General features: G+C 34.8%; 2 protein-coding genes across 2 annotated transcripts; one reads left to right on the forward strand and one right to left on the reverse strand.

Moving 5' to 3' along the window:
* The first annotated feature begins 25176 nt into the window (after positions 1 to 25176).
* On the forward strand, positions 25177 to 28566 carry LOC139857082 (probable glycosyltransferase At5g03795). Its single transcript, XM_071845804.1, has 4 exons — positions 25177 to 25479; positions 26778 to 27028; positions 27176 to 27524; positions 27772 to 28566. The coding sequence occupies exons 1-4, from the start codon at positions 25177 to 25179 to the stop codon at positions 28438 to 28440; spliced, it is 1572 nt and encodes a 523-aa protein (XP_071701905.1). The 3' UTR covers positions 28441 to 28566.
* Positions 28567 to 39854: 11288 nt separating this feature from the next.
* Positions 39855 to 47811, reverse strand: LOC139886401 (agamous-like MADS-box protein AGL27). Its single transcript, XM_071870213.1, has 7 exons — positions 47398 to 47811; positions 46610 to 46691; positions 46449 to 46510; positions 46228 to 46327; positions 42726 to 42767; positions 41190 to 41231; positions 39855 to 40781 (listed from the first exon to the last, which is right to left on the reverse strand). The coding sequence occupies exons 1-7, from the start codon at positions 47589 to 47591 to the stop codon at positions 40638 to 40640; spliced, it is 666 nt and encodes a 221-aa protein (XP_071726314.1). The 5' UTR covers positions 47592 to 47811; the 3' UTR covers positions 39855 to 40637.
* Between the last annotated feature and the right edge of the window lie 24278 nt (positions 47812 to 72089).

Raw genomic sequence — 72089 nt, forward strand, 5'->3', positions numbered from 1 at the left:
ACTCGATATAGGTTCGTGAATCCGAGGTCAACCCTATATTTGTTCAATGATGTCATATGTATTTTTACTACAAAATACATTAGGTGAGCTTCATTTGCTCCCTTTTTAATTGCTTTTGCAATATATATTTTTGGGCTGAGAATACATGCACTGCTTTTATAAATGTTTACGAAATAGACACAAGTACTTAAAATATATTCTACGTTGAGTTGTACCACCCTGCATATCTTCCCTAATAGCTTGGTAACTACTATTTACATGTGGTATTGTAAACGCGAATCCTGTTGATAGATCTATCGGGCCTGACAACCCCAACCGGACTGGACGACCAGTATTCAACGGTTGCACAGTACTTCGTTTCAGTGACTACACTTGGTACGGTGTAGTGAGATTTCATAATAAAGGGAATATGCGACGTGATTAAATGTTAAGTATGGTTACCAAGTGCTCAACCACTTAGAATGCTTTACATACACTTGCGAGTGTATTATGTTTATGATTATGAAATCTTGTGGTCTATTAAAATATTGAAATGTTTGTTATGATAAACCTATGAACTCACCAACCTTTTGGTTGACACTTTAAAGCATGTTTATTCTCAGGTACGAATTAAGTCTTCCGCTGTGCATCTGCTCAATTTAAGGACATTACATGGAGTCGATCATCGCAATGGGACCAAATGTTGATGACTTCGTCGAGGTGGATAAGGACGGGTCGTTACACTTTCTTTGTTCACTATGTGACCGAGGAATTGAACTTCTTCCAACCAAAATGCACACTTTGAAAACTTAGCGTACAATTCTTCCTTCCTCAATACTTCTAACACCTTTCTCAAATGTTCACCGTGTTCTTGGTCATTCTTTGAGTAAATAAGTATGTCATCAATGAAAACAATGACAAACTTGTCAAGGTATGGTCCACACACTCGGTTCATAAGGTCCATGAACACAGCTGGTGCATTAGTTAAACCAAACGGCATGACCATAAACTCGTAATGACCGTAACGTGTTCTGAAAGCAGTCTTTGGAATATCATCTTCTTTCACCCGCATTTGATGATACCCGGAACGTAAGTCAATCTTTGAATAAACAGACGAGCCTTGTAGTTGATCAAATAAGTCGTCGATTCTCGGTAGTGGGTAGCGGTTCTTGATGGTAAGTTTGTTCAACTCTCGGTAGTCGATACACAACCTGAATGTACCATCTTTCTTCTTGACAAACAAAACAGGAGCTCCCCACGGTGATGTGCTTGGTTGAATGAAACCACGCTCTAAAAGTTCTTGTAATTGGCTTTGCAGTTCTTTCATCTCGCTGGGTGCGAGTCTGTAAGGAGCACGAGCTATTGGTGCAGCTCCTGGTACAAGATCTATTTGAAATTCAACGGATCGATGTGGGGGTAATCCCGGTAATTCTTTCGGAAATACATAGGGAAATTCTTTTGCAATGGGAACAACATTGATGCTCTTTTCTTCAGTTTGTACTTTCTCGACGTGTGCTAGAATAGCATAGCAACCTTTTCTTATTAGTTTTTGTGCCTTAAAATTACTAATAAGATGTAGCTTCGTGTTGCCCTTTTCTCCGTACACCATTAAGGGTTTTCCTTTTTCTCGTATAATGCGAATTGCATTTTTGTAACAAACGATCTCTGCTTTCACTTCTTTCAACCAGTCCATACCGATTATCACATCAAAACTCCCTAACTCTACTGGTATCAAATCAATCTTAAATGTTTCGCTAACCAGTTTAATTTCTCGATTCCGACATATATTATCTGCTGAAATTAATTTACCATTTGCTAATTCGAGTAAAAATTTACTATCCAAAGGCGTCAATGGACAACTTAATTTAGCACAAAAATCTCTACTCATATAGCTTCTATCCGCACCCGAATCAAATAAAACGTAAGCAGATTTATTATCAATATGAAACGTACCCGTAACAAGCTCCGGGTCTTCCTGTGCCTCTGCCGCATTAATATTGAAAACTCTTCCGCGGCCTTGTCCATTCGTGTTCTCCTGGTTCGGGCAATTTCTAATAATGTGTCCCGGTTTTCCACATTTATAACAAACTACATTGGCATAACTTGCTCCGACACTACTTGCTCCGCCATTACTCATTCCGACACCATTTGTTCCTTTCGTTCTATTAACCCCTGGTCCGTAGACCTCACACTTCGCCACGCTATGACCATTTCTTTTACACTTGTTGCAAAATTTGGTGCAGAACCCCGAGTGATACTTTTCACACCTTTGGCATAGCTGCTTCTGATTGTTGTTGTTGTTGCGGTTATTATTGTTGTTGGGATGATTGTTGTAGTTGTTGTTGTTGTTGTTGTTGTTGTTTTTGTTGTTAGGCCGTTTGTTGTAGTTGCGATTGATGTTGCGATTGTTGGGATAATTGTTGCGATTATTGTTGTAATTGCTGTTGTTGTTGTATTGGTGATTCTTATCACCGTTTTCCTCCCACTTTCTTTTGACTTGCTTCACATTGGCCTCTTCAGCAGTCTGTTCTTTAATTCTTTCTTCAATCTGGTTCACTAGTTTGTGAGCCATTCTACATGCCTGTTGTATGGAGGCGGGCTCGTGTGAACTTATATCTTCTTGGATTCTTTCCGGTAATCCTTTCACAAACGCGTCGATCTTCTCTTCCTCATCTTCGAATGCTCCCGGACACAATAGGCACAATTATGTGAATCGTCTTTCGTACGTGGTAATATCAAATCCTTGGGTTCGTAACCCTCTAAGTTCTGTCATGAGCTTAATGACCTCGGTTCTGGGACGGTACTTCTCGTTCATCAAGTGCTTGAATGCTGACCACGGTAGTGCGTACGCATCGTCTTGTCCCACTTGCTCTAGATAGGTATTCCACCATGTTAACGCAGAACCTGTGAAGGTATGCGTAGCGTACTTTACTTTGTCCTCTTCAGTACACTTACTTATGGCAAACACCGATTCGACCTTCTCGGTCCACCGTTTCAATCCGATCGGTCCTTCGGTTCCATCAAATTCCAAAGGTTTGCAGGCAGTGAATTCTTTGTAGGTGCATCCTACACGATTTTCTGTACTGCTAGATCCAAGATTATTGTTGGTATGTAGCGCAGCCTATACTGCGGCTATGTTTGAAGCTAGAAAAGTATGGAATTCCTCTTCATTCATATTCACGGTGTGTCGAGTAGTCGGTGTCATTTCCTTCAAAATAGTCAAATGGAACAAGTTAATCATACAGAATATTAAGAGTAGTTAATAGTATTTCGTAGCATAGTATGAACTCATTTATAAAAGCTTTTTCTTCATATTAGCGTTTTATAAGTTTAAATTCGGGTAGTACCTACCCGTTAAGTTCATACTTAGTAGCTAATATACAATTCAACTACTACAATTCTATATGAAAAACTGATTATAATAATATTTCGCGTTCAAACTTTTATACAATATTTTACAAACTTACAATACCGCTTATTTTACATAAAGCATGATATATAGCACACAATAACTTTGATACAAGATAGTTGTGAAGATAATTCTAGCTAGTACACAAGTCGTTCAGCAAAGGCAATAAAGACACGTAATTCATACGTCCAGAAACAAGTCATGCATTCTGGTTTTACTAGGACTACTTCCCATCCTTGGTCTTGTGGAACATAACCGTTATGGCCATTGATAAGACAGCGTGTTGTAACGTCGTCAAAGGGACGAGGATTACGTAATGTCCAACAGTCCCGTAACAATCTAAAAACCTCATTTCTTACCCCAATTACCGACTCCGTCGCTTGTGGGAACGTTTTGTTTAATAGTTGTAGGCCGATGTTCTTGTTCTCACTTTGGTGAGAAGCGAACATTACTAATCCGTAAGCATAACATGCTTCTTTATGTTGCATGTTAGCCGCTTTTTCTAAATCACGAAGTCCAATATTCGGATATATTGAGTCAAAATAATTTCTTAACCCATTGCGTAAAATAGCATTTGGGTTCCCCGCAATATATGCGTCAAAGTAAACACATCGTAACTTATGGATTTCCCAATGTGATATCCCCCATCTTTCGAACGAAAGCCTTTTATAAACCAAGGCATTCTTGGAACGTTCTTCGAAAGTCTTACAAACTGATCTCGCCTTAAATAGTTGTGCCGAAGAATTCTGACCGACTCTAGACAAGATTTCATCAATCATGTCTCCGGGTAGGTCTCTTAAAATATTGGGTTGTCTATCCATTTTGTGTTTTTATACTGTAAAATAGACAAGAGTTAGATTCATAAAAGAAAATACTTATTAATACAAGCAATTTTTACATATATCATAAAGCATAAGCACACTATATTACTTATATTACACCACACGAATACAACTATCTTATTCCGACTCGCTTGTTTCTTCTTCTTCGGTTTTGGTTCGTTTTGCCAAGTTTCTAGGGATATATGATGTTCCCCTAATACGAGCCGTCGTTATCCACATTGGTTTAGAAAAACCTGGTGGTTTAGAGGTTCCCGGGTCATTGTTACAACTTAAGGACTTCGGGGGTTGACGATACATATAAAGTTCATCGGGGTTGGAATTAGATTTCTCTATTTTTATGCCCTTTCCCTTATTATTTTCTTTTGCCTTTTTAAATTCAGTTGGGGTAATTTCTATAACATCATCGGAATTCTCGTCGGAATCCGATTCATCGGAGAATAGGTAATCCTCCCAATATTTTGCTTCCTTGGCGGAAACACCATTGACTATAATTAACCTTGGTCAGTTGGTTGAGGATTTTCTTTTACTTAACCGTTTTATTATTTCCCCCACCGGTTCTATTTCTTCATCCGGTTCCAATTCTTCTTCCGGTTCCGATTCTTCTTCCGGTTCTGACTCTTCTTCCGGTTCCTCTTCGAGAACTTGTGAATCAGTCCACGAATCATTCCAATTTACATTTGACTCTTCATTATTATTAGGTGAGTCAATGGGACTTGTTCTAGAGGTAGACATCTATCACATAATATCAAACACGTTAAGAGATTAATATATCACATAATATTCACATGTTAAAAATATATAGTTTCCAACAAAATTTGTTAAGCAATCATTTTTCAAGTAAACACGGTCGAAGTCCAGACTCACTAATGCATCCTAACAAACTCGATAAGACACACTAATGCAAAATTCTGGTTCTCTAAGACCAACGCTCGGATACCAACTGAAATGTCCCGTTCTTATTGATTAAAAACGTTCCATATTAATTGATTTCGTTGCGAGGTTTTGACCTCTATATGAGACTTTTTTCAAAGACTGCATTCATTTTTAAAACAAACCATAACCTTTATTTCATAAATAAAGGTTTAAAAAGCTTTACGTAGATTATCAAATAATGATAATCTAAAATATCCTGTTTACACACGACCATTACATAATGGTTTACAATACAAATATGTTACATCGAAATCAGTTTCTTGAATGCAGTTTTTACACAATATCATACAAACATGGACTCCAAATCTTGTCCTTATTTTAGTATGCAACAGCGGAAGCTCTTAATATTCACCTGAGAATAAACATGCTTTAAACGTCAACAAAAATGTTGGTGAGTTATAGGTTTAACCTATATATATCAAATCGTAACAATAGACCACAAGATTTCATATTTCAATACACATCCCATACATAGAGATAAAAATCATTCATATGGTAAACACCTGGTAACCGACATTAACAAGATGCATATATAAGAATATCCCCATCATTCCGGGACACCCTTCGGATATGATATAAATTTCGAAGTACTAAAGCATCCGGTACTTTGGATGAGGTTTGTTAGGCCCAATAGATCTATCTTTAGGATTCGCGTCAATTAGGGTGTCTGTTCCCTAATTCTTAGATTACCAGACTTAATAAAAAGGGATATATTCGATTTCGATAATTCAACCATAGAATGTAGTTTCACGTACTTGTGTCTATTTTGTAAATCATTTATAAAACCTGCATGTATTCTCATCCCAAAAATATTAGATTTTAAAAGTGGGACTATAACTCACTTTCACAGATTTTTACTTCATCGGGAAGTAAGACTTGGCCACTGGTTGATTCACGAACCTATAACAATATATACATATATGTCAAAGTATGTTCAAAATATATTTACAACACTTTTAATATATTTGGATGTTTTAAGTTTATTAAGTCAGCTGTCCTCGTTAGTAACCTACAACTAGTTGTCCACAGTTAGATGTACAGAAATAAATCGATAAATATTATCTTGAATCAATCCACGACCCAGTGTATACGTATCTCAGTATTGATCACAACTCAAACTATATATATTTTGGAATCAACCTCAACCCTGTATAGCTAACTCCAACATTCACATATAGAGTGTCTATGGTTGTTCCGAAATATATATAGATGTGTCGACATGATAGGTCGAAACATTGTATACGTGTCTATGGTATCTCAAGATTACATAATATACAATACAAGTTGATTAAGTTATGGTTGGAATAGATTTGTTACCAATTTTCACGTAGCTAAAATGAGAAAAATTATCCAATCTTGTTTTACCCATAACTTCTTCATTTTAAATCCGTTTTAAGTGAATAAAATTGCTATGGTTTCATATTGAACTCTATTTTATGAATCTAAATAGAAAAAGTATAGGTTTATAGTCGGAAAAATAAGTTACAAGTCATTTTTGTAAAGGTAGTCATTTCAGTCGAAAGAACGACGTCTAGATGACCATTTTAGAAAACATACTTCCACTTTGAGTTTAACCATAATTTTTGGATATAGTTTCATGTTCATAATAAAAATCATTTTCTCAGAATAACAACTTTTAAATCAAAGTTTATCATAGTTTTTAATTAACTAACCCAAAACAGCCCGCGGTGTTACTACGACGGCGTAAATCCGGTTTTACGGTGTTTTTCGTGTTTCCAGGTTTTAAATCATTAAGTTAGCATATGATATAGATATACAACATGTGTTTAGTTGATTTTAAAAGTCAAGTTAGAAGGATTAACTTTTGTTTGCGAACAAGTTTAGAATTAACTAAACTATGTTCTAGTGATTACAAGTTTAAACCTTCGAATAAGATAGCTTTATATGTACGAATCGAATGATGTTATGAACATCATTACTACCTTAAGTTCCTTGGATAAACCTACTGGAAAAGAGAAAAATGGATCTAGCTTCAACGGATCCTTGGATGGCTCAAAGTTCTTGAAGCAGAATCATGACACGAAAACAAGTTCAAGTAAGATCATCACTTGAAATAAGATTGTTATAGTTATAGAAATTGAACTGCATTCAAGAAACATATTATGAGATATTCATACATGAAACATACTTAAAATATAGGATGTGTAATTGAAACAAACCATAACCTTTATTCATATATCCGAAGGGTGTCCCGGAATGATGGGGATATTCTTATATATGCATCTTGTTAATGTCGGTTACCAGGTGTTCACCATATGAATGATTTTTATCTCTATGTATGGGGTGTGTATTGAAATATGAAATCTTGTGGTCTATTATTATGATTTGATATATATAGGTTAAACCTATAACTCACCAACATTTTTGTTGACGTTTTAAGCATGTTTATTCTCAGGTGATTATTAAGAGCTTCCGCTATCGCATACTTAAATAAGGACGAGATTTGGAGTCCATGCTTGTATGATATTGTGTAAAAACTGCATTCAAGAAACTTATTTTGTTGTAACATATTTGTATCGTAAACCATTATGTAATGGTCGTGTGTAAACAGGATATTTTAGATTATCATTATTTGATAATCTACGTAAAGCTTTTTAAAACCTTTATCTATGAAATAAAGGTTATGGTTTGTTTTAAAAATGAATGCAGTCTTTGAAAAACGTCGGGGGTTGACGATACATATAAAGTTCATCGGGGTTGGAATTAGATTTCTCTATTTTTATGCCCTTTCCCTTATTATTTTCTTTTGCCTTTTTAAATTCAGTTGGGGTAATTTCTATAACATCATCGGAATTCTCGTCGGAATCCGATTCATCGGAGAATTGGTAATCCTCCCAATATTTTGCTTCCTTGGCGGAAACACCATTGACCATAATTAACCTTGGTCGGTTGGTTGAGGATTTTCTTTTACTTAACCGTTTTATTATTTCCCCCACCGGTTCTATTTCTTCATCCGGTTCCGATTCTTCTTCCGGTTCCGACTCTTCTTCCGGTTCCTCTTCGGGAACTTGTGAATCAGTCCACGAATCATTCCAATTTACATTTAACTCTTCATTATTATTAGGTGAGTCAATGGGACTTGTTCTAGAGGTAGACATCTATCACATAATATCAAACGCGTTAAGAGATTAATATATCACATAATATTCACATGTTAAAAATATATAGTTTCCAACAAAATTTGTTAAGCAATCATTTTTCAAGTAAACACGGTCGAAGTCCTTAAGTTGTAACAATGACCCGGGAACCTCTAAACCACCAGGTTTTTCTAAACCAATGTGGAAAACGACGGCTCGTATTAGGGGAACATCATATATCCCTAGAAACTTGGCAAAACGAACCAAAACCGAAAAAGAAGAAACAAGCGAGTCGGAATAAGATAGTTGTATTCGTGTGGTGTAATATATGTAATATAGTGTGCTTATGCTTTAAGATATATGTAAAAATTGCTTGTATTAATAAGTATTTTTTTTTATGAATCTAACTCTTGTCTATTTTACAGTATAAAAACACAAAATGGATAGACAACCCAATATTTTAAGAGACCTACCCGGAGACATGATTGATGAAATCTTGTCTAGAGTCAGCCAGAATTCTTCGGCACAACTATTTAAGGCGAGATCAGTTTGTAAGACATTCGAAGAACGTTCCAAGAATGCCTTGGTTTATAAAAGGCTTTCGTTCGAAAGGTAGGGGATATCACATTGGGAAATCCATAAGTTACGATGTGTTTACTTTGACGCATATATTGCGGGGAACCCAAATGCTATTTTACGCAATGGGTTAAGAAATTATTTTGACTCAAAATATCCGAATATTGGACTTCGTGATTTAGAAAAAGCGGCTAACATGCAACATAAAGAAGCATGTTATGCTTACGGATTAGTAATGTTCGCTTCTCACCAAAGTGAGAACAAGAACATCGGGCTACAACTATTAAACAAAACGTTCCCACAAGTGACGGAGTCGGTAATTGGGGTAAGAAATGAGGTTTTTAGATTGTTACGGGACTGTTGGACATTACGTAACCCTCGTCCCTTTGACGATGTTACAACACGCTGTCTTATCAACGGCCATAACGGTTATGTTCCACAAGACCAAGGATGGGAAGTAATCCTAGTAAAACCAGAATGCATGACTTGTTTTTGGACGTATGAATTACGTGTCTTTATTGCCTTTGTTGAACGACTTGTGTACTAGCTAGAATTATCTTCACAACCATCTTGTATCAAATTTATTGTGTGCTATATTTCATGCTATATGTAAAATAAGCGGTATTGTAAGTTTGTAAAATATTGTGAAAAAGTTTGAACGCGAAATATTATTATAATCAGTTTTTCATATAGAATTGTAGTAGTTGAATTGTATATTAGCTACTAAGTATGAACTTAACGGGTAGGTACTACCCGAATTTAAACTTATAAAACGCTAATATGAAGAAAAAGCTTTTATAAATGAGTTCATATTATGCTACGAAATACTATTAACTATTAATATTCTGTATGATTAACTTGTTCCATTTGACTATTTTGAAGGAAATGGCACCGACTACTCGACACACCATGAATATGAATGAAGAGGAATTCCGTACTTTTCTAGCTTCAAACATAGCCGCAGTACAGGCTGCGCTACATACCAACAATAACCTTGGATCTAGCAGTACAGGAAATCGTGTAGGATGCACCTACAAAGAATTCACTGCCTGCAAACCTTTGGAATTTGATGGAACCGAAGGACCGATCGGATTGAAACGGTGGACCGAGAAGGTCGAATCGGTGTTTGCCATAAGTAAGTGTACTGAAGAGGACAAAGTGAAGTACGCTACGCATACCTTCACAGGTTCTGCGTTAACATGGTGGAATACCTATCTAGAGCAAGTGGGACAAGACGATGCGTACGCACTACCGTGGTCAGCATTCAAGCACTTGATGAACGAGAAGTACCGTCCCAGAACTGAGGTCAATAAGCTCAAGACAGAACTTAGAGGGTTACGAACCCAAGGATTTGATATTACCACGTACAAAAGACGATTCACAGAATTGTGCCTATTGTGTCCGGGAGCATTCGAAGATGAGGAAGAGAAGATCGACGCGTTTGTGAAAGGATTACCGGAAAGAATCCAAGAAGATATAAGTTCACACGAGCCCGCCTCCATACAACAGGCATGTAGAATGGCTCACAAACTAGTGAACCAGATTGAAGAAAGAATTAAAGAACAGACTGCTGAAGAGGCCAATGTGAAGCAAGTCAAAAGAAAGTGGGAGGAAAACGGTGATAAGAATCACCAATACAACAACAACAGCAATTACAACAATAATCGCAACAATTACCCCAACAATCGCAACATCAATCGCAACTACAACAAACGGCCCAACAACAACAACAACAACAACAACAACAACAACAACAACTACAACAATCATCCCAACAACAATAATAACCGCAACAACAACAACAATCAGAAGCAGCTATGCCAAAGGTGTGAAAAGTATCACTCGGGGCTCTGCACCAAATTTTGCAACAAGTGTAAAAGAAATGGTCATAGCGCGGCGAAGTGTGAGGTCTACGGACCAGGGGTTAATAGAACGAAAGGAACAAATGGTGTCGGAACGAGTAATGGTGGAGCAAGTAGTGTCGGAGCAAGTTATGCCAATGTAGTTTGTTATAAATGTGGAAAACCGGGCCACATTATTAGAAATTGCCCGAACCAGGAGAACACGAATGGACAAGGCCGCGGAAGAGTTTTCAATATTAATGCGGCAGAGGCACAGGAAGACCCGGAGCTTGTTACGGGTACGTTTCTTATTGACAATAAATCTGCTTATGTTTTATTTGATTCGGGTGCGGATAGAAGCTATATGAGTAGAGATTTTTGTGCTAAATTAAGTTGTCCATTGACGCCTTTGGATAGTAAATTTTTACTCGAATTAGCAAATGGTAAATTAATTTCAGCAGATAATATATGTCGGAATCGAGAAATTAAACTGGTTAGCGAAACATTTAAGATTGATTTGATACCAGTAGAGTTAGGGAGTTTTGATGTGATAATCGGTATGGACTGGTTGAAAGAAGTGAAAGCAGAGATTGTTTGTTACAAAAATGCAATTCGCATTATACGAGAAAAAGGAAAACCCTTAATGGTGTACGGAGAAAAGGGCAACACGAAGCTACATCTTATTAGTAATTTGAAGGCACAAAAACTAATAAGAAAAGGTTGCTATGCTGTTCTAGCACACGTCGAGAAAGTACAAACTAAAGAAAAGAGCATCGATGATGTTCCCATTGCAAAAGAATTTCCCGATGTATTTCCGAAAGAATTACCGGGATTACCCCCACATCGATCCGTTAAATTTCAAATAGATCTTGTACCAGGAGCTGCACCAATAGCTCGTGCTCCTTACAGACTCGCACCCAGCGAGATGAAAGAACTGCAAAGCCAATTACAAGAACTTTTAGAGCGTGGTTTCATTCGACCAAGCACATCACCGTGGGGAGCTCCTGTTTTGTTTGTCAAGAAGAAAGATGGTACATTCAGGTTGTGTATCGACTACCGAGAGTTGAACAAACTTACCATCAAGAACCGCTACCCACTACCGAGAATCGACGACTTATTTGATCAACTACAAGGCTCATCTGTTTATTCAAAGATTGACTTACGTTCCGGGTATCATCAAATGCGGGTGAAAGAAGATGATATTCCAAAGACTGCTTTCAGAACACGTTACGGTCATTACGAGTTTATGGTCATGCCGTTTGGTTTAACTAATGTACCAGCTGTGTTCATGGACCTTATGAACCGAGTGTGTGGACCATACCTTGACAAGTTTGTCATTGTTTTCATTGATGACATACTTATTTACTCAAAGAATGACCAAGAACACGGTGAACATTTGAGAAAGGTGTTAGAAGTATTGAGGAAGGAAGAATTGTACGCTAAGTTTTCAAAGTGTGCATTTTGGTTGCAAGAAGTTCAATTCCTCGGTCACATAGTGAACAAAGAAGGTATTAAGGTGGATCCGGCAAAGATAGAAACTGTTGAAAAGTGGGAAACCCCAAAAACTCCGAAACACATACGCCAGTTTTTAGGACTAGCTGGTTACTACAGAAGGTTCATCTAAGACTTTTCCAGAATAGCAAAACCCTTTACTGCATTAACGCATAAAGGGAAGAAATTTGAATGGAATGATGAACAAGAGAAAGCGTTTCAGTTATTGAAGAAAAAGCTAACTACGGCACCTATATTGTCATTGCCTGAAGGGAATGATGATTTTGTGATTTATTATGACGCATCAAAGCAAGGTCTCGGTTGTGTATTAATGCAACGAACGAAGGTGATTGCTTATGCGTCTAGACAATTGAAGATTCACGAACAAAATTATACGACGCATGATTTGGAATTAGGCGCGGTTGTTTTTGCATTAAAGACTTGGAGGCACTACTTATATGGGGTTAAAAGTATTATATATACCGACCACAAAAGTCTTCAACACATATTTAATCAGAAACAACTGAATATGAGGCAGCGTAGGTGGATTGAATTGTTGAATGATTACGACTTTGAGATTCGTTACCACCCGGGGAAGGCAAATGTGGTAGCCGATGCCTTGAGCAGGAAGGACAGAGAACCCATTCGAGTAAAATCTATGAATATAATGATTCATAATAACCTTACTACTCAAATAAAGGAGGCGCAACAAGGAGTTTTAAAAGAGGGAAATTTAAAGGATGAAATACCCAAAGGATCGGAGAAGCATCTTAATATTCGGGAAGACGGAACCCGGTATAGGGCTGAAAGGATTTGGGTACCAAAATTTGGAGATATGAGAGAAATGGTACTTAGAGAAGCTCATAAAACTAGATACTCAATACATCCTGGAACGGGGAAGATGTACAAGGATCTCAAGAAACATTTTTGGTGGCCGGGTATGAAAGCCGATGTTGCTAAATACGTAGGAGAATGTTTGACGTGTTCTAAGGTCAAATCTGAGCATCTGAAACCATCAGGTCTACTTCAACAACCCGAAATCCCGGAATGGAAATGGGAAAACATTACCATGGATTTCATCACTAAATTGCCAAAGACTGCAAGTGTTTTTTATACTATTTGGGTAATAGTTGATCGTCTCACCAAATCAGCACACTTCCTGCCAATAAGAGAAGATGACAAGATGGAGAAGTTAGCACGACTGTATTTGAAGGAAGTCGTCTCCAGACATGGAATACCAATCTCTATTATCTCTGATAGGGATGGCAGATTTATTTCAAGATTCTGGCAGACATTACAGCAAGCATTAGGAACTCGTCTAGATATGAGTACTGCCTATCATCCACAAACTGATGGGAAGAGCGAAAAAATGATACAAACGCTTGAAGACATGCTACGAGCATGTGTTGTTGATTTCGAAAACAGTTGGGATCGACATCTACCGTTAGCAGAATTTTCCTACAACAACAGCTACCATTCAAGCATTGAGATGGCGCCGTTTGAAGCACTTTATGGTAGAAAGTGCAGGTCTCCGATTTGTTGGAGAGAAGTGGGGGATAGACAGATTACGGGTCCGGAGATTATACAAGAAACTACCGAGAAGATCATCCAAATTCAACAACGGTTGAAAACCGCCCAAAGTCGACAAAAGAGCTACGCTGACATTAAAAGAAAAGATATAGAATTTGAAATTGGAGAGATGGTCATGCTTAAAGTTGCACCTTGGAAAGGCGTTGTTCGATTTGGTAAACGAGGGAAATTAAATCCAAGGTATATTGGACCATTCAAGATTATTGATCGTGTCGGACCAGTAGCTTACCGACTTGAGTTACCTCAACAACTCGCGGCTGTACATAACACTTTTCACGTCTCGAATTTGAAGAAATGTTTTGCTAAAGAAGATCTCACTATTCCATTAGATGAAATCCAAATCAACGAAAAACTTCAATTCATCGAAGAACCCGTCGAAATAATGGATCGTGAGGTTAAAAGACTTAAGCAAACAAGATACCAATTGTTAAGGTTCGATGGAATGCTCGTAGAGGACCCGAGTTCACCTGGGAGCGTGAAGATTAGATGAAGAAGAAATACCCGCATCTATTTCCAGAAGATTCGTCAACACCTTCAACAGCTTAAAATTTCGGGACGAAATTTATTTAACGGGTAGGTACTGTAGTGACCCGGACTTTTCCATGTTTATATATATTAATTGAGATTGATATTTACATGATTAAATATTTCCAACATGTTAATCAATCAAACTTGTTAAGACTTGATTAATTGAAATATGTTTCATATAGACAATTGACCACCCAAGTTGACCGGTGATTCACGAACGTTAAAACTTGTAAAAACTATATGATGACATATATATGGATATATATATATAGTTAACATGATACTATGATAAGTAAACATATCATTAAGTATATTAACAATGAACTACATATGTAAAAACAAGACTACTAACTTAATGATTTTTAAACGAGACATATATGTAACGATTATCGTTGTAAAGACATTTAATGTATATATATCATATTAAGAGATATTCATACATGATAATATCATGATAATATAATAATTTAAAATCTCATTTGATATTATAAACATTGGGTTAACAACATTTAATAAGATCGTTAACCTAAAGGTTTCAAAACAACACTTACATGTAACGACTAACGATGACTTAACGACTCAGTTAAAATGTATATACATGTAGTGTTTTAATATGTATTTATACACTTTTGAAAGACTTCAATACACTTATCAAAATACTTCTACTTAACAAAAATGCTTACAATTACATCCTCGTTCAGTTTCATCAACAATTCTACTCGTATGCACCCGTATTCGTACTCGTACAATACACAGCTTTTAGATGTATGTACTATTGGTATATACACTCCAATGATCAGCTCTTAGCAGCCCATGTGAGTCACCTAACACATGTGAAAACCATCATTTGGCAACTAGCATGAAATATCTCATAAAATTACAAAAATATGAGTAATCATTCATGACTTATTTACATGAAAATAAAATTACATATCCTTTATATCTAATCCATACACCAACGACCAAAAACACCTACAAACACTTTCATTATTCAATTTTCTTCATCTAATTGTTCTCTCTCAAGTTCTATCTTCAAGTTCTAAGTGTTCTTCATAAATTCTACAAGTTCTAGTTACATAAAATCAAGAATACTTTCAAGTTTGCTAGCTCACTTCCAATCTTGTAAGGTGATCATCCAACCTCAAGAAATCTTTGTTTCTTACAGTAGGTTATCATTCTAATACAAGGTAATAATCATATTCAAACTTTGGTTCAATTTCGATAACTATAACAATCTTATTTCAAGTGATGATCTTACTTGAACTTGTTTTCGTGTCATGATTCTGCTTCAAGAACTTCGAGCCATCCAAAGATCCGTTGAAGCTAGATCCATTTTTCTCTTTTCCAGTAGGTTTATCCAAGGAACTTAAGGTAGTAATGATGTTCATAACATCATTCGATTCATACATATAAAGCTATCTTATTCGAAGGTTTAAACTTGTAATCACTAGAACATAGTTTAGTTAATTCTAAACTTGTTCGCAAACAAAAGTTAATCCTTCTAACTTGACTTTTAAAATCAACTAAACACATGTTCTATATCTATATGATATGCTAACTTAATGATTTAAAACCTGGAAACACGAAAAACATCGTAAAACCGGATTTACGCCGTCGTAGTAACACCGCGGGCTGTTTTGGGTTAGTTAATTAAAAACTATGATAAACTTTGATTTAAAAGTTGTTATTCTGAGAAAATGATTTTTATTATGAACATGAAACTATATCCAAAAATTATGGTTAAACTCAAAGTGGAAGTATGTTTTCTAAAATGGTCATCTAAACGTCGTTCTTTCGACTAAAATGACTACCTTTACAAAAACGACTTGTAACTTATTTTTCCGACTATAAACCTATACTTTTTCTGTTTATATTCATAAAATAGAGTTCAATATGAAACCATAGCAATTTTATTCACTCAAAACGGATTTAAAATGAAGAAGTTATGGGTAAAACAAGATTGGATAATTTTTCTCATTTTAGCTACGTGAAAATTGGTAACAAATCTATTCCAACCATAACTTAATCAACTTGTATTGTATATTATGTAATCTTGAGATACCATAGACACGTATACAATGTTTCGACCTATCATGTCGACACATCTATATATATTTCGGAACAACCATAGACACTCTATATGTGAATGTTGGAGTTAGCTATACAGGGTTGAGGTTGATTCCAAAATATATATAGTTTGAGTTGTGATCAATACTGAGATACGTATACACTGGGTCGTGGATTGATTCAAGATAATATTTATCGATTTATTTCTGTACATCTAACTGTGGACAACTAGTTGTAGGTTACTAACGAGGACAACTGACTTAATAAACTTAAAACATCAAAATATATTAAAAGTGTTGTAAATATATTTTGAACATACTTTGATATATATGTATATATTGTTATAGGTTCGTGAATCAACCAGTGGCCAAGTCTTACTTCCTGACGAAGTAAAAATCTGTGAAAGTGAGTTATAGTCCCACTTTTAAAATCTAATATTTTTGGGATGAGAATACATGCAGGTTTTATAAATGATTTACAAAATAGACACAAGTACGTGAAACTACATTCTATGGTTGAATTATCGAAATCGAATATGCCCCTTTTTATTAAGTCTGGTAATCTAAGAATTAGGGAACAGACACCCTAATAGACGCGAATCCTAAAGATAGATCTATTGGGCCTAACAAACCCCATCCAAAGTACTGGATGCTTTAGTACTTCGAAATTTATATCATATCCGAAGGGTGTCCCGGAATGATGGGGATATTCTTATATATGCATCTTGTTAATGTCGGTTACCAGGTGTTCACCATATGAATGATTTTTATCTCTATGTATGGGATGTGTATTGAAATATGAAATCTTGTGGTCTATTATTATGATTTGATATATATATAGGTTAAACCTATAACTCACCAACATTTTTGTTGACGTTTTAAGCATGTTTATTCTCAGGTGATTATTAAGAGCTTCCGCTGTCGCATACTTAAATAAGGACGAGATTTGGAGTCCATGCTTGTATGATATTGTGTAAAAACTGCATTCAAGAAACTTATTTTGTTGTAACATATTTGTATTGTAAACCATTATGTAATGGTCGTGTGTAAACAGGATATTTTAGATTATCATTATTTGATAATCTACGTAAAGCTTTTTAAAACCTTTATCTATGAAATAAAGGTTATGGTTTGTTTTAAAAATGAATGCAGTCTTTGAAAAACGTCGCATATAGAGGTCAAAACCTCGCAACGAAATCAATTAATATGGAACGTTTTTAATCAATAAGAACGGGACATTTCAGTTTTTGGTAGCTTCGGGATGAAATCCATTGTCATCCCTTCCCATTTCCATTGTGGGATCTCGAGTCGTTGAAGTAACCCAGATGGTTTTTGGCTCACCATTCTCGCGAGGTATACGAATAATCTTCTCACTATAAATAACTTTCGCTTTCATCCTTGAAAGCCAGTCCGTTCCAACTATTTTATCAAAGCTTCCTAAATTGATGAGTATTAGGTTAATCCTAAAGTCCATTCCAACCATTACATCAAGCTTCCTAACTTGATGGGTGTTAGGTTAATCTTAAGGTTTATTCCAACCAATTCTTATCGCACTGCCGTGAAAAATTCTATCAATCTTCTCAAATAACATCTGCTTGTGCATAGGTAACTAATCCTTTCCAACTACTACTTTAAAACTTCCAAGTTTTGTTGACATGAGGTCATCTCCAAATGACCACCTGTTAATTTTAAGGTACTACCTTAAATTATTCCTCTATCCCTGCCAGCTTACCATTTGCTTGTCCTATATAATACTTAACCCTCATGGTTGTTAATGGCTTATTAGTCATAACACTAAGGTCCTTAGATATAAGGTTTCTATCGCTCTAGTACTAAACAACTCCGAGACAATAGAACGTTGTAACGAAACGTACCCTAACTAAAATCAGGATTCATGCGAGTCTTCATAGCTGAGATAATGATTGCTCTACCGCAAGTGAGTCCAAGGTTTTTCCTATCTCAGAACTTTTTCCTTAAGGATCCAGGGTGTCTAAATCTATAACAAATTTTCGGGTTACAAATTCCGCAATCAAGGTCCTGCTTGTATAGTACCTGGGCTAAGTGGTTATTCTTTCCCTACCTCTAACAGACCATAATGCGTATGCTCAAGTGATTCCTACCAAAATTTCCTTTGAATCACTTCATATTCCTTATATAGTAGCATTGGGACTTCTGCATGATTTACTTCAATATAATCACGCAGACCTGGCGTCATTATATTGTACTAAATCGTACGTTCATTCCAATATTACTCCATATGGTCAATTGTAACGTGATCATTTCATGTTCTACTCAATTTCATCTAACGGTGTTTTATCTATGCTATCTCAAAAACAAATCTACATAATTAATCTCACAGTTTCTCAGTGTGGGTGTGTAGGTTCCGTAGGTCATGCACCAATGCCTAAATGTCCCGAAATTTCTTCAAAATGTTCAGGTTCAGGTAACGTCGTTAGGTTCCTTTCTAGAAATTCAATTTGGGTCTCGCGTCGAGTTGTACATGTAGCAAGTAGTAATACGATATGTTTTGGGGCGACTCCCAAGTCTTTGGGTATGGCTGAGCATCAGTGGAAGACACTACGACCTTGTGAAAGGAGATGTCCTCCCGACTTCTCCAATCCCTAAGAGTGTTGGGGACCTACGTCCAAGAGTGTTGTTAGATCGTCGAGTAGTGGGGAAGAATGAAAGAGATAAGTGACGGTCATGAAAGTGTACGGGATACGGGTCAACTTACGGAAACTGAACAACCTTCTAATGTTCATACGTTTTATATGGCTAATTAGAGTGAGCTCGGGGTATGGTTACTCCGACAAGTCCTCCAATATCTCCTCCTCTGAGGATCAACTCTAGTGGGTGTGTAATCCGAGGGGTACTCCTTCTAGATTGCGTGAAGTAATGTTTCGATCTCTGGAATGGTGGAACGGTAGTAACAGGTGGATTACAATACTAATCCTTAGGGTTAGAAGAGTGGGAAAGGGTTCAGAAAAACATCTGAACTAGGAAGGATAAATTCTCCAAGTCGGTACAGCGAAAAGCAGAAGGGTAGCAAGCATGTAATCAGGCTTAGTAACTACAGCAGCCTAGATTGTCTACAGCAGTACATAGCATGCCAGTAATAATAGTATGAACAGAAGTATCATGCAAAAAGCAGATAGTAGCATGCAGTAGCGAGACTAAGCAAAAGCATACAGCAAGTTTACATAGCAGTAAAAGGAAACGGTAGCATGCAGTAAGTTCATACAGCAGTAAAAGTAAACAGTAGCATGCAGTAAGTTCCGCAGAAACAAGTAAACAAGCAAGTTGTAGATTAGTCCTATTAGTGAATCCTACTCGGTCCGGTCTAGACTCACTAATGCAACCTAATTCCCTACAACCAATGCTCTGATACCAAATGTGACGCCCCGTACAAAACCATCGTGTACGATTCGTCAACAACAGGATCTTTACACGGTCAAGTACTACATGCTGTTTGAAAACCAGTTGCATTCATAAAAACATAGCGTTTACAAAAGATAACGTGACACAAAGGTCGTTACAAAGCCATTATATGAAAATAACATAAACTACGAATGCAAAAGAAAAGTTCCATGATTGAGACATCTCTAAGATTATGCAGCGGAAATTCTAGCACAGCAGGTCCTTAACAGCAAGTTTAAACACCAAGACAACAAGTCTAAACAACGGAAGCAACAATGTCTAAGCACCTGAGAAATACATGCTTAAAAAGTCAACACGAATGTTGGTGAGCTATAGTTTAAGTTGTAACAGTAATGTAAGGTAGGCCACGAGATTTCAGTGCTTCAAACCAGCGTTTCAAATCAGTATTTCAAATCAGTATGATAAAGTATATGCTTATCCGTGGGCACTTGGTAACTAACTTAACGTTTATAACCCCCTAAAAGTACACTTGGAGAGTGCGTATGTTTACGAAGTATTAAACACCCGTTAAATGCTAGCGCGACTAGCCCGAGTGGGGATGTCAAACCCTATGGATCCATATCTAAGATTCGCGTTCACCGGTTCAAAAACCAATGACTAAACGTTACCGAGCTAAGGGGAAAGTTTATGCCGTTATATAACCCACACATATATAAAGTTTAAGTACTTGTGCCTAGTATGTAAAACGTAAAAAGCTCATGTATTCTCAGTCCCAAAATAATTAAAGTAAAAAAGGGATGCTATAACTCACAGTGATAAGAGCGGTAAAGTCGATAATGAACGTATGCAAGTAGTAAGTCAGTCCGAAAGGTCGTCAACCTAAGTCAAAGGTTATTAGGTCAGTGTGTTATCCTCATAAGTTTTAATAGCGCATAAAATAAGTTTAAGTGTCATCATCATCATCGTTCATCATCATAAAAGCTAAGTAAGTTTGACAAGAATAGAGATCGAAACAATAGGCTGACTTCGGTCAGCTGCTACGACCTCTACGTAAATTGAAAAGACGCGTAATCAGTGGCTATGGCTCCGTATATGAGTCCCCTAGTTGCTGACCAATTTCCAGAACCAAACTCATCTTCGTTTGACTGTGGTGACGGTTTAAGTGCGAGTAGGTCAGAAATTTCCGTACAACGTTAATAGGGTGTAATGACTTTCGGAAGGCCATAAATCCTAAACCGTAACTCGGATTAAGACGAGGTCTAAACGGAAAATCATCTACTCAAACTGAACTAACTGAAAATTAACTTTCCAGTAGCCCAGGTGGTCTTATCAGTTCTTGAAAATAGTAAGCAAGGTGCTCCGGTGGGGTTCTTAGTGCTTGATGCTCATCACGGTTCTCATCCTTCATGCTTGTAGCTTCAAGTGTACAACTCGTTGATGGGTTAGCATCACCTTGACCAAGATTCTACCATCAACACACAATATGTTAAGACCAAGTAAGAGCACAACTCATTTAAGAGTCTTAGATGGATGATGAACCAAGGTTACATCATATCCTTAGTCTTAACACAATTACAAGTTACATTTACAACTAAAGCTATAAACTTTACCTCAATCAAACAAGTATGAACATAATCTAAGTCAAATAAAGTGATGGAACCCTAAGCTAGAGAGCTTGGATCCCTTTCACACAAGTTATAAGGTCACAAAGCTAGAAAGCTTGAACCTTTAGTGTTCTTGAAGATCTTGAAACATAAAGCTTGGATCTTTAAGTTACATGAAGACCATAAACACAAGTTTTGATCTTTATAACAAAATAATGAGATCATAAGTTAGAAAACTTAGATCCATCAAAAGATATAAAGATCCAAGCTAGAAAGCTTGCATCTTGGTTGTTCTTGAAGATCTTGAAGCATAAAGCTTGGATCTTTAAGTTACATGAAGATTACAAACACAAGTTTGAATCTTTATAATAAAATAATAAGATTTAAAGTTAAAAGATATAGATCTACAAAGTGGGTGAAGATTCAAAGCTAGAAAGCTTGAATCTTCCATGTTCTTGAAAGATTCAAATCCATGTTTGAATCTACAAGATGTAATCAAGATCAAAAGCTAAAAAAGCTAGACCCATGATGATGATGATGATGAATTCGTGATGATGAGAAGGAGAAGAAGAAGAGAAATTTAAAATACTTACAATTTTAGAGAGAGAAAGACTAGAGAGAGAATTAGAGAGTGAGTGTGTGTGTGAATTACAAATGAAAGCAAGTGTAAAATGGATGGAATGAGGCTTGTATTTATAGGTGGTGAGGGGATGGTGGTGGTGTTTGTGGCCGTGATTTAGTGGGGGGGGGGGGGGCAAGGGGGACAAAAGTTTGCTTTTTGGTTAATGGTTGTCTAAAGTTGGTGCTTATGTTGGGATCCCATGCAACATTAAGGATAATACTTGACATAAATGCTAGTATGTTCCCTCTAATAAATGGGCATTTGTCTTACATATTAATGGGTCACTAGCTAATAATAATTGGGCTAATTAAATAGTACTAGTGTAGGGTGGGATAAGGCCTAACAAGGTAGAAAGTCCAACAAGACTAACTAGTAAGCATAAGTAAATTACTACGCGTAATTAAGCATCCATAAACCCAAGTAATTATTATTATAAAATAATAATTAAGATTTTGTAGTCATAATATTCTGATTACGACAAAAGTTAAACGTGTACGCAGTACGCAGTTTGATCGACGTCAAGTGACACTAACGGTCATAAAGGCTTCCGGTGATCAAGTTAAGTATCCTACATACTTAAAGGCACGTTTTAACACATAAATGAAAGTAAGCCATGTGTATAAAGATTCCAGAGTATAAAGTAGCACAGTACGCACAAATACGCAGTTTTGTGAAAGCACAAGGCACAAAAGCAAGTCGAAAAATCCGTGTCGTTACATCACCCGACTTATTACCATCAAAAACTCGTGCATATATGTATACATGCATACATTCTCGGGTATATAAGTATATATATAAATATACATACATCACGTGTCCATCAACTCAATACTTTAAATCATTTAATCACGTAAACAACGAAATATAAATGTGCTAACGATTAAATATGTACCTTTAGACATGTACGAGGAAAAACGGGATGTTACAAACTTTCAACAATCTTCTTTCTTCTTCTTTTTATTTTATTCAAAATAAAATGTCTAACTCAAATCAAAATAATTCAAATGAGTTACCATCTTCGTTCACAAATCTTATGTAATTCGTGGCACAAAATTATCCTGATGCATCATCTTCTAACCTTAATCCATTCCTGAACCAATAAATACCTAATATTTTCCACAAGTTCCTCCCTTTTTAATGGAACAAAACAACAACGTTTATCGTTACAACAAGCTCAACTACTACAAGAACATCACCAAATGAGTATACAATCGTAACAACAACAACAACAACAACAACAACAACAACAACAACAACAACAACAACAACAAGAAACGCAACAAGAACAAGCGTAACAAGCTGCAAAACGTAAACACAGGAAAATTATGTTTATATTTTTAGCATTTTACATTATGTCTTTTTTAATTTTTAGGATTTAAATTATGTATGTCCTTTTTATTTGTATGATTTAAAGTATTTATTGTAATTTTCCTTTTATGACTTAAATAGTCTTAACTTATTGAACTATTGTTTTATATTTATTAATCATAACAATTTATTTTATTCTTAGAACCAAAATACAGGTGGGACCTACCTTAAACAACATTACAAAATAACATCACCATAACATTATATCAAAAAATAACTTATCATGTTAATGTCATCTCACTCCAAACTCCACATACAATAACAAAATATCTTCCCATCACATTCATTACATAGCGTAGTCTAACTACGTTGTGGAGTATTAATAAATCTGATCCATTGCAATACCTACGGCGGGAACACATCCATTCAGTGTTCCTGGGTAGAGGTCCGTGAACAAATCCGGTAAAACCTCCCTATATGGTTAATATATACCACAATTATTGGTGTTCAATAGTTTTAAAGAAAACCATGTGGGATCGAACCAATGACCCTATCTCATGACACAAAAAACATGAGGAGAACCGTTGAACTATGCCGACAAATTTATGAATTGTTGTATTATATTCTAGTTGTTCCCTTATTATTACACATGGTGAGTATATGATATAAATACTCACCATCTCCTCAGTTACACCCTTAACTCTCATAACTCACACACAAAAAGTGTGTGATTACCTTTCCCTCTCCCTAATTTCCCAAACACACTTGTAATCTTTCACTCAATTAATCTTGACACAAAATTGAGTTTACCATATGTGATTTATCATCAACATCATCACAATTCAGCTACTATATCTTCTTATACATATTCATATATAGATACATATGTACCATACATATACACACTGTTACACATACAAACACAAGATCGAAACACGAATTATCGAATTATATGATTTACATATACCATAGTTAGTTTTTCTAATTTTTTCCCCTTGGAGAACAAAGTTACATTTTATATTGTCATAAATAGAATTCATTAATTAACTAAGAGTACATTCTACGCATCAACCACGAAGTATTATATTTCGTATGAATTAAATTGTTTGGTTCTATTGATTAGCCAAATAATATACAAAATGATATGTGATGCAAAGTGCAATTAAATTCACCTAAAATAATATAAGCTTTTTTTACAATATAAATAATTTCCCACACATATATTATATATACAGTAGTCATGAATATATATATACATGTCTCAATTTCATAACTTAAACCCCAAATTTCATAGTTGAAAAGTTACCTAAAATTAATTTCACGACATACTATTTTCAGATTAAAAAATGTATAATATGTTTCTAATCAATATATATGTGCATATATATAATAACAATAGCTTTGTCAATCTATAACAAAATTACAAAAGTTGTAATTTAATGATTTAATTCATCAATTAATGGTTAAATTGTATGAGCTTTAAAAAAAAAAAAAAAAAAAAAAAAAAAAATTCAATCGATTATTTATTCCTTAATTATAACATAGCGAAAAATCATTTACTAATATTATGAAGTTATCTCACTTATTTATAACGAAATCAAATGCTAATATTTTGCAAGATTTTATGCTTTGGAAAACGTCACAAAAGCCCAAAGCCAAATGGTTAGAAACGAAAATAACAAAAAAAACAACAAATACCAATGTACCTGCAGACTAATTCTTACACGTATACATGCAAACTTAATTACAAATACCCTCTCAATATTCACACACACAAAAACACTCTGTAAAAACACACACACATCCAACCTTTATCTTCTTCTTCTTCTTTTTCTTTTTTTTTTTTTTCAAATTCTTGTAATATATTTCCAAGATCATAACTTTCTTTGTTTTGTTATGTAAAAGAAAAATATGGGTTCATATTCTGGGAAAATATTATGGTTGATTATAATTCCAGTGGCTTTAATTCTTGGATTTTTGATCTTAAAAAGATCAAACAAAGAAGTTAGTTTTTCCAATAGTTATAATTTGGGTTCTTTTAGGAATGATTCTGAAACAAAACTAGCACCAGTTTCTCAAGAAAGTGAAGGTGGATTTTTTCCCGACCGGCGGTGGAGGACGGCGGACGACGGCGGAGATGGTGGTGTTCAGATGGCTGACGTTCCATCTTTACCACCGATTACTCTTGAAGAAGATATGGACATGCAACAACCTGTATGTACTTGAATTCTCTTACCTTTTTAAATTTTTGATTTTTACTGTTTTTGGAAATTGTTGACTTTACTAAATTGAATCTGCATGCATTTATATGTTCTTGATATTATTTTTACTTATTCAGTTTTAAATTAATATGTGATTGTTAGTGTTCTTCATTTGGAAATGATATTCTTGCATGCAATAATTAATGATATATGCCAAAAACTTATGTTAAAATACTTAAAAATATGAGATAGTCAAGCAATGAAATCAACTTTTAATATAGAATTTAATAATTTATTTTAATAGAATACAAGTAACTAAAAGAAGTACTCCGTATAACTTTATTCTTGATTGATTAATATATAAATATAAAATTGTAGACTACGCCTGATATAAAAAATAAATAAGTTTTAGCCTTTTTGTTTATGATAATTTTTTAGTATTCCTTGCTTGCATTCAAGTGTCATTTGAAGAATAATGCTAGGATTATAACTGCATAATTACTTTTTGACCTTTAACTTGGCACTTTATGATTTTTTATTTTGTTTTAGTTTTCTGAATTTATTTTGGTAAATTTGTCATTATATTGAGATAATTGTATTACGTTTTTATATGCCAATAAATTGACAAAATATTTGATATAAGTATAATCACTGTATCTCAGTGGCATTGCATATGATTCATTTAGCTAATATGATATTTTAAAGAAACTACGACATCTCATATGGAACTACACTCAATAACCTAATGAAGAAACATGTGCTACATTATGATTTTGGCAAAAAATGATACACTTGCAATGTTTTTTAGTAGGTTAAAAAGGAGAATAAATTGTGATCATCTTCAATTGTCAAATAAAGTTTGTATATATGATTTTAGGATCGTAATAACCCAAATAATATGACGAATACATATATGGACCAGTATCCATCCTTCAAATTAGGTGTAACTTTTGACTTTTAGAATTCACAATATGTAGTTTTGACCCAAAAATAGCAAATTACCTATTTTTAGGATCCAACTCCCATAGAGAAAGTAAATAATGCACTGTCAATTTTAAAAGACGAGTTTTATAGTACTAAGCCTAAAGCTAGGTATATGGATTTAGTATGATTGTTGAATTCCTTTGCGTTCGTGTGTGTTTAACATCGATATAATGTAAATGAGAATACTATCATATTTAATTTGATGTTTTCGCTAAACCATTATGTGTGTTACTGTTTATATGAAGAGCTAAAATAATAATAAAAAAGTTATAATCAATCATCAAATTTTAAGGATTGTTAAGCAATTTTGCATTCATTTGTGAACAGGACATTACTACGGAAGATGACAACTTTGCTATATCTTCAAATATCTCAAACTTTCACCTTTCAACAAATGAAACGGACAATTTGCCAACAATTACGAAAGTTCCAAGAAACTTTACCAGTTTAGATAAACTTGAAGCTGGCCTTGTGCAAGCTCGAGCCGCAATTAAAGACGCAAGAAACGAGACACAGATCAACGATCCCGACTATACCCCTTACGGTCCAATATATTGGAATGCCTCTGTGTTCCACCGGTCCGTATTCAACTTTACTTTTTAGCCACGGGACATAAAATGGATTTTGAACTATAACTATTTCATTTTCTGGATATTATCATATAGCTTGTAGCTACTTTTTTTCAGTTAATTGTCATGATAATGATTTTTTTTTTTCAAGAATAGGAGCTATTTGGAAATGGAAAAAAGATTCAAGGTATACGTCTATGAAGAAGGGGAACCGCCGATATTTCACGATGGTCCTTGCAAGAGCATATATGCAATGGAAGGTAGCTTTATTTTCCATATGGAAACGACCGAGTTCAGAACTCGGGATCCTGAAAAAGCTCATATCTTTTTCCTTCCGATTAGTTCGTCTATGATGGTTCGATTTATATTGGACCGCAAATCTAGTGACCATTGGACCCCAATGAAGCGAACGGTCAAAGATTATGTCAATCTTGTTGCATCTAGATACCCTTTTTGGAACCGAAGCCTTGGTGCTGATCACTTCATTGTTGCTTGCCATGATTGGGTACGTAAATCAATCTCTCATATTCTTGAAAAGCCGACATTAGATGTTATTTCATTTAGATATAAGTTGGATAAATTAGGGTTATGTATATAACTAAAAAGGAAACCGGTCAAACATGTTCTGTGTTGCGAATGGATTGTTTCAATAAATAAAACATCATTAATTATTTAATTGAAAAAATTATATTTTCTTGAACTTCTTGAGCTTTCAAAAGTTCATTAACTGGGATTTCTGTTAATTGTAGCAGGGACCTGAGCTTTCGAAAGCTGTTCCTGAACTTTTTACAAACTCGATACGAGCCCTATGCAATGCAAACACCTCGGAAGGGTTCAAGCCATCGAAAGATGTTTCGATCCCAGAAATCTTGCTCCACGATGGAACAATGCGCGGTCACATTGGTGGGCCATCCCCAAGGCATCGTCATGTTCTCGCCTTTTTTGCAGGTGGAGTTCACGGCCCAATAAGACCGATTCTCTTAGAGCATTGGGAAAACAAAGATCCCGATATACAAGTACACAAGTACCTTCCAAAAGGCGTTTCATATATTGATATGTTAAGACAAAGCAAATACTGTATCTCGCCAAGTGGTTATGAAGTGGCTAGTCCGAGAATGGTTGAAGCGCTATACACAGGATGTGTTCCAGTACTTATAAAAGATCATTACGTAGCGCCATTTAGCGACGTTTTGAATTGGAAATCGTTTGCGGTTATAGTTCAAGTTGAGGACATTCCCAACCTTAAGAAAATATTGACGGGAATATCAACGAGGCAGTACTTGCGAATGCAACGAAGGGGTAAACAGGTAAAAAGACATTTTGAGGTTAATTATCCGCCAAAGAGGTACGATGTTTTTCATATGATATTGCATTCGGTTTGGCTTCGAAGACTGAATGCTCGTATTCGTGATAGCAGCTGAGTTTTGATATTTTGTGTATTGTTTTGGATATGTAGCAAGGGTACAAAGTTGAAAATCTCTTTCTCTTAGCCTTGTAGTGTAAGACAAAACAAATGTAGTGCAATTTCAGCACATAATTGAAAGTGATCAAATGTGTGAAATGTTATTATGGAATGAAAAATGATTAACACCTTGCCAAATGCATTTGCCTGATTTAATCGTGTTTGTAACCCCTAATTCATCATTGAAAACCGAATCCAAAGAGCTGATGCCGAAATTTGAAAGTGTAAAATGGGTCGTCGGGTATCACATATGAAAGTCTCGAAACGACGTGGTTTTTGGCAACAAAATGTGGAACACACCAATCGCCTTAGCTAAGATTCAAACATCTTCTTTCGAGTAGATTTCAAAACGCCACAAAGGATCCTCGTTGGACTGCACCAGAGTTGTTGATCAACCCGATCTGTTATCTTTCATCAACAAACAATAGAGCGGGGATTGGTTAATCTTGGTTGTTTTGATGTCAAGTGTATATATCTTGTAGTGTAGCTTCGTTTTCGTTTGGTTCGCAATGTGTGTGGTTTCTCTGTATATATCATACTTGTACATAGTTTTGTCGATCTATTAAATGGCTTCCGTTTAAATAAAAAAATAATAAATGAAAAATGATTACCTAATTATATATGGAAAATCAGCCACTAATGAAATCCAGTCCATTATAATTGTTTTGACGTTATTCAGTCCATAGAGTTTATGTTTGTAATTACAAACATCAATTGGGCTGGTATCTTATTTTGGGCCAACTTTTATCTAATCAAAAATCCAGTCCATTATAATTGTTTTGAAGTTATTCATCCACGATCCACGTCAGATGATTATTTTCAATGAAATGATTATTTCAACTAAACACTTCATTTGGGTAATGGGGGTAAGTAATTTTTTTTTCGTTTTTTTTGAAATTTTTATTTCAGACATTAAGATCACATGAAAATATGAACATTTAAGAAAGACATTTTGTGATGAATGTTATTATTTTGGCGGTAAAACGCTCGAAGAAAAAAATGAAAACATTAAATACATTGAATGTTTTGATTATGAGTTTTTTTTAAGGAGTTAGAAATTAGGGTTTAGAAATTAGGGGTTAAAAATTAGGGTTTAGCTATTAGGGTTTAGAAATTAGGGTTTTGGGTTTAGAAATTAGGGTTTTGGGTTTAGAAATTAGGGTTTAGATTGAATATTTTAGCACGAACGGTTTAAAGTTTAGGGTTTTGGGTTGAGTCCGTAAACCCTCAACCCAAAACCCTAAACCCTAAACCTTAAACTCTAAATCGGGCTAAATTCGAAACAAACACTTCACACAAGATGAAAACAAAACGATGCAAATAAACTCAACAGCAAAACACTCAATGCATTGAATGTTTTTATTTTTTTATTCGAGTGTTTTCCTGCCAAAATAATGACATTCATCACAAAGTGTCTTTTTTAAATGTTCATATTTTCATCTAATCTATAATGTCCGTGAACAACGTTTTTTCAAAAAACAAAAAACAAAAAAAAAAAAAAAAACTTTGCTTCCCCCTTCCCCCCAAAAAAGTGTTTCCCTCTTGATTATGACCCTACAGTCAAATGGAAAGCATAAATTTATGTCAATCGTCGATATGCTTAAAATAATTTTTGATTTTTTCGTAAGTTTATTACAATTAATAGTTGAATGAGAATCATATAGTTTTGTATCAACCGTCGATATACGTTTTGTAAATGTAAGTTACTCTATATTAAAATAATGTTTTAAGATACGAAGTATATAGCTAGACCATTTATATTGTGTATTCTAACCGGACTAATAGCAAGTAAGACCACTTTTGAAGGGCGTGAGAGGAATTTTCCATCACTTATGTGGCATCCTTGGTGGTAGGGCTCTAACGCTTCTGACGCCTCTAACGGGGCGTCGCCCGTGACGTTGAAGGGCGTTAGTCATGAATCTGACAATAAAAATTAATGCGTCAAGGGTTATTCGGCCAATCGGAATTCACCATTAATTTTTATATACTATTTATTTACTTATTTTTATACTTAACTACCAATCATATTTTATCATATCACACATATAACAATCCTCATTTTTTCCGTTCTGAAGTGACTAAAATGCCCTTAGGGTTTCACCAGGTTGTTTTGTGTATTTGAGTTAGGGTTGTTATCCGTTCATAATTAATGATCTTAATTAATACTTGAATATATTATCCTTAAACCCTAACCCTAATACCAAATTAATAATATAAACTATATGTAGTAAATTAAGTGTGACAATTTATATACATTTAAAACTAATGAGAACTAAATAAAAATTTAATAAAAGACATGGGCAAATAATGTGAATAAATAAATAAAACTATTATTAAATAAGATTAACAATTATATATATATATATATATATATATATATATATATATATATATATATATATATATATATATATATATATATATATATAGTAATTGCAGGAAAAAAAATAATAATACAAATAAAAGTCGGCTAGCTAAAAAAAAAAAAAGACTTGATCATTAAGTAAATTACTAATCCTAGTTTAATCCTAACATCTTCATCTTAATCATTGATCACCAAGTTTTCCTAGAATCCTAATGTGATTACAATATATCCTAATCCTCTATAAAAAGGCTCATGTTTTTCCATTAGGATTATGTCGACTAAAACTATGCAGGCTTGTGGAGGACTGATTTGGGGCTGTTTGAGTGTCGACTAAAAGAGGGAAGGGGCTGCAGGAATATGTCGACTAAACAAGCAACAATGAGAGGAATTTTTGTGGTTTATACTTCTTGCGTGGAATATCTTACTTGCTACTAAGGTGAACTTCATAGCCTCATTTTTACTATTTATTAACCGTTTTACAACTTTAAGTGAGACACATGCTTGCTTTTAAATGATTTACAATTTAGACACAAGTGCCTAAACTTTTTGATATGCAACTTCGTGAGACTATTGTTAACTTGTATTGATTGTATCTTTACATGCAAATCCTCGCCATAATATCGTTAATTGTTGGAATTAAAATGTTGCAAGCTTAATTATTGTGAGTAGGCCTATTGAGAGTGACGTCTCTACCCATTGACCTATCGTCAAGGGGGTACATAATAATGATTGTCGACACCCGTACAGTGTCAGGGGTTTTATGTTTAGCTCGGTATTATAACTCATGGCATATCAATATTTTTATGTTTGAACTAAATCTTGTTGTCTAAAACTTATTATGATTGTTAAACCTATGATGTTCACTCAACCATTGTGTTGACATTTTAAGCATGTTTGTCTCAGGTGAAGATTAGCTTATGTGCTGCCCTATGATGCTTAGCTAGCTGATGCATTGGAGTTCACATATTTAAAACTTATCATTTGTTATTTACATATGAATTTCATTATGTAAAACATTATTATGTTTCCGCTGCAAATCAAACTTTGTTAAAACGTCTCATGTAGAGTCGTTCTCGCTTGTATATACTTGTGTTGTGATATTGTGAAGTCATATTTTCCCGACCCTATTTGGGGGTATGACAACACACCACAATTTAACACTCAAATTTGACATTCTCGTATAGTTAACTTTATACTTTACCACATTACTAGTATACAACCTGTCTGTAAAAGTGTGAGGTCATAGGCAATTAGACAAGGTTATAAATGGGAAGTTTTAGAAATGGTCCAAGTGAGTAACCCTTCAAAACTCAAAAGGGTACACCACCTGCTACTTTGTCATGATGACTCCAAACGGTACACTTGTTATAATTTCGTTGGTTCATATGGCAGCTGATATTCACCGGTCTTTATAAGTGGTCGGCCATTTGCTAACCCCAAGAAATATACAAAACCCCAAATGTTTTCATGGTGAAGCGGTTTTTCAAGTTTTAAAGTCTTGTCCCTCTATTCATGGCCCATGAACGATTTCTATGTTCATTCCTCCAATCACTGTAAAACATGACACTACTTTGTTTCGATAATATTTATTTTTCTTGATTCTACTTGTACGCCGTATCACTTATTATACATATTGATATTGATATTGGTCACATTACTTTATGCCTTAGTGTTAAAATTAAAAAATGAATATATATATATATATATATATATATATATATATATATATATATATATATATATATATATATCTATATCCAATCATCTGAACATTATATGATGAACGGTTAAGACTAGTATTATCCATGTGTATGTTTTCACAGTCACATTGTGTTGAGCAAAGTGACACCGAATTATAGCAAATCACTAGTAATAATATGAAAACGATAATAAATGAACACCGAGATTTAACGTGAAAAACCCCAATAGGGTAAAAACCACGGGCAAGGAAAGAAACGTTTCACTAATAAGAATAATAGGAATTACAACTTCTCTCTAATTACAAGGATAATTACTAATGCTTATATCTCTTGTAATTAGGAGACTAAACTCAAACTCTCTATTACACTCTTAGAATATAAGAAGAAGAATGTGTTTTGGGATGATTTGAATGCTTGCTTATGGCTCTATTTATAGTAGTAAGGATTGGGATTTGGTGAGAGTTAGGCAAGTTAGGTAATGAAAAGTGTTACCTACAACTTACCAACAACCATCCACTTATTTTACCAACTACATCCACCAACAACATCTACCAACAACCATTTATATTTTCTATTTCAACAATCTCCCACTTGAAGATTTGATTGAAGCTCAATCAATCTTCACACGATAATCCTTCCTTGCCAATGATGTTGCTTACGTTTCCGCTAGGCCGCATGAGGAACGGCACCAAATAAACTTGTCACGGTTGATTGACTTTGTTAGAAAATCGGCCACATTGTCGTCAGTATGAATTTTCTGCACATCCACGGTTCCTTCTTCCACTTTCTCACGAACGAAGTGATACTGAACTCGTATATGCTTTGTCTTTGAATGAAATGCTGGATTCCTTGCAAGATGCAAGGCACTCTGGTTGTCACAAAATAGAGTGATATTCTCTTGTTTGTGCCCGAGTTCCTCCAACAACATCTTCAACCATACTGCCTCTTTAGTAGCGTGAGTAGCTGCTACATATTCTGCTTCTGTTGTTGATGTCGCCACAACTGACTGCAGTTTTGAAACCCAGCTTATTGTTCCACCACAAAGTGTAAAAACATATGCAGTGGTAGATTTACTTTTATCCATATCACCTGCATAATATGAATCAACATACCCTTTGACAATAAATTCCGGTTCCCCATAACATAATGCAACATCCAAAGTACCCTTAATGTATTTTAGGATCCTCTTTACCAGGATTCGCCATGTACCGACTAACTACTCCCACTGCATGTGCAATGTCTGGTCTTGTACATATCATTGCGAACATTAAACTTCCCACTGCTGATGCATACGGTACTCGAGACATCTCCTTCCTCTCGTATTCACTGCTAGGACACATAACGGAGGATAACTTGAGATTAGTAGGAAGTGGGGTTGAGATTGGCTTACTATCTTGCATATTGAAGCGCTGCAAGACTTTCTTCAAATAATTCTTTTGAGAAAGCCAAATCTTCCTATTATCTCTGTCTCGGTGAATTTGCATCCCTAGAATCTTGTTTGCGGCACCCAAGTCTTTCATTTCAAACTCCCTAGCCAATTGAGCCTTCAGCTTATTAATACGATCTTAGTTGGGGCCTGCAACCAACATGTCGTCTACATATAACAGCAAAATGACAAAATCATTGTCCCCAAACCTCTTGAAATATGCACAAGGGTCTGCATAAAGTCTGTTATATTCAAGGTTCATTATGAAAGAATCAAATCTCTTGTACCAACATCTCGGCGCCTGTTTGAGACCATACAGAGATTTCTTTAACCTGCAAACCAAGTTCTTTTTTCCTTGTAGTTCAAAACCTTCTGTTTGAAGCATATAAATTTCTTCTTCAAGATTTCCATGAAGAAATGCAGTTTTCACATCTAGCTGCTCTAGATGCAAATCAAATGTAGCACACATCGCTATAACTACTCGAATTGTTGTAAGTCGAACCACAGGAGAAAATATTTCATTAAAGTCCGTACCTTCTTTCTGAGCATATCCTTTAACTACCAGTCTTGCACGATACCGCTCCACTTGATCATCGCCATTTCGCTTGATCTTATACACCCATTTATTTCCAATAGGTTTTCTACCTTTCGGCAATGGCACAATTTCCCATGTTTTATTTTTATGAAGAGCTTCAATTTCTTCGTGCATAGCTGTCATCCACCGAGATGCATCTGAATGATTTAGTGTCTCGCGAAGAGTTGTTGGCTCTCCTTCCTCTGTTAGAAGACAATATGCAACATTACTTTCCATAATATAATCCGAGTGCCACCCTGGACATTTCTGTTCCCGATTAGAAGTACGAGTCGTTGGAGCTTCATCAATGACTACTTGATTTTCATCGTTCTCTGGTATTGCTTCAGAAGAATCTTTATGAAATTCATTACCCACCTGTATCGGTATAGTTTCTTTTGAAGTGCTAACATCTTCAAGATCTTTGTCTTCTGTAAAGACAACATCTCTGCTGATGACTACTTTGTGGGCAGTGGGGTCCCACAAGCGATACCCCTTAACTCCATCAGCATACCCCAAGAACAAACACTTTCTGGACTTCGGATCCAACTTTGTCGTTTCTTGATAATTGTACATTGCGTACACAGGACTTCCAAATACATGAAGGTCAGAATAATTAACTGGTTTTTCAGTCCACATTTTCATCGGTGATTTCAACTCAATTGCAGTTGATGGTGACCGATTTATCACGTAACAGGCAGTACTTACTGCTTCTGCCCAGAATGATTTTCCCAAGCTTGCAGTTGCCAACATCGCCCTTGTTCTATCTAACAAGGTTCTGTTCATCCGCTCTGCCACTCCGTTTTGTTGAGGAGTGTATGCTGTTGTGAACTGCCTTTTGATACCTTCTTGTTTACAAAATTTATCAAATTCATCACCAGTGTATTCTCCTCCATTATCTGTCCTCAAACACTTGATCTTTTTACCAGATTCAAGTTCAACCCGCGCTTTGTAAACTTTGAAAACTTCAAACACATCTGCCTTCCTCTTGATTGGGTACACCCAACATCTCCTAGTGTAATCATCAATAAATGATACAAAATATTTTGCTCCTCCTAGGGATTGAACTGGTGCTTGCCACACATCAGAGTGAACCAATTCTAGAACCAATTTACTTCTAAAATTTGATGTGTTAAAATTCAGACGATGCTGCTTACTGATTACACAATGCTCACAAAAAGGTAGCGATACCTTTGTAAGACCAGGAATAAGATTTCTTTCAACAAGAATCTTCATACCTTGTTCAGACATGTGTCCAAGCTTTTGATGCCATGTCATAGCAACTTTATCACTTGAACTATTCGAAGCAACAGATGCTTCCGATTCCTGTACCGTCTCGCCTTTCAGAATGTATAAATTAGCACCCACCTTTTCTCCTTTCATAAGTACAACCGCGCCTTTCTTGATTATCATGATCTTCTCATGTATCACCATCTTACAACCAAGATCATCCAATTGTCCTAAAGACAATAAGTTCTTCTTCAAACCTTCCACGTGTCGTACACCTTGAATAGTACGAACTGTACCATCGTGCATCTTCAGAATGATATCTCCAATTCCAATGATCTTTAGTTCATGATCATTGCAACTATATACAGATCCTCCTGAGATACGTTCATATTGTTTGAACCATTCTCTTCTAGGGGTCATGTGAAAAGTAGCTCCCGAGTCAAATAACCAGACATCAACAAATGTCTTTCTGCCTTCATTTGCTACCACTGCCTCACTAACCAAAGCAGTCCCATCATCTGAAGTGCTTGCAATATTTCCTTGAGGATTTGAGTTATTTAAACTCCGACAATCCTTCTTCAGGTGACCTTTCTTGCCACAATTGTAGCATGTATAGGTCCTCTTCTTTTTAGACTTCAGTTTACCATGATTGTGACTCCCACTTGGGCCACGTTCCGTTGATCTCCCTCCAGACACCAATAAGGCCTCCACTTGTCGTGAACCGGCATGTTTGTCCTCCTTGTTATTGCGCCGATTTTCTTCTTCTAGAATAGCAGCCGCAACTTCATCATAGACTAGATACTCCGAGAGAACATTATTGGTTAAGTTAATAATGAGTTGATCATACGAATCAGGAAGACTCTGAAGTAAAAGTTCAGCACGTTCTTTTGGCTCCATATTGCAGCTTAATGAAGCGAGTTGAGAAAATAGAGTATTCAAAGAATTAATGTGCTCATTAACTGAAGTGGATTCATTCATGCGTAGCGCATAAAGTTTCCTCTTAAGGAATATCTTGTTGTGGAGTGATTTGGTCTCGTACAATTTTACGAGGTGATCCCAAATCTCTTTCGCCGTCTTCTTTTCTTCAATGCTAGACAAAACGCCATCTGCTAGTGCCAGATGAAGATTTGCGATAGCCTGGCCGTCCATCTCTTCCCATTTTTCATCAGTGACTTCAACGGAACGTCCACTGATGGCCGCCAAACACTTATCCTTTCTCAGGATAGCTTTCATCTTTAGTTTCCATAACGAGAAGTTACTCCCGTTGAACTTTTCAATTTCAAATTTCGTAGACATTGCTATAATTACAATCTTCTTTTTTTCGACAATATTATTTTTTTTCCTTGAAATAACACCCAAGGACTTTTACCGAGTGAAAATAATCTTACTTATTTTCTGATGTGGACGATCCACTCTCGTGGCAACCACAGAGCATACGATAAGTAGATTAACACACAAGATATTAGACCTTAGCTCTTGATACCACTTATTGAGCAAAGTGACACCGAATTATAGCAAACCACTAGTAATAATATGAAAACGATAATAAATGAACACCGAGATTTAACGTGAAAAACCCCAATAGGGTAAAAATCACGGGCAAGGAAAGAAACGTTTCACTAATAAGAATAATAGGAATTACAACTTCTCTCTAATTACAAGGATAATTACTAATGCTTATATCTCTTGTAATTAGGAGACTAAACTCAAACTCTCTATTACACTCTTTGAATATAAGAAGAAGAATGTGTTTTGGGATGATTTGAATGCTTGCTTATGGCTCTATTTATAGTAGTAAGGATTGAGATTTGGTGAGAGTTAGGCAAGTTAGGTAATGAAAAGTGTTACCTACAACTTACCAACAACCATCCACTTATTTTACCAACTACATCCACCAACAACATCTACCAACAACCATTTATATTTTCTATTTCAACACATTGTACTATATTAGCATTACCTCAACATTTTCTTCTCATCAATAACTCATCACACTACACTAGTATCCTAGTATCCATAACATACTACCCATCTAAATTAATTAATTAATAGAATGTATAAGTTTTAATACATATGGTGCAAACAAACAAAGCTAATACCGCCGTTTTTTAATATGCTAATACAACGACATGTTGCATCAAGGTCCTCCTAAGGAAGCTCCAAGGGAGCTCGCTAATATCGGTTGTTTGGCAACGACGCTCTTTGGCACCCCTTTGGCGCTGCCCGATATTAGCAGCCTAAGAGCACGAGGATTGCTTCCTAGGATAAATGTTAGGGAAAAAGGATGAATGTAAATAATATGCAGAACAATATATTTGAATATTAAAAAGTTATATCTATTTTAGAAATTAAAATATTAAAGTAATACAATAATATAAAACAGATACTCCTATGTCGCAAAATAAATATTCACCTTACTATTTATATATGCCGCAAAATAATTTTCAATATTCAAAAAATAACTACTCATATTATATATCATTTAACTCTCTATTTTACCCTAATTTATTACTATCAACTATTCATTTTAAGAATTAAAATTCAATCAAATATACCTTGAATATAAGGACATAATAGACATTTATTCAACTTATCTTAAATCTAACAAAAAAATTTATTGGAACAATTAAAATGGGACACATGGATTAATACACAAAATAAAGTATTTTAATTAATTACAGAATTTGCAAGCTCTAAAAAATATAAAGAAAATAACTTATAATAAATTTAGATTCTTAATAATATATATATATATATATATATATATATATATATATATATATATATATATATTATAGATGCTAAAAATTTACATACCTTAAATAAAATCGTACTCCTAAATAATACAGTTGAACTCCTAAGTAATTATAAATGAACTCTTAAAGCCCGAGAAACTAATGATCTATCAACTACCTGTTAAGCCGGTCCACAATGTCGCTCCACTTACGATTTTCCTTGAGCTTTGTCTATCTTAAGGCTCTGTATTCCAGAGTTCTTCATTAAAAGAAATGAGAAGAAGAGAAGAGAAAGGGGAAGAACCTGAATCCTTCCAAATCGGATGGAAAGGGTTGATGGAAAATTACACTGAATTTTCCTTCCCCTTCTTTACCTTTCTCTTCGAAATAAAATTTAGCAACACCAATCTTATTTAGCTTCCTTCTGATTCTTTCCATTTCTCTCTAAAATTAAACTTTTGAACAGAGGCTAAGTGAGAGCATTTTTGTATGGAATAATGGTGTGTTGTTGCTATTATATTTTATATTCATCCATAAATTAGACACCAATTTGAGTATTACCACGGACCCGCGGTTTGAATCTTTTGATACGACGATCAAACATATTCGTCTTCGTCTTCCGACACCCTTGAGTCTGAACTCCCGTGACTATAAGGAGATTAAATTTTTCAGCTCCATGAATTCGAACTCATGACCTCCACTTTCAAAGGATAGGACATAACCACTTCCCCACCACCTCATGGTTATGAACGCTGCTTGATAACCTTTGGGTGGCGAAAAGCCATCCGCTCCGTCTTAAATATGTCAAAGTTTATTACCATATTATATAATAGACAAAAGTTATGAATATTAACTATGGTCATTTTCGTCCTTTTACCTTTTCTAAAAAAAAAAAAAAAATTTAACTAAATTTCATTACACCAACAAAGCCTCCCACACCTTTTTCAAAAATTCAAATCGACCCCCCAAACAGAGGAGTAAAGTGTCAAATAATCATTTTCATAAAAAATCTTAAATAAACTCCACTCAAATATTTAACGGGTCATATCTTCTCGCTCGCAACGAGTTAAATTTTTCCGACACCATCGTTAAACTCAAAATAATTTTAGGAACACGATGTCACTAACTATACGCAAAGCGGACGCTTTTTTAAAAAACGCTAAATATTTGAGATACTTTTCATACACGTTGATTTTTCGTTAAATTTTTAAAAGTCGACAATTCCATAACGAAACGCGGAGATACACATATATTTTTAATTTAAAATAACATTTAAATCTTTCACGAGTTATACCTTTTAGTTAAACTCGAGTTGCGCTTCAACGACATCATCGTTAACCACGAAATAATTTTACAAACTAAACGCAATAAAATACATTGAAAACGAACCCCTGCACGAAGCGAGGGTTCGAAAACTAGTTCCTTCTAAAGTACAAAATTCACCTCATCAAACGTGTATGGGTATGAATCCTCTGATCGGGAGAAGAGATGTGGTCGGAATTTCATATGTAGGTGATAAAATTATGAGAGTAGAACACGTGATCGATCACACCAAAAGTAGCTGCCGTCTAAGTATCAATGTTATTAGCATGATGCAGACTCGTTTTCATCGTATTAGCGTGGTACAAAGACCAGGATGCAACTCTCCCCACACTTATGAGTTTTCGGCTGGTCCCCTCTATTTAAATAAGATTAGCTAGCTGTACCTTAAATAACCTTTCTTCACAGTGAAGATCTTGATAAAGGTAAAGACACACCTCTGTAAAACTGTCCAATTGGCATATAAAAACCGACCCACAGTTTTTTTACTCTACAACACTTTACACTCAAGAAGATAAAGTCTGCATAAATACTCAGCCAGATGAGTCTCCAAAAATAAATCTGCCTATCTAAACCATACAAGAAAATCAGTATTCCCTTCAATATTATAATGATATTACAACCATAACCCAGTTGGTGTACAAATACATACATAAGCAAATGATATGAATCTTTAGCAATAAGATACAAGAACCCAATGTCTTTTCATTGGAGAGTATAGGCTGATCTCAAGCCTTAAACTTTGTATCTTTAAAGATATGCATTGAAATGTAGAATAGGTTGTGTCGTTGTAAGCAGATCTATTGTACCTAGCCATTATAAAAAAGAGGAAGTGTAACAAGCTGAGGTGAATTGATATGGTTAGTTGCAAGGTCGTTCAGACCTCCACCACCATCATTATTATTATTATCTCTTCTATCTGCTGCTGCACCATTCTGCTTTGCAGTTGCAACCTGTAAGTTAAAACATCTTGTTCACTTTAGCTACATTTGATTTCATTGCATTTTTCCAATATATTTGATTATACAAGATATTTTAAACGACTAAAACTACTCCCAGAAACAACATTTGAAGCAAGCAAGACATCAGATCTGGGCAAGTAAATACAACTACAAAAATACATGAAAGGGAACTTCATTTTTGAACTACAAAATCAAATGACACACAAAAAAAATCATATAGGTAAACAAGATCTGATACTTTATGCTAGTTTTTGTTTCTCCACGAGAGTTAACAGGGTAGGCAGGCAGATAAATGGCTGGTTGTATCCATCAAATTTTGTGATAAACAAGTCGATTTAATCAGCTTGATGTTACAAAAAATTTGTCATTTTCATAGGGGGAACTGATTTAGAAACTTACTTGTTTCTCCAATTCTTCAATTCCTTCGGTCGATTTTGTTTCCTATTCACAAAAATATTATATCAGATAACATTGTACAGAAGGGTTATTGGCCTGAGGCTAAGGGTTAAAGTCCCATTTAGGACAATGTATATATTTGTGGTGATTGTGGGCAAAGAATCAGGCTTTCAAGAAAAGAAGTTTAGATTCATAATGTCTTTATTCTGATTCTTATCATAACATTACACTCTTCTTAACAGGGTGAGGAGATACAGTCGCGATGTACGGAAGGGGAACCATCAAGGTGTGACATGTGGATGACCTTGCAATTAACCATATGAATTAACCTCCGCATACAATCAAAGCAACAGGCTGGACTTGATCAGCAATCCAGTTATCACTGAACCCCTTATGTTTAGTTATTTCGTTTTAGATTATGACTATGTGTGTGTGTGTGCGCCTGCGCATGAGTGCGCGTGCGTGCGCGATTCACATATGTGGTTGTAAAAGTCCCCCAGCTAGTCGGGATTTTTGAAGTAGTCCGACTATTACCCAACTAGTCTCCGACTTTGCCGATTTATTCGGTCAAAGTTGTTAAAGTCCAATTTAGATGGTCAAAGTCAGGCTTAATAGTTCAAAGCCAGATTTATTCTCAGTAAATTCAGTCAAAGTATGTAAAATACAGTCAAAAGTCAAAGTTGCTCAACTTCCGACTAGTCTTCGGCTAGACCGAGCAGTTTCTACCAACTAGTCCCCACTAATGGCCTTAACAACCTAATTTGCAGCTAACCACATTGAAATTGGACTCCGAGTAATCCTGCCCCCGAATCGTCCGCGCATGCACGAACACACGCATGACACACACACACACATATATATTTATATATATTTAAATATTACACGCCAACACATCTAACTGGAAAACATAAGTATTTCAAACATAGATATTTTGCACACAATCAATTCTAGTAATAAAATTTAACATTTCACCAAACTTTTACCGACTCAGCTCGACTTTGACCCGACTTTTTAGCTTTGGCCGACTTTTAAGGCATCTTTGAGCGAGTCGGGACAGGTTGGTCCCAAAGAGACGCGTGACTCGTCCGACTTTTACAATAGTGGGTGTAACAATGCTTCAGGTACATTGCAACACAAATGCGATCATTGGTACCCTATGTACCATTTGGCAAGGCAAGTTAAAACACGTTTTCAGACCCCTCATGAGTAAGGTACTATGACAGTACGGCCCCCGACTAGTTTTTCAAAAATAAGAATCACATAGTGTATTTCCTAGTCTCAATATTACTCTTTTTTTGTGTCTACCATATGGAAATCATTTTGACCCTATAGAATAAGTAAAAAAGGGTCTATAGTCGATGTAAAGCATAAAGGAAACTTAAAATAGAACAATCAACACTTAAAAGAAATAAAACTTAATGTCAGGGTCAAACTGTTGCATTTTAGAGTCGCATTAAAAATGTATTTTCTTTCAGAGCAGTTAGAACTTCTCATAAAACTCGGGAGTATCTGTGCGTAACAATCGAAGTATAGGCATACCTGTTCTTTTAGGTTTGATATGTATTCCATCATCAACTGAGTCTGCACCAACCAAAATTATGGTCAAGTTATAATCTCTTGCAAACAACATTTCGTCTGTAGTAAAACGAAAGATGTCACATGATGGTGTACATTTTGTTTTGACTATAATATGATACTGCAATGGTAAAAGTGTAAAACATTTAGTTGGTTTTTATCATCTTGAAACTGAATATTCAAATACAAGGCAATTAATACAGATTTTCCAGCATCTAACTACGCATGTAGCTTTTGGCTCTTATTTGGCACTTAATTTTGTGGATTATGTTAGAATTCACATATATGGCATGGTCTGCTAGATCAACTAGACAAAGAGACAGATCATTCTATCCTTTTGGAACCCATTCGAGCGTTACACTGTAAGTACTTCAAAACATAGAAGAGAGTAACACTACACTTAGATGCATTTACGCATGGTCATAACCAATACGCATAACACGCAATCCTATTGTGTATACGTTAGAAGTCTAAATTTCTTTTACTACCAGTCTCTATTGACATCCACTCACCTTCATCAAGACCACTTTGCAAATTTCAAATTTATTCTGACCTGTGTAATTTATCTTTTCACGTCTCTACTTGTATAGGTTGTTGTTTATCTATCCCTGGGTATATGGCAGCACGGTAGAGTTGGACCCCTAACTCTTTTGGCGGTGCTTGAATAATCAGACACTCTTTCCCAGTTAATATGACTGTCTAATTGCTTGGCATTTAAACTTAGGCCCATGAATCAGGCACGTAGGCCCAAAAACGTTTAGTGCTAAACATTCAAAGTGGTCTAACGAATTGAACCCAGCCCACACTTTTATTAAAATGCATACTTCCAATCATTAAACAATATGTATCTAAAGCATATACCTTTGCCCTCGAATTTGATGCACCTACAATTTCTAGAGTAGTAAGAAGTGTGGATCAGAATGTTTCAGTACATGTATTGGCCCGTTCTCCATGTTCATCCATATACACATTCATGGATGTGAAATTCAAATGTCGGTTCAAGTAACCATGCACCAACTACCGTTCAGGCATGTTATTCTAAGCGGGTAATTAGCACGTACATTAAACTCCTCAATAAGGATAAAAAGAACATAGATAAATGTTGTTGTGAAGATCGAGTTGTGAGTTATCTTCCGTAATGAAAGAGCTTTCATAGCTCAAGATTTTTTTTAAAAGGCATGAAGTTGGAATCACTAACGGGATATAAACCACTCACCCGATCATTTTTCACGCACGCACGCGCCCCTAACCGCATTGCAGGAACCCGATCCATCAAATCCATACGAGCATGTGGACCAAGTTTGAATCAATAATGGGTCTAGGAGGAAAAACCCCCTGGGAAGGTTCGAACTTGCGACAACCTACTCCCCGTCCAATACAAAGTATTAGGATACCACTCAGCACTGGTTCATAGCTCTAAATGAGTGGCTAAAGGTAATAAATGAATCGTCGTTAGTTTACAAAAAAAGTTAACCAACGAATATACCTTATTGCATAGAAGTCACTTAAATGCTTTAGGTTGAAAGTACCACAACTCCATTGAGTTTGGCAACTCTAAGTGAACTTACCCAACCGCTAAAGATATACCCGACAAATGAGACTCATAGCTTAAAAAATGGATCCATTAGGTTACTTATTTAACCATTTGGGTTCTTAAAAAAGTTAAAGAGTGGGTCAAATTTAGACTCATATGAAGCCTAACAAATATATATATATAAGGTCTAACAAGTCCTTAATAAGTCTTAAAGGGTCTTTACGAAATCTTAAAAATATTATTATCTAGTTGTTTTACGAGTTTGAGAAACGGGTCTTGGCCCGTTTGACACAAAAAATATCGGACCCGTTCGCTAGCCATTTCGACCCAAACCCGTTTGAGTCTCGATCCAACCCGGTCCAAGCCGACCCCTTTGCCAGGTATGGCTAAAGTCTATAGCTACAACAGAAAAGGTATGGTGCATGAGAAAATAAATATCTATGGCTATATAGTATTGACACGTGACATGTACAGTTAACACTTATGGACCTAGTCCAGCTTGGTATCGAGCTTCTAATGAAGTATATTTGAATAATCTTATGATGAATTTATCTTATCTAGTTATGCTCTACGTTCGAATTGACATAAACAGTGACAACAACTTCAAGCCTATCAGCTAGACCAAGATGCTAATCCACGAAAAGCACAATTGAAACAAATAATGACACCAACTTCAAGCCAATCGGCCTAATCAAGATGCTAATCCATGAAAAGCACGGCAGGAAACTCGAAAGAACTTATATACGGAGCTATTGGCTCACGCCGCTTAAGAATACACCTTCCATTAGTGCATTTTGGTCAAAATGAAAAAGAAAGGAAAACTCACAATATACCTTCCATTTGTGCATTTTTGGTCAAAATGAATCAAGAAAGCCAAACTCACAATACACCTTCCATTTGTGCATTCTTGGTCAAATTAAAAATAAAAAAAATAAAAAAAAAATAGAAAAAAGAAGGCAAACTCCCTAATGCAATAGTAGTTATGTCCTCATACAGAACAGAAACCATAAAAAAACCAAGTGAACAAGTCAATGTGTTTAAGCTTACGGAACAAACGGATGTACACATGAAGACACATGTTCATGTTCATTCATCAAGGAAATCATGTTGTTCGTCTTTGGTTATGTATTTATTAACATAAGATCGAATTGTAAATTCAACTTCCAAAATGATTCAAATAAATAATGTATTGAAAACTGTTACTTCTCTTTAATCAAGATCAAGATTAATATTATATTTGACCGTAAACAGCCCTTAAAGAAAGGTTGTAATGAAGGTAAATGAAGAAACCAAAGTTGTATTTTGTCCATCCTATTTAAAACACGCTCATGTTAATGACCGGAAAAGTAACTGTTAGTCTAGTTCTGGTGCAAACCTAGATGGCTAGATAGACCCTAGCATATGTTGTGTGTAAACAGTGTATTTTTGGTTTAAATGGGGCATGGCCTTTTTTAGCATTATGTCTCCCAAATCATTGATGGACTTCGCCTGTAAGGAGAAATTTCTAAACCATGCGTCAAATAAGAGCATAGTTCAAATCCATCATGTCACACGTAGAAGGAAAACCATCAAAGACAGAAGATATAAGTCATATGTTCCAAGCTCATATCATGAAGGATAAGCTCATAACTGTGCTAATCTGAAATTTGTGAACTGGGTTGATGGTATGTCACAAATTTAGTTGTGGATAAGGTGTTTGGATACACTTACGAATAAACCGCGACAAACTTCTACTAAACATGGCCAAACATGAATCATAAATAAGTCATATCTTGCTAAGAGTTATACGTTATCAATCAAACTATTGGTTACTAATATATTATTATCCAAATATTTGTCTAGAAGACATACATAAGTCATATAAACACAAGTATTGTGAAGGTAACTCAATACCAGCATGTAGAACAATAACAAATAACATTGGACAGTCACCTTTCTCAATCGTGTTTGCACAAGAGCAGCGTCAAGTTCTATTTCTAGTTGTGTCATGTCAGTCACAGATAGCTCCTCCCTATTATTCCCTTCAACAAGCCTGTGAAAAGAGTTGGATTTCATATTTGCTAATTGTTTGTTTGATCCATTATTTGAAAGACCTTTTTCTAATATACTATATACATATGGGATGTCTATTGACTGTCCAGATTATATATTACCTGTCCACCATTTGTAAAAGCTCTTTACAAGTTTGGAATCTTCTGCACTGCAACAAAAATTCCTGTAACAAGATTTTCAGTGCATCACATTAAAATCGGTAACTCATCACGTATATATGTACTTATACCGTTGAATGTATATATATTAAGTTGAAGCTTACTAAATCTCCATCAGGTCTTTCGATGTTTCTTTCTCCCTCTTCAAGGCGAGTTTCCTCATACCTAGAAAGTATTTGCTCCACACTGAAACAGGGGTGGTTACTAGTGATAAAAGTATCCTAGTGCAGCATGCAAAGCGAATGTATTTAAATATATTTAAGAGCATCTATTAGAATGCAACATTGTCAAAAAATTTAGTAACATTAAATTCTTGAATCAGGCAGTGAATTAAAAGATGGTAAGTAATCAGAACGTGAATCAACACCAGGCATATTATTTATATACATCGGAGCCTTGTTCATTACTATTTGACTAGTCATTTGATTAAGCAAGCCTAGAGAGTAGAGATATCTACACATTGGCTATTTTGCACAAACTAGGCCAATTGAAAGGAGAGCTTCATAAGACGTGACCAATTAATTCCATGAAGAATTGAATGCATGTAAAGAGACCTAAATTGTAACCAAAAGTGCACAAGGAAACATAAGTTTGCATATGCATAAAATCTAATTATCAAACCCTAGAAATTAACTGATATACCAAGTGCATAGAATAAAGCAGCAAACTACAATACCGGAGACATCAATTAACTGTGCATGTTAAAGCAAGGGAACGTGATACTTCATCAAAACCCTAGAAATTAAATTTCCATCTGTATATATCGCCCTATAATTTTACGCCTATTTAAATTAACTTACATCAGATCCATAGAGTACAGTATACATGTATCAATTTTAGATAGACAAATCGTATTACAAACAATTATAACGAATAACGATGAATAACGCACCTGTTGTTAGTACGACCACAGGAGGATTCGTAAAGCTTGCCGCGGGCGGAGAAAACGACGACGGCCATATCGACGTCGCAGAGAACGGAAAGGTGCCGTGCTTTTTTAAACAAACCTGACCTCCGTTTGGAAAATGTAACTTGACGGCTACTTTTGTCTTCGATCCGTTTCATTTCGAGCTTCTTTCGCCCCATTCTGCCGACACAACTTGTAAACCTAACTTTTTAACTTGTGATGGATTGAAGTTTGTGTGTGTGTGTGTATATTTATATACTCCGTAATAAAGCTTATCTGTAACTCTATCTTTACAGTTATTGTTAATATTATATTATTATTAATTGAATTGAATTGAATAACAAATTGATTGATGATAGGAAGTGGTGTAAAAGGAAGAAGTATGATCTGTAAATTCTTTGATATTTTTGTGTTTAAAAAGATATTTGTTGACGATGGTCAGTTTCTGCATAAATTAATCTCTCACATCCGAATTCTTTACACACGTGGTTAATATAACAACACACTGACACAGTTATCTTAGAGCAAGTTATATAGATAGTCCCTAAAGTTTATTCTAAATTACGATATTCATCCTTTAAGTCAAAATTACGCAGATGGTCCTATGATTTGTACCAGATTAATAGTACGGTCCGTGTAATCTTTTTTACCCGAGGGATCCATTTGAGTAAAAAACACATTGACCACACTTGTAATCCGGTATATACCACATAGACCGTCCTTGTAATTTTATCTTTATGTTTTGAAATGTTGGAAAAAATGGTGTAATTTTATCTTTATGTTTTGAAATGTTGGAAAAAATGGTATCACTAGTTCCCAACACACGCTCAATAAAAGACAGTAAAAAAATAAAAATAATCTTCAACACAAGAATCTAACGTGGAAAATCCAAAACAGGAGAAAAACCATGGTCCAAAGAGATAAATACACTATATCACAAATTGTTACAATGACATAGACGACTCTCTTAAGCCAACTACACTCTCCAAAGTATTTAAATAATACAACTCTCAAACAAGGGTAAAAAGTAATAATCAAATACTTAAAGTGTATTGATTGGTGCAAGTTGAAAGTAGCCCATGACCTCCTTTTATATTCAAGTAAGTCACCCACATTTTCTTCCATCTACTAATGTGGGACAAACATGCATTTTATACTCAAAGAGTTCACCCCTCATTTCTTCCATCCACCAATGTGGGACAAACAACCATATCAATTCTTCTAACCAAAATATAACCAATAAATCTCCACCTTTTGGATAGAATAAGATAATCATGCTTCCACATTGCAAGGATCATCGACGTAGACGCTTCCTCGATGACAACTTCAAGATCCGCATCTTCGTGTCGTTGACATTATCTCCCAAGAGATAAAACTTGCATCCCCATCGAACATTATCAAGACCCGGCAATCATTGTCTTCACAGACAATCATAATACTAAAAAGAATTATCATACTGCACCATAAAGAGTATAGCACTTAGAATATCACATTTCAAGCATTTCACATCGGCACATGTTGTATACCCAGCTGAACTGTTATGGTGTAACTTCCTGTTTGGCTTTCTTGAAAGTTCCATCAACTACAACATCAGTTTCCACCACACAACCTGCATCAACGCCAAACCAATGCCCATGTGTAATTTGTGAAACCGCTAACGAACATCCCTTTTCATGGTGGCGTGGACACACCATGAGGATGACGTGACTTCAGGGGAATTCGTCACTCTCCGTAACAACTGTGACGATCGCTCCAAATCCATATGGACGAACACGTCATTCATCGATTTTATTGCGAGGTATTTGACCTCTATATGATACGTTTTGTAAACATTGCATTCTTTTGAAAAGGCACACCATAAATGAATATTTAAATTAAAGGTTTTCGACATCTGATGATTTCTACATATAGACAATCACCGTAAATAATAGTTTACAATAGTACTTCCATTGACAATGCAGTCAAAATAAGATACATGATGATGATTTGGTGAATGCAACGTTTCCTTGATAAATATGTCATGTAAGACTCCATGCATATAGCTTGTCTAACATATAAGCAAACAGCGGAAGACTTCTAGGAACCTGAGAATAAACATGCTAACAAGTGTCAACACAAAGGTTGGTGAGTTCATAGTTTTAGTGTTTCGCATAATCTGTATATATAAGTGGATCACAAGATTTCAGTTGTTTCATCCAGAAACGTTTATCAAATATTCTACGAAATTGAGCACCCTGGTAACTAAACTTAACGTATTTATAATTTGTACCCTTTGTATAATCATCTTAATAATACACGCAAACCAACGTGTACGCTTCTCAAATAGCATACGTCCGTTAAAAGGCTAGTGCTCTAGCTCGGACGGGGATATCAAGCCCTATGGATCCATATACTACTACTCGCGCCCACCAGTTCTTATAACTGGCAGTTACTAGTTACCAAAGCTAAGGGATTTTCGGTTCAAACTCGGTGTAGAATTTAGTATGTACTTGTATCCATTGCGTTTAAAATAAAGTGCATGTATTCTCAGCCCAAAAATATAGATTGCAAAAGCAATTAAAAAGGGTGCAAATTAAACTCACCTTAGCCGCATATAAAGTCGTTCACCAAAATGTGACTGAAACTCGGATTACCAAATAACCGTAGATCTCAACCTAGAGAACATATGTTGGTCAATAAATGTCTATCAAGCTAGGTCAGGTCATAGTGTATCACAATCCTAATGCTCGAGATCGACATACAATAGTTATCAAAAGTTATTTTAAAAAGTCAATCTGACTCCATACAATAGTTGAATGATCATGGCAATCGAATCATTTTAATATTTCACATAGTTTTCCAATTCTTGTAAAATTAAACTATAGTTTTTATAAGGCTTTAAAATATGATAAAACAATCAGTTTTGACAATTGTTCAACAAAACGAGACGTGCCTTATATAAGATTTCAGTTACTCGGCTGGTAATATTCAAAAATCCAATTTATCAATCTTACAAACAAGTGGTTTAAATATTAATTGCAGATTCAAAAGCAATTTCAATTAATGTCAATCATAATTCAGTTGAACATATCTTTTAATTCGTTCACCGAAATTACGCGATTTCTAAATGAAAAGTTATTGGTTTTTCGCCAGCTTTCCAAAAACATGCATATCATATACCTTTTATCAGTAATATATGTATTTACTTCGTGATTCATCATAACTGTTTAACGACGAAATTTAGCAAACAAGCATGCATAAATATATATATTCGAGCACTAGACATGGATACACAATTAATATATAAAAGATAAAATATGAGTGCTTAAGTATCAATATTGAGATTCAATATTGTAGGAAAGTACGTAGACGTAACGAAGATGATAAACACTAGGTTTGACTTGCGAATATTACCCACGAATATTACCCATAACCTCCATAGCTATAACCCATAATTTCCTTAGCTCTATCCCGCTCGACACCCATTTTGAAAGTGACACGTTCATAACCTCGTCGTAGTATTTTATGTATAATACTAATAATAACGATATCTAAAAATACTAATAATAATAATAATATTAATAATAATAATATTAATATTAATATTAATAATAATAATAATAATAATAATAATAATAATAATAATAATAATAATAATAATAATAATAATAATAATAATAATAATAATATAGAGGGAGTACGAGATAGATAGAAGTGAAGAATGCATCATAAATCAGAAAAACGATCGAATTTATAGATGTGGCCAGATTTCAGACCCCATGCGATCGCATGGTTTTTGGGCATCAAGGACATGCGATCGCATGGCCCTCTGATCCAGCTCACAAACTTTTAACTTTTTGTTTGTCGACATAATTTTATATAATATATATAATATATTTAATTTATATAATTAATTATATATTATATTAAATTCACATGCATAGTTGACTTGTAATTTTTATTCCGATAAGTTGTACGTCATCACTCGACTTATGTCCCGGTTCCGGTTTTTCAAATGTCCTTTCGTACGCTGAGAAAAATTGTATTTCACATTTCGTGTCACGTACCTTAGTCAAAATATAGCCTTAAATTATCCCTAAACTATACCACTCAAAGTATATCTTAAACTTTCGAGTATTTTGGTCAGAAATTTCCGGGTCATCACAGTACCTCCCCGTTAAAGAAATTTCGTCCCGAAATTTAAGTGAGGTCGTCATGGCTAACAATAAAAATGTTTTCATGACGAATATGAGTTGATAAATAGAATTTTTATCACCGTTGAATAATATGGATAAAACAATCCAATTACTCGAAGCGTATGAGGGAAGTTATCGTAATAAAGTGAAATGAGGGAATAGAGATTCATCTTAACTTTTGACGTATTAACGATTGATTTCCGGAATTTAAGGAATAGAAAATCTTCATAATCTATATAAGATTTGATTCTTCGGAATTTGCGGAAATTAGGATTTTCTTTGATTAAATGCGTAATCTACCTCGATTGCTATGTCTGATATTTTGCTATAAATTGACCTCTTCCGTTTCATTTATTTTCACCACTCCTATAATCTTCTTTCTTATTTCATACATCCCAATAGATTGTGAAAATGCTTAATCCAGTTCTGATTCTTGATATTTTCTTGGCTATCGTATCCTTCATTCTTCTTTTTCATCTGCCACCAGAGGAAGTTATTTTCTTCTACTATTACCTTGGGGTTATAGTATTTTTCATTCTCTCATGTCTTTATATTGCTATACGCATTGATATAAATGGTTTGTAATATATGTGTTGTTGTCAGGCTTTATATTTTCCCTTATATTTAGGAGCTCCATGCTTTCGTTTTTCCTTCCCAACTTCAAGTCAAGCGAATAATGGTCCAGAATTCGTAGCTATACATTTCGGAATGAACATAGTTAATGTTCTAAGAAAGAAATTGTAATGACACGATCTTGATTTGTCAAATTACCAGAATATCTGGAAAAGACCGAATCATCAAGAAAAGTATTTTCTTGATATATTTAGAGATTAAATAGAATGAAAGAGTTATGTAATATGGTTCATGATGAGGGTGTGATCTGTGAACCTTTATCACGTTCCATTAGAAACTCAGCATGACTTACTGTAATATAATCACGTTGATCAAGTGTCATTATATTATACTAACTCATGCTTCAGTTTTCAACATTACTTCAAAACATCCATTTTTTTGAATTTTTCATATTTTAGAAACTAAAATAGTTTCTTTTATGATGTAACACAGATAGTGCGAAGAGATGAATGATTTCCGATAAGAATAGGTATGAAGATATCTCCAGAAATATCGAGGATATTTATAATGAAAGATACGATGATATCTTAGAATTTCTAATATCAGAGGATGATGTGGAAAATCTGTCTGTGAAGGTTTAGAATAAGAAGTAAGGTTCTTACTAATGGTTTCAGCAGTCACTGAATCATTTGGATTCTTTGAAGGCAGGTTCAGTCTTTGTGATTTATCCACAGCCTCTTTCATACTTTACTCAATCCATTTTTCAGTTCCAAACCTTCTCTTTTTCTCAGCTTTACCACCATACTATTCTTTATCATCAAACTTTCGACTTTTAAGGTCGTTTACAGTTTTTGCTGCTTCATCAGCATTTTTTCCCATTTCAGAGAACTAGTTCATAGTTTGGGATGTTTTTCAGAAACTTCTCATTCGAAGTATGTAAGTCTAGAAGTTGGATGTTATCTATATATAACTGTTGTCGTAGAAAATGCTACGAGATTCAAAATACTGATTGCTAATTCCCGGTGGTTGGTATGGCAATTATTGTTACAAGATGTGGATGAGTACATGATAGGGTTTCAATGAGTATAAGGATTTTTCAAAAGGTCAAGGATTAATAAAGTTGTTGGTAAATTTACTACTAATGTGGTGGAACATGAAAGGTTCTCCAGTAACAAGAACGTATATGTCAAGGTTATAATAAGGTTAATCTGAAAAGTCGAAGTTAACTGGTTGAAAGTGTGGTAACACTGGATACTTTGAAAAGGGATTGCAATATTATTTTCAGTAATAACAATGCTAAAGGATCTTTCACATTTTTGAAGTCAAAGTATAGTTTTGAAAGATGTAGAGATCTAAGAATGATGTCACCAGTTAAATCTTGACTTGGATTCTGATCCGTCAATATCAAAATATGTAATTGAATTTGTATGGAAACGATTTTATATCGCTGTTAACATAGTTAATAATTTTTTTGAATCAAAGTTGAAGAATGTACAGTATAACATATTAATTGTGAACTTATATATTTCCCGGGAATTACCTACCCGTTAAAGATTTCACAAGTAATATTTTGTAAAAAAAAAAAATTCATTACAGTCTTTATGAAAATATATGTATGTATATTTCTTCAGATGTAATACGGATTTAATGAGTTAATATCATATTAAGCTCATTTGATTTTCGGCTTGACTTAGAAATGATTAATCTCTAAAACATTAAAGATTACATAATCTTTGCGGAGTTTTTCACTAATGAAATTAACACTTCATTATTTATTCTTATTGATATTCCTCGGTGAAGGATGTTGGTGCTCGTGGAATTTTTGTGATCCTTACAAGGCACAGATGATGTTTTCTGGAAAATTTCGAGTATATCGAAATTGAAAATGTAAAATCAATTATGTAATTGATTAGTACACTTAGTTTATTATGAAATAGAATTCATTGGGTTGAAACAGAGATTGTAGTTAACAATGGTTAAGTTGTTAAGGAAGGATGTACATCATTGCATATTAGTAATATGAATTAACCGAGTAGTACCTACCAGTTAAGATTCACATGTAATAGCTTAGTACGAAAAGATTTATTTTGATTTCAAAATTCATATATATTAAATATACATAAAATTTCTTCAGGTGAAATGAGTTAATACTTCATCGGTTATTGTTGCTGGTATTTCTTGGTAACTATGGTGCGTATGACGTTGATGTTCGAGGTACAGATTGTTATGTTGAGGTGTAGGATGCGGATGTTGTTGTTGGTGGTGGTGATGGTACTGTTGGTGTTGCTGATGGTGGTACTGTTGCTGCCGGTGCTGCCGCTGGTGCTTGTAACCTTTGCACCATGTTCTCCAAAGCCACTACCCGAGCGCGAAGCTCGTTGGCTTCTTCTATTACACCGGGATGATTGGCGGTTCGGACGAGCGGATGAATAAGATCCAGAATTTGAGATAGTATATTATCGTGATGAGATACTCTGGAAATGAGAGAGAAAATGGTGTCTCGAACAGGTTTGCCGGTAAGTGCTTCAGGTTCTTCGCCAAGAGGGCAATGTGGTGGATGGAAGGGATCACCTTCTTCTTGTCTCCAATGATTAAGTAGGCTGTGAATCCATCCCCAATTCATCCAGAATAGGTGATGGCTGATTGGTTGATCCATTCCGGTTACACTTTCTTCAGAGTTCAGGTGAATATCCACATCGGAATAACTGTCGGAATTTAAGGAATTTGAACTAGATACGGGATCCATCTTGTATAATTAGATAGATGATTTTTGATATGAAATAGATTATAGAATTTAGATTGGTACTCTTTAATACATAATTTACATATGTATATATAATACCAAAATCCCGTAAATTACGGAGAAATTTTCGGAAGGTGTCAGGAAAAGTTTACAGTAACAGATACGCTAATATATGAATTTTTGTCTATACACTATTTATGCAATAAATGCAGAAAAACGTGTCTAGACTTAAGAATGATAAGCATGTAATTTTCGACAAGAAATGATAAGCAAAACTTTTAACATGCAGACACGGTCGAAGTCCAGACTTACTAATGCATCTTAACAACTATCAGTTAGACACACTCATGCAAGACCTGGTTCGCTAGGACCAACGCTCTGATACCAACTGTGACGATCGCTCCAAATCCATATGGACGAACACGTCATTCATCGATTTCATTGTGAGGTATTTGACCTCTATATGATACGTTTTGTAAACATTGCATTCTTTTGAAAAGGCACACCATAAATGAATATTTAAATCAAAGGTTTTCGACATCTGATGATTTCTACATATAGACAATCACCGTAAATAATAGTTTACAATAGTACTTCTATTGACAATGCAGTCAAAATAAGATACATGATGATGATTTGGTGAATGCAACGTTTCCTTGATAAATATGCCATGTAAGACTCCATGCACATAGCTTGTCTAACATATAAGCAAACAGCGGAAGACTTCTAGGAACCTGAGAATAAACATGCTAACAAGTGTCAACACAAAGGTTGGTGAGTTCATAGTTTTAGTGTTTCGCATAATCTGTATATAAAAGTGGATCACAAGATTTTAGTTGTTTCATCCAGAAACGTTTATCAAATATTCTAAGAAATTGAGTGAAATGTCCCGTTCTTATTGATTAAAAACGTTCCATATTAATTGATTTCATTGCGAGGTTTTGACCTCTATATGAGACGTTTTTCAAAGACTGCATTCATTTTTAAAACAAACCATAACCTTTATTTCATAAATAAAGGTTTAAAAAGCTTTACGTAGATTATCAAATAATGATAATCTAAAATATCCTGTTTACACACGACCATTACATAATAGTTTACAATACAAATATGTTACATCGAAATCAGTTTCTTGAATGCAGTTTTTACACAATATCATACAAACATGGACTCCAAATCTTGTCCTTATTTTAGTATGCAACAGCGGAAGCTCTTAGTATTCACCTGAGAATAAACATGCTTTAAACGTCAACAAAAATGTTGGTGAGTTATAGGTTTAACCTATATATATCAAATCGTAATAATAGACCACATGATTTCATATTTCAATACACATCCCATACATAGAGATAAAAATCATTCATATGGTGAACACCTGGTAACCGACATTAACAAGATGCATATATAAGAATATCCGCATCATTCCGGGACACCCTTCGGATATGATATAAATTTCGAAGTACTAAAGCATCCGGTACTTTGGATGGGGTTTGTTAGGCCCAATAGATCTATCTTTAGGATCCGCATCAATTAGGGTGTCTGTTCCCTAATTCTTAGATTACCAGACTTAATAAAAAGGGGCATATTCAATTTCGATAATTCAACCATAGAATGTAGTTTCACATACTTGTGTCTATTTTATAAATCATTTATAAAACCTACATGTATTCTCATCCCAAAAATATTAGATTTTAAAAGTGGGACTATAACTCACTTTCACAGATTTTTACTTCGTCGGGAAGTAAGACTTGGCCACTGGTTGATTCACAAACCTATAACAATATATACATATATATCAAAGTATGTTCAAAATATATTTACAAAACTTTTAATACATTTTGATGTTTTAAGTTTATTAAGTCAGCTGTCCTCGTTAGTAACCTACAACTAGTTGTCCACAGTTAGATGTACAGAAATAAATCGATAAATATTATCTTGAATCAATCCACGACCCAGTGTATACGTATCTCAGTATTGATCACAACTCAAACTATATATATATATTTTGGAATCAAACTCAACCCTGTATAGTTAACTCCAACATTCACATATAGAGTGTCTATGGTTGTTCCGCAATATATATATAGATGGGTCGACATGATAGGTCGAAACATTGTATACGTGTCTATGGTATCTCAAGATTACATAATATACAATATAAGTTGATTAGGTTATGGTTGGAATAGATTTATTACTAACTTTCACGTAGGTAAAATGAGTAGTTTTTATCAATCTTGTTTTACTCGCCATTTCTTCGTTTCTAATCCGTTTTGAGTGATTCCAGTGGCCACGGTTTCGTATTGAACTTAACTTTATGAATCTAAACAGAAAAAGTATAAGTTTATAGTCGGAAATACAAGTTACAAGTCATTTTTGAAAGAGGTAGTCATTTCCGTCGAAAGAACGACATCTTGATGACCATTTTGAAAAACATACTTTCACTTTGAGTTTAACCATGATTTTTGGATATAGTTTCATGTTCATAAAAAAAATCATTTTTCCAGAAGTATAGCTTTTAAATCAAAGTTCTTCTTAGCTTTTAATTATCCCAACCAAAATAGCCCCCGTTTTACTACGACGGCGTATATCCAGTTTTATGGTGTTTATCGTGTTTCCGGGTTTTAAATCATTAAGTTAGCATATCATATAGATATAGAACATGTGTTTAGTTGATTTTAAAAGTCTAGTTAGAAGGATTAACTTTATTTGTGAACAAGTTTAGAATTAACTAAACTATGTTCTAGTGATTACAAGTTTATAACGTTGAATAAGACAGCTTTTTATGTATGAATCGAATGATGTTATGAACATCATTACTACCTCAATTTCCTTGGATAAACCTAATGGAAATGAGAAAAATGGATCTAGCTTCAAAGGATCCTTGGATGGCTTGAAAGTTCTTGAAGCAGAATCATGACACGAAAACAATTTCAAGTAAGATTTTCACTCGAAATAAGATTGTTATAGTTATAGAAATTGAATTAAAGTTTGAATATGATTATTACCTTGTATTAGAAAGATAACCTACTGTAAGTAACAAAGGTTTCTTGATCTTGGATGATTACTTGGAATGGATTTAGAAAACTTGGAAGTAAACTTGCAATCTTGGAAGTATTCTTGATTTTATGAAACTAGAACTTTTGGAATTTATGAAGAACATTAGAACTTGAAGATAGAACTTGAGAGAGATCAATTAGATGAAGAAAATTGAAGAATGAAAGTGTTTATAGGTGTTTTTGGCCGTTGGTGTATGGATTAGATATAAAGGATATGTAATTTTGTTTTCATGTAAATAAGTCATGAATGATTACTCATATTTTTGTAATTTTATGAGATATTTCATGCTAGTTGCCAAATGATGGTTCCCACATGTGTTAGGTGACTCACATGGGCTACTAAGAGCTGATCATTGGAGTGTATATACCAATAGTACATACATCTAAAAGCTGTGTATTGTACGAGTACAAATACGGGTGCATACGAGTAGAATTGTTGATGAAACTGAACGAGGATGTAATTGTAAGAATTTTTGTTAAGTAGAAGTATTTTGATAAGTGTCTTGAAGTCTTTCAAAAGTATATGAATACATATTAAAACACTACATGTATATACATTTTAACTGAGTCGTTAAGTCATCGTTAGTCGTTACATGTAAGTGTTGTTTTGAAACCTTTAGGTTAACGATCTTGTTAAATGTTGTTAACCCAATGTTTATAATATCAAAAGAGATTTTAAATTATTATATTATCATGATATTATGATGTACGAATATCTCTTAATATGATATATATACATTAAATGTCGTTACAACGATAATCGTTACATATATGTCTCGTTTCAAAATCATTAAGTTAGTAGTCTTGTTTTTACATATGTAGTTCATTGTTAATATACTTAATGATATGTTTACTTATCATAATATCATGTTAACTATATATATAACCATATATATGTCATCATATAGTTTTTACAAGTTTTAACGTTCGTGAATCACCGGTCAACTTGGGTGGTCAATTGTCTATATGAAACCTATTTCAATTAATCAAGTCTTAACAAGGTTGATTGCTTAATATGTTGGAAACACTTAATCATGTAAAATAACAATTTCATTTAATATATATATAAACATGGAAAAGTTCGGGTCACTACAGTACCTACCCGTTAAATAAATTTCGTCCCGAAATTTTAAGCAGTTGGAGGTGTTGACGTATCTTCTGGAAATAAATGCGGATATTTCTTCTTCATCTGATCTTCTCGTTCCCAGGTGAACTCGGGTCCTCTACGAGCATTCCATCGAACCTTAACAATTGGTATCTTGTTTTGCTTAAGTCTTTTAACCTCACGATCCATTATTTCGACGGGTTCTTCGATAAATTGAAGTTTTTCGTTGATTTGGATTTCATCTAACGGAATAGTGAGATCTTCTTTAGCAAAACATTTCTTCAAATTCGAGATGTGGAAAGTGTTATGTACAGCCGCGAGTTATTGTGGTAACTCAAGTCGGTAAGCTACTGGTCCGACACGATCAATAATCTTGAATGGTCCAATATACCTTGGATTTAATTTCTCTCGTTTACCAAATCGAACAACGCCTTTCCAAGGTGTAACTTTAAGCATGACCATCTCTCCAATTTCAAATTCTATATCTTTTCTTTTAATGTCAGCGTAGCTCTTTTGTCGACTTTGGGCGGTTTTCAACCGTTGTTGAATTTGGATGATCTTCTCGGTAGTTTCTTGTATTATCTCCGGACCCGTAATCTGTCTATCCCCCACTTCACTCCAACAAATCGGAGACCTGCACTTTCTACCATAAAGTGCTTCAAACGGCGCCATCTCAATGCTTGAATGGTAGCTGTTGTTGTAGGAAAATTCTGCTAACGGTAGATGTCGATCCCAACTGTTTCCGAAATCAATAACACATGCTCGTAGCATGTCTTCAAGCGTTTGTATCGTCCTTTCGCTCTGCCCATCAGTTTGTGGATGATAGGCAGTACTCATGTCTAGACGAGTTCCTAATGCTTGCTGTAATGTCTGCCAGAATCTTGAAATAAATCTGCCATCCCTATCAGAGATAATAGAGATTGGTATTCCATGTCTGGAGACGACTTCCTTCAAATACAGTCATGCTATGTCATAACCCGACCTTAACCATAAGGACGAATACAATAACATATGATTTCATCGCTAGGTATTGACCTCTATATGCGACAATTTTCAAAAACTGCATTCGTTTTTGCAATACAAACCATAGCTTTTATTACAAATACAAGGTTTAAACAACTTAATAATGATTATCGTTTAGCGATAATCTTAGACTTACAAACTTTACATGTGATAATAATAATACGACCTCCAACATATTTTACATTACAAATCCTCCGATATGCAGTTTTATTTTTGACACAAATATGCATACTCAAGATCTTGCTTAAATTCAACATGTTGGAGCGGAAGCTTTTAGTTATCACCTGAGAATAAACATGCTTAAAACGTCAACATAAAGTTGGTGAGATATAGGTTTAATGCCGGCAGCGTTATAAATATAGACCACACGATTTCATATATAAACGTTTTAATAAAAATATTCTAAGTTGTTGAACACTTGATAACCATACTTAACATTTAATCAACGTCGCATATTCCCTTTATTATGAAATCTTACTACACCGTACCAAGTGTAGTCATCGAAACGAAGTACTGTGCAACCGTTGAATACTGGTCGTCCAGTCCTGTTGGGGTTGTCAGGCCCGATAGATCTATCAACAAGATTCGCGTTTACAATACCTCATGTAAATAATAGTTATCAAGTTACAGGGAAGTATGCCAGTGGTACAACTCAACGTAGAATATATATTTTTAATCTCTTGTGTTCATAACGTAAATCATAAAATGCATGTATTCTCATCCCGAAATATTTAGAGTTTAAAAGTGGGACTATATACTCACTTTTGCCTTGAAGGTATTTATCACGACTTGGTCTCCGATAGATATCACGAACCTAACCATATATATAATATATCAACATATTTTTTTTAAGTAATCGCTACATATATATATATATATATATATATATATACACTTTTAATACTTTTAATATTTTCTTAGTCCGTAGTTAGCAGTCCGATGTTAGTGGTCCACAATTAGTTGCTCAATAAAATAAATAAAGACCCCATCGTATTCGTATTGATCAGAATTAATCTTGACCCATGGTACCATGTTGTCAAATGACGTGTTGCGTACATAAAGTACCGTGTTATCAAATGACGTGTTGCGTACAATCATGAGGTCTTATGATTAATCTTCTCGTGTTGTTTACGGGTGGTCCTGAAATATATAAAATCAAATCATAAGTAAATATATATGAAATATCATATTAATTAGAAATATATGATTAATTTAATTTTTCTCCAAATATTTTCGTAGCTAAACTAGCTTCGCATACCCGATCTTGTTTTAGTCGTAGTTTCTTCATTACAACTCCATTTTTGTTGGTTCAACTTGCCACTTCCTTGGATCGAGTCAAATTTTAAGAATATTAACTGAAAATACCTTAGGTTGTATTCGAAATCACAGGTTATAGGTCAAACTTTGGTGAAACTTATGAAAGTGATCATTTTCCATCATAAAAACAACATTTAATGATCATTTTTCTAAAAATACTTATACTTTGAGTTAAACCATGAAATTTTTATGTGTTAACATATTCATAAGAAATATCATTTTTCCAGAATATGAACTTCCAATTCAAATCTTAAGATGATTTTTAATTATCCAACCCAAAACAGCCCCCGGTTGCACTTCGACGACGTAGATTCAGTTTTTAAGGCGTTCTTTGTAAAACCAAGTTATATCTTGTTAAGTTAGCATATAATTATGATATATTACAGGTCTTGAAGTGTTTTAAAATTCAAGTTAGAAGGATCTATTTAGTTTGCGAACAAGTTTGAAATCATTCAAACTATGTTCTTGTTGTTAAAATTTTATACCACAAAATAAGATAGCTATATGAATATGAATTGAATAAGATTATGAATAAGGTTACTACCTCAAGTTACTTGGACAAAGTTACTGTAAGAGATGAGAAAAATCCTAGAATCAAAAGAGTGGTGGAGTTGGATTGAAAGGTTGGAAGTAAACTTGTTTACTTGGAAGGATTTTTGAAGTGTTCTTGAATGGATTTTCTTATGATGATTAAGGGTTGTTTTTGAAGCTAGATCTTCATGGTTATTTACTGAGATTGTGAAGAACACTTAAGGTTCCTAAGAGTGTGTTTTTGGTTAGAGAAAATGTGTAGTAAAAATGAAAATGGAATGGAGTATAAATGGTGGTGAAAAGATGTATAAATTTGTAATATTGTGCAAAAGTCTTGTAATATGCCAAATTGATTAATCATGCATGCTAAGATACAAAATTGGCTGACTCATGGCTGCTAATAAAGTGATTGTGATGTGTATATACCAATAGTAAATACGTATAGAAGCTGGGTATGATACGGGTACATATACCCTAGATATACGTATAAAAAGCTTGAGAAAACGGAACGAGGAGTCAAATATAGCTATCTTTTGTAAATATACTTATATTGTTTTATGTATATAAATCCTTTAAAAGTGATAAAAATACATATCTATACGATACATGTATAAGCATTATAAGTTTTAAGTATTTAAGTCGAAAAACGTCACATATAGTTATCGTTTTGAAAACTTAAGTTAGTAGTCTCAAAATATACTTATAACTCATTGTTATTAGTACACAATGAGATGTTAAAACATTCTTAGATCATGTTAAATATATAAAAATACATATATATACACAAACGTATAATTATCGTATGTTATATAGTTCGTGATATCATCGGTCAAATTGGACGGTCAAACGTTGTGTAAAACTCTTTTCAAAAACATAAGTCTCAACAATTTAGATTGCTTATCATGTTGGTAAGGTTTAATTTATGTAAATATTAATCTTATAAGTGTAAAATGATCGGAAAAATCCGGGTCGTTACAGTACCTACCCGTTAAATAAATTTCGTCCCGAAATTTTAAAGTTGTACCTATTTTGCGTTCTCGGGAAACAAATGTGGGTACTTTTGTTTCATCTGATCCTCTCGTTCCCAAGTAAACTCGGAACCTCTTCGAGCATTCCAACGAACCTTAACGATTGGTATGTTGCTCTGCTTGAGCCGTTTAACTTCACGGTCCATGATTTCAACTGGTTCTTCTATGAATTGTAGTTTCTCATCGACTTGGATTTCTTCAAGAGGAATGGTGAGATCTTCCTTTGCAAGACATTTCTTGAGGTTTGAGATGTGAAATGAATTATGTACTCCGGCGAGTTGTTGTGGTAACTCGAGTCGATAGGCTACCGGTCCGATGCGTTCGATAATCTTGAACGGGCCTACATACCTTGGATTCAGTTTACCCCTTTTTCCAAAACGTATTACACCTTTCCAAGGTGACACCTTTAGCATAACCATGTCACCAATCTGAAACTCTAATGGTTTCCTTCGGACATCCGCGTAGCTCTTTTGGCGACTACGGGCTGTTTTCAATCTCTCCTTGATTTGTACTATCTTCTCAGTCGTTTCGTGTATGATCTCGGGACCCGTTAATTGTCGATCTCCTACTTCATTCCAACAGATAGGGGATCTACACTTCCTTCCATACAGTGCTTCAAATGGTGCAGCTTTAATGCTCGCATGATAACTGTTATTATACGAGAATTCTGCTAATGGTAGATACTTATCCCATCCGTTTCCAAAATCAATCACACATGCCCTGAGCATGTCTTCAAGAGTCTGAATTGTTCTTTCACTCTGCTCGTCAGTTTGTGGATGATATGCGGTGCTCATATCCAAATGAGTTCCCAGGGCCTCCTGTAGTGATTGCCAAAACTTTGATGTAAATCTACTATCACGATCGGATATAATGGAAATAGGTATTCCATGCCTTGAAACAATTTCCTTTATGTATAATCATAATAGTTTCTCCATTCTATCTGTTTCCTTTATAGGCAAGAAATGTGCAGATTTGGTGAGACGATCAACTATTACCCAAATGGTGTCATAACCCCAGGCAGTCTTAGGTAACTTTGTGATGAAATCCATGGTAATACCATCCCATTTCCATTCTGGGATTTCTGGTTGTTGAAGTAACCTTGACGGCTTCTGGTGTTCTGCTTTGACTTTGGAACAAGTTAAACATTCCCCAACATATGTTGCAACATCTGTCTTTAAATTAGGCCACCAATAATGCGTCTTAAGATCTTGATACATCTTTCCAACTCCAGGATGTATCGAGTATCTTGTCTTATGTGCCTCGTTCAATATCAACTTCCTTAATCCACCCAACTTTGGTACCCAAATACGGTTTGCAAAATATCGAATTCCGTCTTCCCGTATAACGAGTTGTTTCCCATACTTCTTCATTATTTCATTTCCTATGTTTTCTTTAGTAAGAGCTTCTCGTTGAGCCTCTTTGATTTGTGAGTTGAGATTCATACGAATTTTTATGTTCATCGCTCGTACTCGAATTGGTTCCCGTTCCTTTCTGCTTAGAGCGTCGGCCACTACATTCGCTTTCCCGGGATGATAGCGAATCTCACAATCATAGTCGTTTATCAGCTCGACCTACCTACGTTGCCTCATGTTCAGCTGTTTCTGATCAAAAATATGTTGAAGGCTTTTATGATCAGTAAACACAGTGCATTTAACCCCATATAAATAGTGTCTCCATATCTTCAATGCAAACACTACTGCTCCCAATTCTAAATCATGCATCGTATAATTCCGCTCGTGAATCTTCAATTGTCGAGATGCGTATGCTATAACTTTCTTCCGTTGCATAAGGACGCAACCAAAACCTTGTCGCGAAGCGTCACAATATATCTCAAAATCATCGTTCCCTTCAGGTAACGATAAAATAGGTGCTGTAGTCAACTTCTTCTTCAGTAATTGAAATGCACTTTCCTGCTCAGAAGTCCATTCGTACTTCTTCCCTTTTTGCGTTAACGCTGTTGAAGGTTTAGCTATTCGGGAAAAATCTTGAATAAACCTTCTATAATAACCAGCTAAACCCAAAAATTGGCGTATCTGCGTTGGTGTCTTAAGAGTCTCCCATTTTTCAATAGCCTCAATTTTAGCTGGATCAACCTGAATTCCTTTGCTACTAACAACGTGGCCAAGAAATTGCACTTCTTTCAACCAAAATGCACACTTAGAAAATTTGGCGTATAACTGTTCTTTTCTTAACAATTCTAATACCAACCTTAAATGCTGCTCATGCTCTTGCTCACTCTTGGAATAGATAAGAATATCGTCAATGAAAACGATAACAAACTTATCTAAATACGGACTACAAACTCGATTCATGAGGTCCATGAATACAGCTGGCGCATTAGTCAACCCAAACGACATAACCAAAAATTCGTAATGACCATAACGTGTCCGAAAAGCAGTTTTCGAAATATCTTCTTCTTTGACACGTAATTGATGATAGCCCAATCTTAAGTCGATTTTCGAGTACACACATGATCCTTGCAGTTGATCAAATAAGTCGTCAATTCTCAGTAGTGGATACCGATTCTTGATAGTTAACTTATTTAATTCACGATAATCTATACACATCCTAAAAGATCCATCTTTCTTCTTGACGAATAAAATCGGAGCTCCCCACGGTGAAGTACTTGGTCGTATGAATCCACGGTCCAGTAATTCTTTTAACTGACTTTGAAGTTCTTTTAACTCAGATGGTACAAGTCTATATGGAGCACGAGCCACTGGTGCAGCTCCTGGTACTAGATCTATTTGAAATTCTACAGATCTAAATGGAGGTAGTCCCGGCAACTCTTCCGGAAAGACTTCAGGAAAATCTCTTGCCACAGGTACGTCATTGATACTCTTCACCTTTTCCTTCGTTTCGACTTTATTAACATGTGCTAAGATAGCATAACACCCTTTCTTCAAGCACTTTTGAGCTTTCAAACAACTAATGAGTTTTAGCTTTGAGTTACCCTTCTCTCCATAAATCATTACTGGCGTTTTATCCTTACGAGGAATGCGAATTGCCTTCTTGGCGCACACAACTTCAGCTCCTATTTTGGACATCCAGTCCATGCTGACTATTACATCAAAACTTCCTAATTCTACGGGTATCAAATCAATCTTAAATGTTTCTCCGGCTAAATTTATTTTACAAACACTGCAAATTTTATCGGCTTTAATTAGTTTACCATTAGCTAACTCAATCATGTACTTAGCATCTAGAGGTAATGATGAACAATTCAATTTAGCGTGAAAGTCTCTACACACGTAACTTCTATCGGCACCAGTATCAAATATAATAGATGCGGATAAGTTATTAATGGTAAACGTACCCATAACAAGCTTCGGGTCTTCATAAGCCTCTCTAGCATTAATAACAAATGCTCTTCCACGTGCAGATCCATTATTCTTCTCTGGATTCGGACACTGGCTCTTATAATGACCCTGTTTCCCACACCCATAACAAGTAACAGTGGCCAAGGCAGTTCTATTTGCATTGGTGGCAGGAGTCTTGGTACCGTTTGTATTTGTAGCGGGAACCCTACAATCTTCAGCACGATGACCTTTTCGATTACAATTGTTGCACACCACATTACAATAACCAGAGTGATGTTTGTGGCATCTGTTACATAAAGGATTTCGTCCTTTATAACCTGAGTTTGAACCGCTATCCGCACCTTGCGTGGTTTCTTGTTTCTTGTTGGATTGTTGATGATTACCTTCCCACTTTCTTTTGTTTCCCGATGTCTTGACATCGGTGTTCTTATCCAGAATAATCTGGTCCATCAACTCGTTCGCCATGGTGATGGCTTCGTGAATAGTCTTGGGTTTCGATGCTGTAACATTTGCTTTGACATTTTTAGGCAAACCATCTTTGTACAGTTCTATCTTCCGTTCTTCGGTTGGTACCAATTCGGGACATAGCAAAGCTAATTCCATGAATCGCTGATTGTAGTTGGTGAGTTCAGTACCAACAACTTTCAGGCTTCGTAATTCAGCTTCCAACTTCCTAACCTCGTTCCTTGGACAATACTCGTTGATTAGCATTGTTTTGAATTCTTCACAGGGAGTATCATAAGCTACATCTCCTCCTACGGCCTTCACATAGTTTTTCCACCATCTGAGTGCACTATCTTGTAAGGTGTACGATGCATACTTGGTCATGTCCTTCTCAATACAACCACTAATTTTAAACACAGACTCAATCTTTTCGATCCACCGGGTTAAACCGACTGGTCCTTCTGTTCCACTGAATGATGAGGGCTTGCAACGTTGAAAAGTTTTGTAAGTACATCCCACACGAGGATTTGGGTTAACTGCAGCACCTCTCGCAGCCTTGACCCATAACATTCTGTCGTCCACTCGCTGATTGATGAGTTCCTCGATTTCTTGTTCCGTCATTCGGTTCAATCGCGCCATAATCTTCAATAAGAATGAAAAAAAATAATTATTCACATGGAATATTACAGATGTAGTATATATTTACAGTACATCATAGCTTATTAATAATATGAACCAGTTATTATTATAAAAGCCTTTTCTTCTTATTAGCGTTTTATAATTATATCTAGGGTAGTACCTACCCGCTAAAGTTCATACTTAATAGCTTAGTACAGAAATCAATTACTATCACCCAAATAATACTCAACCATGGAAAATTATTGTATTTCACACTTCACTATTTTACATATGCTTATCTTACATCAAACATTAAGCAAACCACACTAGTAATATTATACAAAACGTTATATGATCCCATGGTTTAAAACAACAGCGTATCATTTAACCCAAAACGTTTGTGTTCAAAGAAATCGCTTATAGGTTATCTTGACTGTCTCCCTGTGTTTTGGCAGAGGGGCTGAAGAACTGGATGCCGGGATAGAACTGATAGGAATAGCGGGAATAGGGGTGAAAGTGTCTGGTGGAGTTGGTGCCACAACATTCTCTCTAGACTCGAGATTTGGATTTTCCATTTCAGTAGCCTTTCGTTTCTTTCCTCGTTCGAACTTGTCTTTCGTAATTTCCTGTATTTCTTCCTCCTCAGGATCACTTTCCGGTTCCTTTTCAATTGATTCATCCGAAAATTTTGAGTCTTCCCCAAAGGTATCGTTTTTATCATCGGACAGATTAATGACTGGAACACCATCTGAAGATTCTGGTTCGGAGTCGCTGAATGTGATAACAAGTTCTAAGCCAGACATCTATCACATAACAACTAGCACGTTAGTACCACATAATATTTACATATTAATTTTTTTTTAACCAACAAGGATAAGCAATAGTTTTCGAAATCAAACACGGTCAAAGTCCAGACTCACTAATGCATCCTAACAAACTCGATAAGACACACTAATGCAAATTTTCTGGTTCTCTAAGGCCAACGCTCTGATACCACATGTCATAACCCGACCTTAACCATAAGGACGAATATAATAACATATGATTTCATCGCGAGGTATTGACCTCTATATGCGACATTTTTCAAAAACTGCATTCGTTTTTACAATACAAACCATAGCTTTTATTACAAATACAAGGTTTAAACAACTTAATAATGATTATCGTTTAGCGATAATCTTAAACTTACAAACTTTACATGTGATAATAACAATACGACCTCCAACATATTTTACATTACAAATCCTCTGATATGCAGTTTTATTTTTGACACAAATATGCATACTCAAGATCTTGCTTAAATTCAACATGTTGCAGCGGAAGCTTTTAGTTATCACCTGAGAATAAACATGCTTAAAACGTCAACATAAAGTTGGTGAGATATAGGTTTAATGCCGGCAGCGTTATAAATATAGACCACAAGATTTCATATATAAACGTTTTAATAAAAATATTCTAAGTTGTTGAGCACTTGATAACCATACTTAACATTTAATCAACGTCGCATATTCCCTTTATTATGAAATCTTACTACACCGTACCAAGTGTAGTCACCGAAACGAAGTACTGTGCAACCGTTGAATACTGGTCGTCCAGTCCGGTTGGGGTTGTCAGGCCCGATAGATCTATCAACAGGATTCGCGTTTACAATACCTCATGTAAATAATAGTTACCAAGTTACAGGGAAGTATGCCAGTGGTACAACTCAACGTAGAATATATATTTTTAATCTCTTGTGTTCATAACGTAAATCATAAAATGCATGTATTCTCATCCCGAAATATTTAGAGTTTAAAAGTGGGACTATATACTCACTTTTGCCTTGAAGGTATTTATCATGACTTGGTCTCCGATAGATATCACGAACCTAACCATATATATAATATATCAACATATTTTTTTTTAAGTAATCGTTACATATATATATATATATATATATATATATATATATATATATATATATATATATATATATATATATATATATATATACTTTTAATACTTTTTATACTTTTAATATTTTCTTAGTCCGTAGTTAGCAGTCCGATGTTAGTGGTCCACAATTAGTTGCTCAATAAAATAAATAAAGACCCCATCGTATTCGTATTGATCAGAATTAATCTTGACTCATGGTACCATGTTGTCAAATGACGTGTTGCGTACATAAAGTACCGTGTTGTCAAATGACGTGTTGCGTACAATCATGAGGTCTTATGATTAATCTTCTTGTGTTGTTTATGGGTGGTCCTGAAATATATAAAATCAAATCATAAGTAAATATATATGAAATATCATATTAATTAGAAATATATGATTAATTTAATTTTTCTCCAAATATTTTCGTAGCTAAACTAGCTTCGCATACCCGATCTTGTTTTAGTCGTAGTTTCTTCATTACAACTCCGTTTTTGTTGGTTCAACTTGCCACTTCCTTGGATCGAGTCAAATTTTAAGAATATGAGCTGAAAATACCTTAGGTTGTATTCAAAATCACAGGTTATAGGTCAAACTTTGGTGAAACTTATGAAAGTGATCATTTTCCATCATAAAAACAACATTTAATGATCATTTTTCTAAAAATACTTACACTTTAAGTTAAACCATGAAATTTTTATGTGTTAACATATTCATAAGAAATATCATTTTTCCAGAATATGAACTTCCAATTCAAAGCTTAAGATGGTTTTTAATTATCCAACCCAAAACAGCTCCCGGTTGCACTCCGACGACGTAGATTCAGTTTTTAAGGTGTTCTTTGTAAAACCAAGTTATATCTTGTTAAGTTAGCATATCATTATGATATATTACAGGTCTTGAAGTATTTTAAAAGTCAAGTTATAAGGATCTATTTAGTTTGCGAACAAGTTTGAAATCATTCAAACTATGTTCTTGTTGTTAAAATTTTATATCACAAAATAAGATAGCTATATGAATATGAATTGAATAAGATTATGAATAAGGTTACTACCTCAAGTTACTTGGACAAAGTTACTGTAAGAGATGAGAAAAATCCTAGAATCAAAAGAGTGGTGGAGTTGGATTGAAAGGTTGGAAGTAAACTTGTTTACTTGGAAGGATTTTTGAAGTATTCTTGAATGGATTTTCTTATGATGATTAAGGGTTGTTTTTGAAGCTAGATCTTCATGGTTATTTGCTGAGATTGTGAAGAACACTTAAGGTTCCTAAGAGTGTGTTTTTGGTTAGAGAAAATGTGTAGTAAAAATGAAAATGGAATGGAGTATAAATGGTGGTGAAAAGATGTATAAATTTGTAATATTGTGCAAAAGTCTTGTAATATGCCAAATTGATTAATCATGCATGCTAAGATCCAAAATTGGCTAACTCATGGCTGCTAATAAAGTGATTGTGATGTGTATATACCAATAGTAAATACGTATAGAAGCTGGGTATGATACGGGTACATATACCATAGATATACGTATAAAAATCTTGAGAAAACGGAACGAGGATTCAAATATAGCTATCTTTTGTAAATATACTTATATTGTTTTATGTATATAAATCCTTTAAAAGTGATAAAAATACATATCTATACGATACATGTATATGCATTATAAGTTTTAAGTATTTAAGTCGAAGAACGTCACATATAGTTATCGTTTTGAAAACTTAAGTTAGTAGTCTCAAAATATACTTATAACTCATTGTTATTAGTACACAATGAGATGTTAAAACATTCTTAGATCATGTTAAATATATAAAAATACATATATATACACAAACGTATAATTATCGTATGTTATATAGTTCGTGATATCATCGGTCAAATTGGACGGTCAAACGTTGTGTAAAACTCTTTTCAAAAACATAAGTCTCAACAATTTAGATTGCTTATCATGTTGGTAAGGTTTAATTTATGTAAATATTAATCTTATAAGTGTAAAACGATCGGAAAAATCCGGGTCGTTACATGCTAACTTCTCCATCTTGTCATCTTCTCTTATTGGCAGGAAGTGTGCTGATTTGGTGAGACGATCAACTATTACCCAAATAGTATCAAAACCACTTGCAGTCCTTGGCAATTTAGTGATGAAATCCATGGTAATGTTTTCCCATTTCCATTCTGGGATTTCGGGTTGTTGAAGTAGACCTGATGGTTTCTGATACTCAGCTTTGACCTTAGAACACGTCAAACATTCTCCTACGTATTTAGAAACATCAGCTTTCATACCCGGCCACCAAAAATGTTTCTTGAGATCCTTGTACATCTTCCCTGTTCCAGGATGTATTGAGTATCTGGTTTTATGAGCTTCTCTAAGTACCATTTCTCTCATATCTCTAAATTTTGGTACCCAAATCCTTTCAGCCCTATACCGGGTTCCGTCTTCCCGAATATTAAGATGCTTCTCCGATCCTTTGGGTATTTCATCCTTTAAATTTCCCTCTTTTAAAACTCCTTGTTGCGCCTCCTTTATTTGAGTAGTAAGGTTATTGTGAATCATTATATTCATAGATTTTACTCGAATGGGTTCTCTGTCCTTCCTGCTCAAGGCGTCGACTACCACATTTGCCTTCCCCAGGTGGTAACGAATCTCAAAGTTGTAATCAATCAACAATTCAATCCACCTACGCTGCCTCATATTCAGTTGTTTCTGATTAAATATGTGTTGAAGACTTTTGTGGTCGGTATATATAATACTTTGGACCCTATATAAGTAGTGCCTCCAAGTCTTTAATGCAAAAATAACTGCGCCTAATTCCAAATCATGCGTCGTATAATTTT

This window comes from Rutidosis leptorrhynchoides, chromosome 1 (genome assembly GCF_046630445.1).
Source record: "Rutidosis leptorrhynchoides isolate AG116_Rl617_1_P2 chromosome 1, CSIRO_AGI_Rlap_v1, whole genome shotgun sequence".
In the NCBI taxonomy this organism is placed as follows: Eukaryota; Viridiplantae; Streptophyta; class Magnoliopsida; order Asterales; family Asteraceae; genus Rutidosis; species Rutidosis leptorrhynchoides.

What these genes read in the sequence shown, in the direction of transcription:
- LOC139857082 (XM_071845804.1), top strand. Translation starts at nt 25,177, where the DNA reads ATGGGTTCATATTCTGGGAAAATATTATGGTTGATTATAATTCCAGTG. An exon ending in AATGCCTCTGTGTTCCACCG is followed by an intron (nt 27,029 to 27,175) that starts GTCCGTATTCAA and finishes TTTCAAGAATAG; the next exon opens with GAGCTATTTGGAAATGGAAA. An exon ending in TTGTTGCTTGCCATGATTGG is followed by an intron (nt 27,525 to 27,771) that starts GTACGTAAATCA and finishes TAATTGTAGCAG; the next exon opens with GGACCTGAGCTTTCGAAAGC.
- LOC139886401 (XM_071870213.1), bottom strand. Translation starts at nt 47,591, where the DNA reads ATGGGGCGAAAGAAGCTCGAAATGAAACGGATCGAAGACAAAAGTAGC. An exon ending in TGTGGTCGTACTAACAACAG is followed by an intron (nt 46,692 to 47,397) that starts GTGCGTTATTCA and finishes CCCCTGTTTCAG; the next exon opens with TGTGGAGCAAATACTTTCTA. An exon ending in TGCAAACACGATTGAGAAAG is followed by an intron (nt 42,768 to 46,227) that starts GTGACTGTCCAA and finishes TGGTTGGTGCAG; the next exon opens with ACTCAGTTGATGATGGAATA.